The sequence below is a fragment of the Phragmites australis genome, chromosome 22 (assembly GCF_958298935.1).
Source record: "Phragmites australis chromosome 22, lpPhrAust1.1, whole genome shotgun sequence".
Taxonomy (NCBI): Eukaryota; Viridiplantae; Streptophyta; class Magnoliopsida; order Poales; family Poaceae; genus Phragmites; species Phragmites australis.
In genome coordinates this window covers 23,150,897-23,220,976 of record NC_084942.1, presented here as the reverse complement: position 1 = coordinate 23,220,976, position 70,080 = coordinate 23,150,897, and the positions used below count along the sequence as shown (strand labels likewise).

Sequence of the window (70,080 nt, the reverse complement as noted above, 5' to 3'; positions counted from 1 at the left end):
AACCACCAACCACCATACCCAAACCAAAATTACATGCCCACCCATCAACCTCATTCCATCATCCACAAACCACAACGAGAACTCTACGACCGATGCAGATGAAACAATAGCATGCTCATGACCGAGAGCGCGGTATTTCGAAATATTTATGCACCCTGCAGGGGGATACTCCTGGACCCACACGACACGAGGATCATTCGGCTTGTGCCACCGGCCAAAGTGCACACAAGGGGGTACTCGTGATAACCTTTCCCAACTAGCCTCAACCGTGTGGGGCATGCAACGCTCGGCGCGGCGGTACTAGAACTACTCCCTGAGTAAACTAGTACCGCTTACAAGCCCGTCCGCTCACACCGTCGTTGTTCACGCCCACAAAGCCACAGTTGCGAAGGTATTCGGCTCGCCTTACCATTAGATCGACATATGGTAAGTAAGGTAAGTGCTAAAGCCAACAACCCCGACGATCGGTGCTTAACCGGTGCAAACGGTCTACGGTGCCCGGTTTTCCTCTACCGTCCTACCCAGGGGAACTCCACATCCGGGCAGGCTAAACACCCTCCTAGCACCGCTCACACCTCGCCTCATACTCACCACTCACCAACCATACCATCACCATCAACATGTAATTGTAAACAGTACTAGATCCTATCCTCGCGAACAACAGAGAACACCGTCGTTCGACTTCTACCAAAATACCTAAGCATTGCTAAGCATAGAGAATACCTTTAGACATCGACATCATCTCTAGGCTTCAAGGAACATACATGAACTCGTGACCAAGGTAGAAGAATGCAACGGCATAGATTCTACCCAAAGGTGCCCGACACATGCATACATACATAAGCATAGATAACACTTTAGACTTTCAAGTTAACACGGTGTAATATGATAGATGCTTGCCTTGATGCACTGGTTCACAAAGGTGCGGCGCGTCGGGATCGACCTCGGCCTCCGGGGTCGACGGATCGACGTTCTCTAAAAAGATCAACGCGTGCAATGCAATGAGTATGAATGAAGTGCAAATACATGCCACAATATTCATATAATGGATGAAAATATTTTTCCTAGATAGAACAAGTCATAAGGAAACTAGTAAAATTGGATTCATCAATTTTGGACTTATGATGAATTAACGGTGAATTAATGAAGCTTTAACCTAATTAATTAACTCAGAAATTTAATTCATTATTTCATGGCTGGAGATATTTTTAATAGGTATAGTAGGTTATTATGAAACCAACAAAATTTGTTTCATTATTTTTGGAGCTACAGAGAATTTATTATGAATTTTACAAGTTTCAGCAAGCAGTAAATGTGCTGTCTGGGTGTACAGCGGTCAGACCGAGGGCCACTGGCGGTCAGACCGCCAAGATTCATGGTCAGACCGCCGGAAACGCGGTCAGACCACCCTAGTACAGAGAGTTTTGGCCCCTGGCGGTCTGACCGGCTGGGGTGGCGGTCAAACCGCTGGGAGTCGCCGGGGGCACTTGGGGAGCTCACCGGCGACGATTCCGGCGATATTTGGAGTGGAGACTTGGACCTAGAGCATCACATTGACTTCCTCTACCACATAGGACAACATGCATACGTCGAAATCGACCAAAACTCGGCTATTGCTTCTAATTCATCAAGAACTCATGAACTTCAAACCCGTAGCTCAAAATTCGAAATCCAACCATCCAAAAGGTGGATTCTTGCCATGGGAGTTTAGGGGACTCACCCAAAGTCCTTTACCAAGGTTGTGGACTGTCGATTGAAGGAGGAAACGAAGGGAAAAGCTCGGGAGACGAAGAAATCCGGTATTCTTCACATTTCAACCCTAACACCAAAAGACACCAAATCCGGCTCAAATCCTTCGGGAATGAGCAAACAAATTGGAGGAATGGAATGCTTGTGAGCTTGTGATCGCAATGGTACCACATGCATACCTTGATTCGGCTCCTAGAACGCGGATTTGAGGGAGAAAGGAGAGAGGAAGTGAGAGGGAGAGTGAGCTCTTGCTCCCTTGCTTTGGCTGGTTGGGAGAGGAGAGAGGCACGTGAGTGGGAGTGAGGGAGCAGGTGGGGCTGCTGCCCAAGTGGAGGGAGGGATGGTGGGGCCGGGTGGGTCCCACATGTTAGAGAGAAAGAGGTATATTTTAACTACGAATTTAATTCTTTTCTCTCTCGAATTTTTTTCTCTCATCCAAATGATCTCAAACGAATTGCATTAGTAATCCGAATTAGAATTACGCAAATTTAAATATAATGCTTAAAAGCATGATTATGCTTAATTGCGTGATTAAGAATTTGGGACGTGACAGGCAATGAGGCGCGCGGATGTGGAACAGCTGAAGATGAGGCTACGAGAACTAAATGAAGAGTGGTGGGATAAGTACATCACTACATGTGGTAACATGCAGGTTCCTCCATAATACGTGTGGGGTCTACTGGCTATACCGGGGCCTGTGGTGCGTGAACTGGCACAAGGGTACGTGTGCAGCAAACCCCACCCCATGGATGCAACTTTCAAGAGATCCGTTGGGAATATCTAGATGAGAAGTTTCCATCTTTTCCACTAACCCAATAGATATTTTCTTGCACCCGGCAATCTATCTTTCCATAAGCCATGTTTCATTTAACGATGGAGTACTATGTGCTATTGTAACTTGGCGTAGATTGTGTACTACATGTGATGTACTTTACTTCCATCAATGAAATGGCAGAGATTTATCATTCTACCAATACGCTTTTTCTAAGCCCAATATGTGCATAGGATTCTCTGCCTTCTATGTTGAGGCAACAATAACTCATTGCCAAACTTTTCCATAATGAAATGATCGCATCGAGCAATAACTTTCATAAGGAATCTCTTACAAGCATCAATGCCATAACTTTTCCAGCTTTCACAGGGAATTTCAGGTCATTTGTTCTTGTACACAATACTCCCATGCTCCAGCCCTTGCCATACCCATGCACTCAGTCAATGCACCTACTCTCAGCCACCATAAATAACCTCACCCTCAACCATGGATAGACAACTCATTCCTCAACTCTCTCAACTGCAATGTCTTCCTCAGCTCCACCAAGCCCACCCAAGAAATATTATGGGATTTTCATCCCTAGGAGGTCAAACCACTGATGTGCTTCTGTAACGACCCTTGTAGGTTTCGCGAGTCCTAGGACATCTCCTACACCTATGACAGACGCTTCTTTATGTGTGCCAACTATTAGGACGATCCACCTCGATATAGACCGTATGAGTACCCATCGGTATAGCAATATAGATCACTCATGTGGCATTTTTCATACGATTTCATGCACTGTCTTACTAATTTTTCCTCTTGTTTCATTTCTTCAGTCTCCTCCACCTATCTGTGACTTCATAGGATGACTGGACATGGAGCAAACTGAGGACTAAAAGCGGTGGATTGACATGAGCATATGGTGAAGGAGGCAAGCTTACTAACGCCGGGAGTACGAGCAACAGTAGGAGGAACTACAGCTCAAGCATCAGGAGGAGTAGCGCATGAGAAAGACAGTGAAGGAGCGTGTCGCGGTTGAAGCATGCGAAGCAGAGAGGGAAAGAAAGCAGGAGAAGACCCGTCGTGCTAAGCGGAGGGCCCCGATGCCCTGCGAAAGGGCAAATATCCTAGGTGCACTCAGTACAGCGCATCTATTGTAATTCGGCCTATTTTCATTCCCTAAGACATGTTATGTTTAGCAGCGATACACTATTAAGCTAGTCGTTAGACGTACCGTACATGCCAACGTTTGTTGTCCTCATCCTTACCGTATGTAACATCCATACCGGGTTCTATGATAATTATGTTTTACTACTACTATTGTTTATGATGCCATTTAGATAACTATTTGCACAACAAATATTTTCGGCTATTCAACATCCGCACACCTTATTAGCTCAGCCTCCTTGTAACTGTAGTTAATATTTTCGATAGAGTTTGACTTCTTTTATACGATGTACACTAAGCTTTGGCGGTGTCTCAATAAAAATTACATGGTATTTCTCAATTTATTAAAAAAATTCAAGTAAAACGGAGCTTGTCGGCATACGGCGTGCTGACAAGCCTGTCAGTTGTCAGCTACCGTGACACCCTTATCGGTGTCTACCCACGGACCTGTTGGTATGCGGGATGCCGACATGCCTTTTGTCCGCATTCCGCATGTCGATAGGTTCCCGGGCCTAGTGCCACATCGGCTGTCCGCAATCAGAGTACCGGCAGGTTAAATACTCCACGTATCGATAGGTATCTATTCTTACTAATTTGTAAATTTGACTATTAATTTTATAATTTTCCAATAAAATAATATTATTAAAAAAATTCAATGGGATCCAAGGAAATCTTCGGGGGCTCCCTGACAGACTGAACTCTGAAGTTTGGTGTTAAGACTGTTAGCTGCAGTTCAGTTTTCCCGTCATATAAATAGTCTTGTTCACTGCATTCTCAGAAAAGCAATTGAGCAAACCCTTGTGATGACCTTTGTACCACAGAGGTCATAAGCAAACAGATTGAGATTACCCGCGGCTAGTTCCACCGGACGGAGACCCGTGCAGTCCCTCCGGCAACTTAAGGATTGCATGTGAACCCAGCCGCCCGTTCCAACGACGAATGATCTAGATTGATTGTTACAGTATGTATACTACATGTATATTATAGTGATTTTGCTACGTAAAACATGTACCTTTTATCGCTACAGTGTTGCGGTCACACTGGTGACTGCACAGGAACCGGATCTAGCTCCACATCTCCTCACCATCTGACAGCAGCAACAGCGATGGAGTCCCCGGTGATGCGGTGACTTGTCCAGCTTCCAATTTGTTTTGGTAGAAGCTTGCTTGGACCTGCCAAAGGCGGATCAACGGTGTACTGCCCGATCAACTGCAGGCAATCCAGCAGTACGTTCTGAAGAGCCAGGAGTGCTGCCTGGTCTCAGATGGTCCTTTGCCGGAAGAAGATGCTCAGGTGGCCTTTCCTTTTGAGCAATGCAATGCTTAAGTTAGATTGATCGATGTAACAAATGAGAATGTCTGAGAAAAAAATTGCTTACCTAATTTTAAGTTGGAACATAAGAGAGCTAATCTCAGGGGCTAAGATCGAGAGCAACTCAAGGTGAATCGGTCGATTGCCGACTTACTGAACTGTAAAGGCCACACACGTACTGTGCATTTTTAACTGTGTTGCAGTTTGTAGCAATCCCTGAGCTCATTGTTTCTCCCAGGATTATATATTGAGATATTCAAGCATTGCAGGTGGTGCTTTCCTATTTCAATGAAATAATATTACGTGCAATGTGCTCCTCCTGCTTTTCTGAATGGAAGTTCGAAAGCAGTATAAGTTGCCGATGATGTTTGTGGCCGCTCGGAAAAAGGAAAAAAAAAAAGTGCTACAGGTGAGTTTGCAGCTGAACCTGCCTGCAACTTGGCAGGTGTCACGGAGGCACGGAGCTAGCCAGCCAAACAAGTCTCTGGCCGGTTCCTGCGTTGTTGATCTTCAGACTTGGCATGTGTCGCGGCCTGGAGCGCGACAGCGGCGGCGGCGGCGAACCGGGAGGCCGCGCCGGTAGCATGAGGCGTCCCTTATGTGATCTTCAGACTCGAATTAATTCAATCCACTCCATCTCCATGGTTGCCTGCAACGCATCAGTGATGGTTCAGACTCCTGAAACTCAAAATGCAGAGACCGTTTCTTCAACTGGAAGGAGGTGCATGATTGGTGATCATGAGGCCTGAAGATTGCTGAAGATGCAGTTTGCCCGTGAAGTTTATTATTTGGTGATCTAGGTGGTCTGCTCTGGCCTCTGGGTCGTAGTGCTCTGAGGTTCGGGCACTCCACTTTCATTTGCCGTCGGACTTATCGTTTGCAGCTTGTTTCAGACATTATTTCCGTGTTGATGGAAAAGGGAATGCCCAGTTCGAAGAAAATATATGTCAGGATGCAATTGGCCGATGGCTTGCTGAACTGTATTATATAAGAGATGCAATCGGCCAATTGACCCAACGCGCAAAGTTTTTCAGATTTTATAGAAGAGATGCAAATAAGCATAAGTGTTTAAGTACGACCACTGGGCATTTTCTAGCTGTGTTGCAGTTTGTAACATGGAGTATAGCTCAGGCTCTCATAGAAGATCACTAAGCTGATCTTTTTCCCATGATTATATATATTAAAATTTTCAAATTGCAGGCTTTCAGGTGGTGTTCTCTTCATTGTAACAAAAATGAAACAGTGAAACTGGGATTGATTTCAAGCTTGGTCCTTTATGTGTATCATTGCTGGTGACATGAGATTGAGCATTTCTGAACTGATATTGCATGCTATGTGCTGAACTGATATTACATGAGATTGAGCATTTTTTATGTTTGACAGCAGTAAGTTGCTGGTGATGTTTGTGATCACTCGACAAGCAGAATCCTTCAGACGAACCTGCAACTTGGCAAACCAGTCTACAGCAATTCCTGCGTTGTTGGCGCACCCAGATAAGCAAGCTAGCGTGCGAGAAATATCGGCGGCATGATCCTAGCCCGTCGGCCCCGGCGACGTGTCTGCCCGCCTTCTGCCGCCGGCCGCGAGGTGCGCGACGAGACCAGCGTCGCCGCGGACCGCGAGGCTATGCACTGCATGTTCCAAAACCGTTTTTTGACGTTTGTTTCACCCCGAAACGGTTGCAGGTTATGGGTATGGCGCGGTCCTCCGTGCTGGTGCCGGACAGGGAGGTGGCGGAGGCCATGGCACCCACCATCTGACGACGCCGACCGAGAGGACCCCCTCGACGGGGGACACCTTACCGGTGCACACGCAGAAATTTCCCGCGACGGTGGGGGTACCGGTGACACCGAGCGCGGCGGCGGCGGCGGCGAACCGGGAGAGCGCGCTGGCGAGAAGCCACGGAACCAACAGTCCAGTCGAGGTGGTCGTTACTTCATTTACCGTCAAGGGTCGAGGTCCCCTGGACCGTTCGATCAAAAGACTGCGGCTGAGATTCGATCTCTAAGACTTCAAGCAAAAGCGTCTTCTGGGCTACGCGGTCGTTGAGGGTAGAGTGGGACTTTGAGCCGTGTCATTTTTGGGCCGTTCACAATTCGAGCAGTTCGGTATGGTATGAAATATTTTGGATCGGATCGATACAGCATGAATATGAGGGCTATGCCATTCCTAGGACTATGGCACGGTGAGCATGTCGGCACTGTATGATAGCTTGGGCCGTGTACGTGATGGTACGGTACGAAAATGGTACGACATAATATGCATGACTATTTTTCCGTACTTATCCTCTAATACAAAACGTGAGACACTAATACAGATGTGTGAGTATGAGAGACACAAGTGTGAAATGGTAAGAGATAAATATGTAAGCATTGTCAGGTGATATGGAGCATGTGTGAGCATGAGAAACACAAGTGTAAAATTGTAAGAGATAAATATGTAAGCATTATCAGGTGATATGAAGCGGGGTTGTGCCTGGGTCGGCACATCACGACGACAGCACGGTGTGCCAATGGTTGTGTTTGGGCCTTCCTAGAGTTGAATCGTGCTGGTACGACACGACACGATGGGCCGATTATGCCTAGTGAGCATGGCACAACGTGCCACGAGGCACGACGGCACGGCTCAAGTCCTAGCACTAGTCAAGGGTGAAGATGGGTGGGGGCGTGTTAGCAAATCTCTAGCGTGGGAAGAATAGGACAAGCATAGTTGGGGTAGGAGAGAAGAATCAGCAAGCAAAAGTAGCAGGTGGGAAGAAGAACAGTGGAGGCGGGAGGAAGGAGGCAGGTAGATTATGTCTGAGTGATCATCTGTTCAGGCATACCCCTCTTCGCTCCACTCTCTTTCCTATTTATCTTGTTCTATTACATGGCCTTGGGCCCATTAATTCACTGAGTCCACTCATCGCCAACAACTTTTGGATTGAGCTTCTTCTGGCACTCCGTCCTTCGCAACCCGGTTGCTGTGTTGCCCATTGCCGGATGTGCTGCAACATCCTCTCCACCTTTGGAACCTGCTTAACCCCAAGCAAGAGCTCACGGAAACTCCTGTCGTAGTGCCTCGGCATCCTCCCAAGTGGCAAGCTCCTCTAGCGGGGACGGCCATTTCACCAGTACTTGAGTGATCGACGACGAGCCGTGTGTGACCAGGCGTCTTTGCAAGATGCGCTCTAGTATCTGCAGGGTCAGATCAGCTGAAGGTAAAGGAGGCAAAGTTTGAGGCTTACTTCCAATGGCTAGCTTCAGTTGCGAAACGTGAAATACAGGATGAATTGCACTTGTAGGAGGAAGTTCCAGCTTGTATGCAACCGGATTGATCTTATCCACGATGCGAAATGGACCGAAGAACTTAAAGGACAACTTATGGTTGGCACGGGTAGCAACCGACGATTGAACGTATGGTTGTAGCTTCAAGAAGACCCAATCACCCACTGCAAATTGCCGTTCTAATCATTTCTTATCAGCTCGCGCCTTCATTCTTTGTTGAGCATGGAGCAAATGTTGATGCACCAGGCGATCCACTAACTGACGCTCATTTAGCCAAGTTGCCAAATCAGTGACCGAACAATTGTGACCATCTTCGATGCCCAAATGGCGTGGAGCAGTACCATAAAGAATCTCGAATGGTGACATGTTGAGGGTGGAATGGTAACTAGTATTGTACCAATACTTGGTCTGGGAGATCCATTGACTCCATTTTGTCAGACAAGAACTGATAAAACAACGCAAATACGTCTCAACATGTTGATTCAACCCCTCGGTTTGCCCGTCCGTCTGAGGATGGTACGCTGAGCTCATGCAAAGAGTAGTGCCCGCTAGCTTAAAAAGCTCTTGTCAAAAGTGACCAAAAGTGACTTGTGAAAATGCGATCACGATCCGAGATAATTGATAGCGGCAAACAATGAAGTTTATACACAGTATCAATGAAGATGCGAGCAATTTGTTGCGCTAAAAAGGGGTGAGTCAGTGGAATGAAGTGTGTATACCGCGAAAATTTGTCAATCACCACCAGGAGCGCATTAAAACGACCAGGTTGTGGTAATCCTTCGACAAAGTCCATCGAAATGACCTGCCAAGACTGAGTAGGTACTGATAGGGGCTACAATAATCCAGGATACTTGGAACGGTCTGGTTTCGCCTGTTGGCAGATGAGACAGCCCTGCACAAGTTGACGCACTTGTGATTTCATTCCCTTCCAAGAAAAGAGCTGCTTAATGCGTCGATATGTGACTGGAAACCCTGAATGATCGCCGAGAGCACTGCTATGGAGTGTTGTGATAATCTGTTGTCGTATTGCCGGATCATTCCCCACCCAGATTCTTTGTTTGTACCAAATGACACCTTGATGAAGAGTATAAGGGCCTTTTGAAGATGGTTTTGTTGTTAATGCCACTAATAGTTTCTGAGCTTCGGGATCATTCATGTAGCTGGCAATTACCTCAAGTAACCAACTTGGTTGATAAGAAGATATTGCACTGAGTTCGGAGTCCTCCTGGGGCCGGCGGGAAAGAGCATCCGCCACCCTATTTTCAGTGCCTTTTCTGTAGATGATCCGATACAACAATCTTAAGAGTTTCGTGAATACTTTCTATTGTCATGTTGTATGCAAACGTTGTTCATTCAAGTGGGAGAGACTGCAGTGATCAGTATAGCTCACAAATTCACCATGATGCAAATAAGAGTGCCACTGTTCAATAGCTAACAGTATTGCAAGCTATTCTTTTTCGTAGGTCGACAAACCTCGATTGCGAACTCCCAATGATTTACTGACAAAAGCGATGGGGTGACCGTTTTGCATTAAAACAGCACCCACTCCAGCTTCACTTGCGTCTGTCTCCACTTGAAAAGGTTTCTGAAAATCGGGAAGGGCCAGCACCGAGGCTACAATTAGAGCTTGATGTAGCGATCAGAAAGCAGTGTCAGCTGTTGAAGTTCAGATGAAAGTAGCATTCTTGCGCAAAAGTTCAGTCAAGGGCCGGCTAATTGAACCAAAATGGCGCACGAATTTCCTATAATAGCCGGCAAGACCCAGAAAACTGCTTAATTCCTTGACATTGAGAGGTGTTGGCCAATCTTTAATTGCAGCTATTTTTGAATCATCAATCTGAACACCAGCTGCAATAACAATATGACCGAGATATGCGATGCTTTGTTGAGCAAAGGCACACTTGGAGAGCTTAACCCTCCACTGATCAGTCCTTAACAGCTGTAGGACTTGTTGAAGATGATCCACGTGCTCAGCTAGTGATTTGCTATATACAAGAATGTCATCGAAGAATACTAACATACTTTTGCGCAACAGTGGAGAAAGAGTGTTGTTCATGGTGCCTTGAAATGTGGCTGGAGTCCCTGATAGGCCAAAAGGCATAACTAAAAACTCATAGTGCCCAATATGAGTTTGAAATGTAGTTTTGAACTCTTCTCCCCTAGCCATTCGGATTTGATGGTATCCAACACGTAGATCCAATTTAGAGAACCAACAAGATCCAGCTAACTCATCTAAAAGTTCATCGAATTGGCACAAAAATTGGATAAGGGTAAAGACGCAGTCGGGTGCCAACGGCTTATTCAAGTGCCCCGGATTAGAACATGATATTTACTCTTGACAGTCAAAGCATTCAATTGACGATAATCAACACAAAAGTGCCAACTCCCATCCTTTTTCCTTACTAAAAGAATAGGAGAGGAGAATGCACTAGAGCTAGGTTGTATGATACCTTGTTGCAGCATGTCCTGAACCTACTGTTCCATTTCATCTTTCAGTGCTGGTGAGTAGAGATAGGGATTGATATTGACCAGATGTGCACCAGTGAGAAGAGGAATGTTATGGTCACATGATCTGGAAGGAGGAAGGCCTTGAGGTGCTGCAAACACATATTCAAATTGTTGCAAAAGTTTCTAAATGACTGGTGGTACAGGTGGCTAATTGTTGTTGTCGGTGTCAGAAATTACAGCCATGAGATTCACTGCTGGAACTGACTGAGGTACAGGTAAGATACCTTGTAATGTGATCCAAGAGCCAGCATAAGGGATGGTCATACTCTTAGAGCCACAATGGACCTTCATCGGGCTAAAGGTTTCTAACCAGTCCATGCCAATGATTGCATCATAAGATTGCAAAGGAAGAACCTTCAGAGATTGACTAAATAAAACACCCTGAATAGACCACTCCACATTCTGAAATTTCTAGTGACATTGAAGTATGCCACCTGTACTCTCAAAGGCATAGCCAATTGTGTTGCACCGTGAAGTTGAGTGGCAATGACAGAACTTATGAAGGAGTGGAAACTACTTAAATAAAAAAACATCACCATATCAACTCCTTGAATATGCCCTTGATGTTTTAGTTTTTGGAGATTCCTTGCCGGTGAATGCAGCACAAGACAACGCCAACAGAACCCCTTCTGAAGATTGGTCCTGCTGGTCAGATACAAAATCTTCTGCAGAAAACAATTCCCAAAGTTCTTGTACTGCATGAAGCTGTACTATTGGGCTGCATTTGTGTTCTCTTGTCCACTTTTCAGCACATTGATAGCACAGGCCTCTAGCTTTTCTGTATGCACATAGTGCTACCATTTTGTCTTCAGATTGGTGCTGATGAGCACCTTCCATGCCTCTTCTATCGTCAGCTGGTGCAGACATAAATGATTTTGCTAAAGAAGGAGCCTGTTGGATGCCCATTGTCTTCAGTGTTGAGCGATGACTGGGCAGCCATTCAGACTTGCGATAGTCACGCCGCTTGGATGAATCTTCAACCTCCTCCTGCAAGCCAGAAAGGGTACAAGCAGTATCCAAATCGACTGGACGCTGAACCATAACTATTGTTTTAATATCATCTTTAAAGCCATCAACAAACATGTTGTATAATATAACGAATCAGGAATTGAGTCATAAGCCGCAAGTTGATCAACCAATTGGACAAACTTATCACAGTAATCTTTAACAGTACCCGTTTGTCTGATTTGGAACAAATGGCGCAGTAACAACTCATGTTGATCGCGTCTAAAACGCATATGAACCATATCACAGAATTCATGCCAACTCACGATGCGCACACGCCGTTCGACAGATTGCAACCAACGTGCCACCACCCCAGTCAAATGCATGGACATGACTTCAATCCACATGGATGGTCTACACCAAACATATCAAAGTAATTTTCACATCTACTTTGCTAGAGTTTTGGATTTTCGCTATCAAATTCAGGGAAATTCATTTTAGGTAATCAGTGTCCGGTGTAGCATGAACTGGATGATGGGTGGCCCAATGAATCGAAAGTGCGAGATCCAGAAGAACATTGCTGGCTGGGGAATGGAGTGGTACCTCTGACCGGGGTGTGAGAGGGTGGTGACCGACCCAAACACATTCTCCCGGTGATCGGATTGTTCGTGGTGCCCATTAGGACCGATGGCGGTGTCTCCAATAGATGGGCACTGGCCAACCATCTCTGGTGCCATCAAGAGTCCCACAGATGCCACTGAGCTGTCGACGACAACCTGATCGATGTGCTTACGAAGCACACCCATCTCAAGTTGTAGAGGCTCCACCGCCGACGTGATCTGCAGCTTCCAAGTGTCGAGGATGATCAACGCATCTTCGATCGACTTGAACTTGTAGCCCAAGGTGTGCTCGACCCCATCGATGCGCTTTTCGACCGCATCAAAGCGATCACCGAGACCCTTGAATTCGTTGAGGAGGAGCTTCCATTGAGGATCCATGGCACCTGCTCGTTTCTGGAAGCGCGTGAAGTGGTGATGGGAATCCAGTGCGATAGCAGGATTGTAGGTCTCTGATACCAGGTTGTTAGCATATCTCTAGCTTGGGAAGAATAGGACAAGCATAGTTGGGGTAGGAGAGAAGAATCTGCAAGCAAAAGTAGCAGGTGGGAAGAAGAACAGTGGAGGCGGGAGGAAGTAAGCAGGTAGATTACCTCTCAGAGTGTTTATCTGTTTAGGCATACCCCTCTTCGCTCCACTCTCTTTCCTATTTAGCTTGTTCTATTACATGGCCTCGGGCCCATTCATTCACTGAGTCCACTCATCGCCAACAACTCTCGGATTGAACTTCTTCTGGTGTTCCGTCCTTCGCGCCCGGTTGCTGTGCTGGCCATTGCCGAATATACTGTAACAGGCGGCGGCATGGCGGAGGGGATGGCGGGGAGCGGAATTGGAAGAGGAGAGAGAGAGAGAGGAAGAAGGAGCGCCACTTGGTCCAGCTCGAGCAGGATGAGTCTCGTCCGAACCTGATGCCATTTGTGATGTGATGTTTCTGCTGAATTTGTGAGGTAGCTCGCGGCTGGAGATGGATGGTTCATCTTTTTGCATTTGCTCTTCCATTTCATATACTCCAATGCTTGTACTTTACAGTTTACACCCTGAAGTTCCCCGAGAATTAATAATCAGGACTGCGCGGGCTCGGATAGCGGCGTCGCGACGGGGCTGGGCACCGGCGACGATCGGCAGACGGGGCACGTCGGTTGGATCCGCAGCCACCGGTCGACGCAGTGCTGGTGGAAGGCGTGCGCGCACTCGGGCAGCACACGGAGCACGTCCCCGCCGGCGTACTCGCCCAGGCACACCGCGCAGCACGCCGCGGCCGTCTTGCCCGCCTCCACCTCCTCCTCGCCGTACACCACCTTGGGCAGCGCCTTGAGCGCGGCCTCGTCGAGCCCGGCCTCGACGTCCACGTCCCCCTCAGCTGCCCAGGCGCGCTCCTCCCGCGGGCGCACCGGCGGCGCTGTGGCCTCAGCAGACGCGGCGTTGCGGGCGCACTTGCGAAGCAGGTAGGCCATTGTAGCGACGGCCAGGAGGCTGACGACGGCGAAGACGACCTCCACATCCACCATATATACCGGCCGGGAAGAAAGAAGCTGGCCGGTGTCGTACGTGAGGGTGAGGCTCGCACGGGGCAAGCTTGCGATGAGCTAGCTAAGCTACCTGGCGATGCTGGGCTGGTGTAATCTCATTGCGTGCGTCAAACTACCCTACTTGAAGCAAAGATATACATGAAGCTTTCTAATCTGAGTAGACATCAGCAGCAGTATAATGTAGTGTGTGAGTTGATGAATGTTTTGCTTCCTGAATCCTGCCTGTGTGGCTGGGGTTGCACGGGACATCAAGCCAAGGTGTAACCGGGTGATGTGAACTGACAGGGACCGATAAAATCCTGACTTTTCCATGCTAGTTGAATGGACAATGTGCTCACGACAGTTTAATCCAGAAATGATAGGGGGACGTATTATATTGTTCATATATTATGTTACAATGCTAAAAATTAGTGCTGGTTGCACCTGACCTGATTGTGACAAACTTCAACAGGGGTCTCAATTCACTTGTCCTTTGGCTCTTCAACAGGGACACGAGACCTTGTCCATGGCCAGAATGTCTCCCTTTCTAGCATACCAAGACGAGGTGGAAGTTTCGTTTAATCTAGGGCGGAAGAAATACATGTCCATCGCAGCTGAAGTTTTTCAATTCATCGGACGTACATGTGTACATGCTAGTTCAAAACAATTGCATATTTGCGACCAGTCTGACCCCACCCAATAGCATATTTGCCATTAAAAAAGTGTAAATTTGCCACTCAAACGTCAATATACCAATTCCTTTTGCCATTATATTGACTCAGCAGGAGAATAAAATATCATCGGATTTGAGGTTAATATATGAGTTCTGGATATGTCATAGACACCGATAGCATTTTCTAACTTAGGTGATATTTGCGATGATATTTTCCAAATTCACTCAAAGATTATCCAACAAATTAAGTAATTATTTACCCTACATCTGATAAACAAACAGTGCTTGTGAAGTAGTCATGTATATGGGATCTAGCATTGTTGCGTATTGTTTCAGACATTTGTATTGATGCGCGCGTTTAGAATTTGTAATGGACTGAACATATTTTGAGCACCAGTACTAACTTTCTGCTCAATATTGCTTTTAAATTTCATTGATACAGATACAGATTACATGCCCTTTTCATTGTCAAGCCTCGAGACATCATCACACAACATGATGATACAGAACCTGAGTATGCACATGCAGGTTCATAACTTCAGGCATGCTGCCACCAAACATGCTAACACAAACATAGATGTCATTAGCATCATTCATGGTGTGGTGCATCTAAAATACCAATTAACAATCTGTCTAGTCTGACATATGACATTTTTTTGCTAACATTTTTAATTACCCACCCCATAAAATTGGTACAACAACTTATTTGTATTTATTTCTGATACACGGAGTAGAGTTTTGCCCCTTTAAGTTGGTAGGGAACAAGAGAAGTATGGCAGCCTCACACACGTATTCCTCATATCCAAAATATAGGTCGTTTACTTGGGCACAAGAATTAAGAAAGTATTTGGAATGAGCATGCTACCCTTCAACCATTGACCCTTTAACAGTTAATTAGAGTAGCTGTAAGTCATAGGTAACGAAGATGGAAGTTAAAGAGATAACTTACTAGTGCAATAAGAGAAAAATGAGAAAAAAGATGAAAAGTATCTCAAAGTGTAGAATGGCTTATATTTGGTAACATGTGGGGAAGACTAAAAAAACTTATATTTTGGATTGGAGGGTGTACTTGAGAACACCAGGTACATGGATTTTGTAGAAATAAAAATTCCAATCTATTATCTTGGGCAATGACGGAGCTTCCTTACGGCCAGCAGGGGCCTTGGCTCCCTTGCATTTGTGCAAGTTCCTCTTCCATTCACTGTTAGCCATTTACTAACACAGTTTATTCCATATTCCATTCACTGTTGGCCCTCTGACTTTGGCGGCAAGCTCCGCCAATGGTCTTGGGATCAAAATTGAACATGCAATCTTTAGGGCTCTTCATCCCCATTGTCATCCTCAACCTCTCCAAGTTGGTGTCATCAAAGCTTCATCACCAAGCATTAAGGAAACAAATTCAGAATAGATATACATGTGCTCCATTTTAGTCACTTTGCTGAAATGGATTTTATTTATTTATGATCTTAGCAATGTATATAGTTACCATACTTTGAAGAAGGCGAAGGGCCTGTACACATCAACGAGATGCATGACAAACTTGTATGAGCAGTTGAGTTTGTTGTAGAACCGGGTGAACTATCCACAGAGCAACAAATCTAGCAGGTGCAACATCTGCGTAGATGTATGGGCAGTCATAACCATCCATTTAAACTTTGTACTCCCTATGGTCATTAATACTATACGTGTAGATTTATCTTGAAAAATACTTTCATAATATTATATTTTTATTAGATATTATAACTATATTCTAATAAAAAATTATAGTCAAAGTTGAACATCAAAGACTGTAAAAAGTCAAAAGCGACAAGTATTTATGACCGGAGGGAGTAACTATTAATTTGAAAGAATTAGTAGATTGTCCTGTGCAACTAGATCCAACACAGTGTTGTAGCGCCAAACATGAGTTACTTAATATTCGATTCAAATATCAGGTGGAAACCGCCAATTCAGTTAAGTCATTGAAACCACTCATAAAACATGTTACATGTGTAGAAGTTTAAACAATCTCAAAATACTACAAGTAGAGGAGGTTGTTTTATAAAATGATTTAAAAAATTAAAATCAAACTTGATTTTGTTCTGTAAGATATGAAATCAGCGAACGACAATGAAAAAGATAAAAGTCAAGATAGTAATGTTTTTGTATGACGGACCTCGAGCGGTATATTGTAGGCAACGATCATGTAGAGGTGGAAACCCATGAGAGTTTTGAAGAAGAGCATCTTCTTGGTGGGGATGACCTTGCCATTGTCACCGATACGTGGGGTTCTTGTGATATGGCACAAATTGGACTAATAGAGCATGTCGTAGGTGGTTGGGTTGCGTAGCGACAAGGTGGCATGATACACCACCTGCGCAGTGACAAGGTGGCATGATAAACCCAACTCAATTTGAACTCAATTTTGTTGGAGATAAGGGCCGTGATTCTTGCTTATCCGTAGTTGGCGAGCTTATAGAAGTCGTCCTCCTTCGTATGCACGTCAAACTTGATCCTTGGCATGTGGCTGGCTTGGATTTCCCGTGATGGCGCAGCTCGGCAGCGCATGAGAGAGATGGAGAGGGAGCTGAGGTAGGAGACGATCGGGCGGGTCGAGGGGTCGAGCTGGGCTAGGCTAAAACAGAGAGAAGAGAGGGAAAGGAGATGGACTTCGACCTATTGACTCAAAAAGCTTTTCTTTTTCTTTTCTATTTTCTCTCATGTATATACATATATATATTTATATACATACAACGTATATACCACACATATATATATATATATACTTATATTAGCTTACGAAATCAACCAACCAATCAAACAAACAAATAAACACATATACACACTTAGGATTATTTAGTTTTGCAAAACTCTTTTATTTCCTTTGGAAAAAGTTCTTAATTTTCTTGCTTATGAGAATTTGGGATGCTACAGGTGGTGAGGTCGGGCCCGCTCAGATCTGGCAGCTGTGAGGCCAGGGCCACCCGGATCCGGTGGCAAGAGCCCGACTAGGGTCTCGATCGAGTTCCTCCACTTGATTCTCCACTCCCGCGTGCAATCCCCGTTGCGATGATGAGCCCTCGGTTCGGATCCCCCGATCTCAAGCCCCCTAGCTCCCCACCCGCGACGGCGCCTGCGATGACTGTGGATGACCCTCCCTCGTGGCCGTCAACGATGATCCCATATCCGGGCTCCAAACAGGTCGTACACAACAACATGCCACACACAGAGACACGACGTGAGATGAGCAGCGGTGGTGGCAGCGATAGTCCAGCTCGGGCGGGGGAGGCAGCGGCGCATGAAGACACCCTCGGACTTCCTAAAGTCCATCAGGGGCGTCCCGTCGTTGTCAAGCTCAACTCCGGCGTCGACTACCGAGGTGAATGAAAATTCTGTTTAGCTAACCATAGATAAGTAAGGCGCCTCAAACTTACCTGGGCTTGCCTTTCTTTTTTGTAATTGCTGTCATACTACCTCATTTTGTCTTATTTTTCTTGTTTTCACTTTTCAACATATTGCATATGTAATCCAAGCCTGTTTTTATTAACTGATATTTCTGAATTATGTACAGATAAATCAGCATATGTGTTCTGAGCAGGCGTGCACAATGGATCTACTAAATTACAGGTGCAGTCACATGCTATTTTACTGGTAGCTAACACATTCAACTTATGTAGCCAACTTAACAGAAGTTTTGTTGCCTATACTTTCTATCATGCAAGGTTCGCTTACATCTTTCTCAGGTCTTTCCTGGAAGAAGCTGTACTTCTGATGCATCTGGTTTGCATTTGAATGATGATGGCGCAGTGTTATTATGTCTTTAGGGTGTCTAACGATTGTGTTCTTTTCTTCAACTTTACTTCTTGCTTTGCAGGTTGCATTTCATTTTTGGGTTCACCTTGATGTGGGCTCTAAGTGTGATTTTAATGGATTGACCACTGAGGTATGGCTCCTTGGTGTTATTGGTGCGGTGAGAGATATGTGTGTCTGCTTTGATGCCGCGAAGACATGGATGGCAGTGAGAGCAAAGCCCCACCCGCCGCTGCACTGGTCATGCCTTGTTCAGCCTCTGTCTTTCTTTTGTGCATGAAGCAGCAGACTAGCAGAGCAGAGTTGTAGGTGTGTTTTCATAGCTAAAACGATCAACTTAAGATGACTTGCCCCGTGAGGCCATGAGAGCAATTCTTGATGCTGAGACGAAAATGGATGCATGGATGTATGTATAACTTGCCGGCTACTGTATGACTCATATTTGCATTGCTCTTTTATATATTTTTTATTTTTTAATTATTTATTAGTGACGGGTTAAATTTATTAGTGTTAACAATCATTAGTGACGGAACCCATTACTGATGTGTGTCATTAGTGACGTGTTTGGAGTGATAGGATTTTACTCATCACTAATGAGGGTTATTATTCCTCACTAATATGGATTTCTGATGTAGTAGGAGGCTGTCAGGATCATTGCCGATTTCCGACATGCGGTCCGATAGGTGACCATTCCAACCCGTCTATTTGCGGGGAGCACTTTATGTGCATTGCCAAAATGATTATGTTATGAGGTATCCATTCACTCCTTAAACATAATTGTTTTATTTGGACTTTGATTTCTCCCTAAACAAAATTTACTCCCAAATCTCTCAAATTCTTTTATGTAAAAAACCACATCATTTTTTGCCATGAAAGGGTCTAGGTCGGCTACGTCGACCCGTCTGGTACCATCGAAAAAAACTACTGCTTGTATGATTAACTAACATGATTTTCAATTATCTAATCTTTGCAGAATAACATTGTCGAATGACAGATACCAAATGATTGAATCTCCAGCAGGGAGCAAAATTGTTGACAATGGTGTTCTTTACTTGGGAAAATCGGATAAAGGGATGTACTCTGCGTTACTCCTACTTTGGGATGATAGGTGGCCTCAATTTCGAGTTTGGTTGCATGATAAATCATGCGGTGAGATGGAGTGGGTGTTGAAGAGTAACATCAGCCTTCAAGCGGTGATGGAAGATTTCCCTTTTGACATTGATAACAAATACAGCTTACCGTGGACCCTTAACTACCAGAAGGATTACCAGAGGGATGTGAACGAAGCACCGGCAGAAGAGGAATTCGAATGGGACTTTGACAATGGTATCATCCTTAAAACCAAAGATAATAATGGTGTCGAACAATCTCTGAGGTGTAGGTGACCCGTGTATGTATACGTGGGACGTACCATCGCAGGTACTTCTCGAAGCTCGGCCCGGCGAAAGGACGAGGCTCCTCGATGACATCCTCAAAGGCATGGGACCACGCCGAGAGGTATGGCGCCAAGCAATCTGCCCAGAGGTTGTCACTCGGTTGTCTCTTTCGTGTATACCTGCAAGTCAACTACGTTAAATAGACTGTCAATGAGACGAATGCTATGGATTATTTATTTAATTTTAGTTACCTGTAGATGTGGTCTGGAATCATGCGAACGTTGACGAGGGGAAAGGCCTGGAAGCGTCCGAACTACCTCATGACGTGGTGAGGTGAGTACTTCTCGACGTAGATGTCGAAGATGAGCGGCTTCTTCGTAAGCCAGTACTTCTCGTCGCGGCTACACAACGGAGACAGATTAAAAGACGCACGGGCCAGTGTTTTAATTACTAATAAAAATATAAGTATAAAAAAATTATCAAAAAGCGAGATCCAAAATCCGTAGATCAAAAACAGTAAAGTTTCACCGTACTGTCTCCCTTTCTTCTCCTCTCCTCTTCTCTTCTCTTCCTTCTCTTCTCTCCTCTTCTCTCCTCTTCCTTTCTTTTTGTTTTCAAGTTAAAATGAGCATTTTTCCTGAATTTTAACCTTTATATAGGGGTGAAGAGGAGAGAAGGGTGAGCAGGGGCGGCCTCTAACCACTCCCTGAGAGGGCGGTAAGGGTGGAGAGTGCGGGGGAGGTCTCTACTCGCCCTCTGAGAGGGCGATTAGGGTGATTGGCATCAGGGTGGACCCCACCCGCCCTCTGAGAGGACGGTAAAGGGGGTGACAGTGCCACCATGGTATCCTTATCGCCCTCTGCAGCCTTTTTAAAGAGCGGTAGACGTTTATTTCTGCAAATCTTATCATCAGAAGTCTATTTATTTGAATATTTAATAGAAAAATATAAAAATAAAAAAACTTGCCGTGCAGCACTACTGACACTATATGGTGGTCGTGTAGCACATTATTGAGTTTGTAAAAATCAGCATAATACACACATGCACAAACAATGATACTACTGAATACTGACACTATCATAATACTACTTATCAACCTACTGACTAATAACTATTAAACAAAATCTACTGATACCATTAAATAACTACTAATACTCTGATAACTACTGACGACTATTGAAACAAACTACTAAACAAAAACTACTATACTATTGAACAACTACTAATACTACTGATAACTACTAACCCAATTACTATACATCTGATGACTTAAAACTATTGAAAAACTATTGATACTTACTTAAACAAAACTACTAAATAAAAACTACTGATACTACTAAATAAATTTTATTGTCTTTGACAATAATGATTAAATCCTTTTAGTTTTTTTCCTTGTATATCTTTGGATAAATTTCATGATGTCCTCGTTATATGTTGAAACAGTCCAAGCAAGGCCCATATGGGTGTGCTTGAGGAGGTGGCCAAAACTGTTAAAAAGCAGCCCAGCAACATCCAAGACCGATCTTTCCATCTCGTGTGGGCTGGAGTGGGTGTGAGGTACGGTGGGACGAATTTTTTTATTTTTACATTTTCTAACATTAATATTTAAATAAACAGACCCATATTATAAAGAATTGCAGGAATAGTATTTTTAGAGGGTGATAGGAGGACTACAACCCTTTTAAATGACGGTAAGTAATCCACGGTGGCATCCGCATCCCTTACCGCCCTCTGAGAGAGAGGTTAGACCCCACTCCTGCCTTACTGCCCCGTACCCCCTTACCGTCCTCTCAGAGGATGGTTAAGACTTACCGCCCCCTGAGAGGGCAGGTAGGCCCCACTCCCGAGCATATAGCATCGTACCGTCCCTTACTACCCTCTGAGAGAGCAGTTAGGCCCTTTGCCACCCTCTCAGTCAGCGGTTAGTCCTAGCGTGCCCCCACCCTCCACGCTATAAAAGGTTGAAATTCAACCAAAATAGTCATTTTAATCCAAAAAAAAGAAAAAGAGGGGGAGGAGAGAGAGGCGGCGCGGCGAAGTCCTGCTGTTTTTGTCTCTGGATTTTAGATCTCAAGTTCCAATAATTTTTTTAGACTTATGTTTTTATTAGTAATTAAAATACTACTAGATCTTGGGTTTAACGATATAACAGTAGTTACATTATATGAGACCTAGGTTTAGCAAGGTAATCAGAAAATAAGGTTTTTCTATCTTTTGTAGTATATTGTAAAGATCTAGTTCAACATGGTAGGTTAGCCATCAGATGTATAGTTGTATTTAGAGCACGATAGTTTCAATTATCTAGATTTTACAAAATAGTGATGTAGGTAATAATTATAGTTAATTTAAAATTTTATTAAGTAGACGGGTGTTTAATTAGTTTAAATTGGTTAGTTTGCTTAAAAGCAATATTGATCGTAGTGAATTAAATGTATTGTTAGGTGACCATTAGTTCTGGTAATTTTGTCAGAGTTTCGATAATCAGAAGTATAGTTTTTCGGTATTAATGTTGGACATATTTTCGAATGTTTCTAAGTATGTCTGATAAGCTATATTTTCAGATATATTATGGTGAAGATTAGATTGGTTATGATTCTAGCGGTGTAGATTTTTCTAGATTTCAGCAAGTCATCAAGGGACCTAGTAGAGCTAGTGAGAGAACCATAGTGGGTGTGTACAAGTGACTGATGCGCTAGTTTCAACTAGATCCCCAACAACATGAGCTTAAGCTAAGAGCTGTGCTAAGTTGTGCTACTCCCGATTAACGTGACATCTACTTAGAGGTAGTATGTAGATATAGCATGTGAACGTGGTCTCCATCTTGTTCTGCTAGTTAAGGCGTACCAGAAGGATCCAATAGAGATAAATGTTGGGGAAGTAGTAGCAGGAACAAGTCGGGCAGTGGTGGATGAAGCAGACCCGAGAATTGTGGGGGACGAGCAGGACGTTGGGGATGTGCAGGAGATGCAACCGAGGGGTGTAGCTGATGAGGGAGAGCACATCTCTAGCATAATTGAAGAGATGGAGACAGAGGATCAGGAGCTCGAGGAAGCCATTGCCCATGAGGATTCATCCGACGAAGAGGAAAGTGCTTCTATTCCTGCAGAGTGGAGGAATCAAGAATTTTAAAAGTTAGTGGTCAGTGATGGGTATCAGACACCATGGGAATATTATGGTAATGAGGTGTCCCAGTGTGCTATGTATCCTACTAAGGAGGTTGTTATTGATACAGTTAAATATTGGTCGTTGTCTCTTCGGAGGCAGTTCAAGGTTATAAAGTCAAGTAAAAGGGAGTACGATATCAAGTGTTTGATGCCTGATTATCCGTGGTGGGTCCATGCATTCTGTGGAAAGTGGTTGGCCATTTGAAGTGCTCAATAGTTAGGAGCATAACTGTCACATTGAAAAAATAGAGTTCTCCCACTAGAACATGTTATATGTTTTTGTTACCAATATTATGTACGAAGAGATTGTGGATAAACTTAACTATGATCCATGATCAATAATCCGTATTATTGAGGAAAGATTTTAGTACACAATAAACTATACGAAGATATGGAGGGCAAAACAGAAGGCTATTGAGATGAGATTTGGGTCATACGAAGCATCATATGACAACTTACCATGTCAACTAGCCACAATATGTGCGAGAAACCCTGGAAGTTACTTTGACATCAACCATTACTCCTCGAGTGAAAAGCCTGAAAAGCGAGTATTGCAGTATGCTTTCTTTGCATTTGCAGCAATCATAAAAGCATTTAGGCATTGTCAACCAATCATTTGCTTGGACGGGACGTTCCTCACTGGGAAGTATAAAGGATAGATATTACCAGTAATTGGAGTAGACGGGAACAACCAAGTGATGCCACTCGAGTTTGCCTTTGTGGAGAGAGAGAATGGGGATAGCTGTTATTGGTTCTTTGAGCGGATGAAGCATGCTATTGGTTTGGACTGGTCTGATGTATGTTTCATTCATGATAGACATGCAAGACTGTTATAGGCTTTGCTGGATATGCAATCTGGCAGTGTTCGATATTGTGTAATAGCAAAGTGGCCTGACTTGAACAGCAGGTGGTGCATGAGGCATATGGGTGCAAACTTTTACAGACAATTCAAAAACAAGCACTTGATAAATCTTTTCAAGAAATTATGCAGCCAAAACCAGCAGAGAAAGTTCAACGCACTATGGGAAAGGCTAGACGAACTAACCATGAAACAGTCAGCCAAGGTAGCAGACACCGGAGAGGAACCGAATGCTCTTGGACCCATCCTAACAGACACTCCCTAGATAGTAAGGAGGTCAGGGTCATATGTTAGGAACTTCTCGAGTGGATACAAAATGATGCAACAGAAAAATGGGCTTTGATGTACGACACTAGAGGGGAAAGGTATTGGATAATGACAACTAATCTTGATAAGGTCTATAACTGGGTTATACGGGATATGAGGTCCCTCTCTCTCGTTGCAATTGTTAACGGTATTCCGCATGGAACTTGCAGATATTTCATTGATCGTTACGCAGCTGCCTTAAAGGCAATGGCAGATAACCATATGCTCTATGGATCGATGCTCTGTGAGTACATGGAGAAGGCCACATAGAAGGCACATATGCACCGCACAAATTATGAGGGAACTGTGGAGCACAGGTTCACTATATTGTGCCAGGATAAGGGTCGTAGGGGTGGCAAACATGAGCATCATGTGCAAGGGTACGTGCTTAGAAATGGAAGATGCATATATTTGTGCTAGAAGCCACAATTGCTACACAGGCCGTGCACACATGTCATAGCTATATGTGGGGAGTCCAATATGCTACCCCGACAATATGTTTCCCGCTACTTTATAAAGGATCAAATACTGAATACATGGAACCATTAGCTTTATGGCTACGACACTGTTGATACGTTTACAAGTGATCCAAGCCTACTCGGGCCATTGGGACGAGTACGTTGCATTAGCGATATGTTTAATTAACTTATCATTTTTTAACATATAACCTCATATGAACTGCTATAAACTAAAAAAATCCTATTTCATGTTTGTTTCAATAGGCTGATATCTTATATGATATTCATAGGGATGCGGCTAGAGCCATGGGACGCCTCAGACAAGGGATCCAACTTAGTGCGGCAGATATAGCAAGATTTGTCAAATGGGTTTTCGACAAGACCGCGTGGGCCCTGAAGCTTACCTCATGCAGATCCACAGCTGATGTCGTTGGTGCCCCTTCCAGGTCTAGTGGGGTCCATGCAGAGTCATCCAAGAGGTCTGATGTGAAACGATCTGTACTGGGGCTGGCATCCACACCGCCACCTCGACCACGCCCTCTAGGGTTGGTAACAACAAGTACGCCTTATTCACACACACATCGATTAGAGATATTCTTTTATTACCGATGCATTTATTTAAAAAATATGTTAGATGCATCTACACACTTAACGTCGCAGAGACCTAGACCATGGCCAGTGCCGACACCTTCACCGTTCGCATGCCTCTCAAGTAATATGCGCCAATATACTACCTCATTCAATATATTCAATACTATATCTAATATAATCATCTGTATGTAGGTTATTACGGTGATGGAGTCGGAACGCCTGCATCTGCACCTCCATCATTTGCACCCTACTTCGGCAGTCAGGCATGGCCGTCTACAGCTGCCCCTGCGTACCATATATGTACAATATTGAATTTTACTAATACATTCATTTTCACATTTACCTTGTCTAATAAATTCAACCATTAGTAGGCCCCATGAGTGATTATGCATGGACGACGACGGTAACATCGCAGTCACCATACCCGAGTTAGGAGGATGAGCTTGGGTTGAACCTCGCGTTCGACATCGTGAGGGACTTCTTTGGGGGCACATCAGACAACAACGTCGTCACACGGACCTAGTTGGCCAGTGCTCCACTACCGATGCAGCAGACCTAGCAGGTGGCCTCAACACCCGTTATCGTTACGAGGCCTACCAGGCAGGTTGTTCCACTAGACAACCTGACCTACTCTAGGGGCCATGTGAGGGCGAATCAGCGGCAGCGGCAACAACGATAGGACCATAAAGGTGGGAACAACCGATGCCAGTGGGGGAGGCAGTTGTAGGATTTCATCTTTGCTTTCGTAACTTAGATGTTTGTTTCATGATGCATCTTCGATTCACAAACTAGTCTTAATTCGAATGTATCACCTTTCTATGTACTACATGTTCAGACGTTACTACTTACCATGTCATTAATGCATTTCTTAATCCCATGTGACCGCACTCTAGTGGCTTTTCAGATTGACGAAACCACCTTTTATGAGCGATGTGACCGCATGCTGCCACCTTTTATGAGCGATGTGATCACACACTACCAACTACTCAGCGTCCACTGACCCCTTGCTGCAGGAAGGCATCTAATGCATTCACTATACGCTTCAGTGCATACAGATCGAGTACTTCATCTCCACCACAATCTCATTGTAGGTCAATTATCAAACTACAGGGACCCATCATTGCATCGCACTGCAGCATTGAATCATGCACATGTTTTTTCCCAACCGCTATAGTGACGCGCGATGATGAGTTTTCGAGAGTATCTGATGCCCTTTGTCAATATAAGACACCTCCATCTCAACCATCCAAACACAAATAACAATAAGCATGGCGGAAAGAGGTCGATGGAGAAGGGCCATGCAAGTATTTGAAGGTCTTCCACCAAATGATCCAAGTAGGGACGCGTTCGCCAACTGCTTACTGCCAAAAGGTATGCCGAGGCCCGAATGCCATTGTGGACGGACATGCAGTGTTCGGTGTTCCCATGACTTGGATACCTTCAGTAGGAGGTACTTCTGTTGTTTGAACTTAGATGCGCTTCCCAAAGAGAGCAAAAGAATCATCAAGTGACGAGGATTGACTCTGGTGCAACTCCACTGTAGGACAGCTATTTACTTGCCATAAGGCGTGTCAACATATTATGCTTACGTTTTGTATCGATCATGATACCTAATGTCACAAAAATTATAACTTTCCAATGTGTGTGCCGTATGGTAGTTGTAACTATGTTATGTAACCGTACTCGAATAAATTATCACCAGTCGTTATTCTACAAACCTTTTTTACCTCACATATTCCTTCCCCCCCCCCACCCCTGATGATGTGCCTTCATTAGCTACATGACGAAGGGCATATACGACATGTCTAGTCTTCCATATTCGTACATGCCTACTTTCTATGTATTATATGTTCAGACGTTACCACTTACCATGTCATTAATGCATTTCTTAATCCCATGTGACATCATGCTACCAGCTTATCAGAGTGAAGTCACCTCTCGCTGTCACATTTTCAGGGAGATGCAACCCTTCGCTGTCAGTGTTTCAGATTGACGTAACCGCTCACTGCCACTTTTTCAGAGTGATGTGACCGCACGCTCTCAACTACTCAGAGTCTAGTGACCGCTCGCTGCTAGAAGGCATCCGATTCATGCACTATCTCCAAATTGCATACCTACACTTGGTCCATACACCATCGGTCCCTGCTTATAAAATGCGAGGCCGAGGCAACGAGAAGGTCATTACATCATAGTTTTTCAAAACAACACTAGCATCAGATAACTAATACCAAACCATGGTTTCCTACTCAAGTAGACATTTCTTGTGGACATCCAAATTCTCAATGATAGCCCTACAGACTACGAGAGAGACCCAAGCAAAAGGTGACAATGTGTTAAGAAGGAGAACCTGAACAAAGTGTTGTCGAAATGGCAAACCATGACCCATTGTCCATGTTTCACCACGGAGGAATGGCGGCGAACGGTAAGCTATGTGACCCCCATGGACCTTAAGACACACTTGTTAGATGCCGTTAGAAATATATCAGGATGTGCGAATTAGCCAACATAGCAAAGTGTTTTAGCAAGCAAGCACACACACCATATTTATGCACTCTCAGCAGTACGATGAGCACATTAAGGTACGCTCATCGTTATTACATGTCCCAATTATCTGTTAGGTTACACTTATAAGACACGTTTATATTTTTATATGCTCTTTTTTATACTAGGTATTCCCTCGTGATGAAGAGTTCCTGAACAAACCCATCGATAACATTTTAGGGCTACATCTGCTCTTCGGTGATGGCTGTCTATCCGAACATAACTGGAGACGTAGAGGTGGTCATTCGAGACCTTCACACCATTGCAAAAGAGGCGGTGGTTCAAGCCATCGTGAAAGAGATGGTCGTTCGACAACCACCACAAGAGGACGTGCTTCTATCACTTCCACCACAACCGAATGGGTTGGTTCCGACGATGATGACTCCGTACTTACTCCTCAGAGAACTCCATGTCATTGTGAATTCTCTGACGACGTGACAGATGACTGGGATCCTAACTTTGATTATTTTTCATATACATCAGCACCACATAGACCAAAATCCTCAGAATACGATTACCATTGGATGGCCCGGGAGATAAGGTATAGACAACTTTAAGGGCCATTTTTTGTTTGTAATGTTTATGCTACTAATTATTGTACTTGTTGAATTTAAGGTGATTCTATTATTTTTAATCTATTAACTAAGTTATGTATGTATCTTAGATGTTGCTTACATGCTATTAGTAATATTAATCATCAAAAATCACTTAGGGGACTTAGATGCACTTTCAGCTAACCGTCCTTATAGGGTGGCAGAGGTGCAAACCGCTCTCTAAAAGGGAGATAAGGGGGGTACAGGGTGGTATGGCAAGGGTGGGGTCTAACCGCCCTCTCAGAGAGCGATAAGGAATACATGTGCCACCGTGGCATGCTTACCACCTTCTAAAAAGGTTCCAGCTCTTTCAGAGGACGGTAGGTGTCTATTTCTGCAATTTTTTTCATCAAAAGTCTATTTATTTAAATATTAATGTTAGAAAATTTAAAAATAAAAAGGTTTTGGTGGGACGGAGTGTGTGCTATCTGGTTTGGCGTCGCACACGCGGAGTCCAACAGACCCCATAAAAATACTCTAGTCTAAAAAAAATTAAAACTGGAGCTCTCCAAACATACCTTTTTTTACATCTTCTCTTTTCTTTGCAAATTAAGAGTCTGTTTGGCGGAACTCTAACTCTAAGAATTTTTTGGAGCTGGTCATTCCTAGCTGCAGAAATTCTTGGAGCTGGAGCTATAGACAGATTGAGAGTCTTTGGTTAAGATATCTTATTTTTATTTTGAACTGAAAATAAATATTTAAATAACTTCATTTTAGTCTAAAAAATCAATATTTTAAATAGATCTCGGAACTAGAATTCTACTGAACATGGTCTAAACATGGTGCACACTACGATATACTAGTATCATTTATGTGTAACCAGGACCCAGTGGTTGATTAACCTCACTATATGAAAAATAGTCATTAGTGATGGGTGATAACCGGTATTAGTGACGGGTCATGTACCTGTTACTTTTATCGTGTTACTAATAATAGGTCATTAGTGACGGGTGATGACTCATGATTAATGAGGTCATTAGTGATGGGTCCAGGTCGAAGAGAACTATGTTCAATCATAGTGACGGGTCATAATCATGATCCGTCACTATTGACTAAACATTAGTGACGAATTGATGAACATTTCTCATTTTTTAAAAAAAGTTAAAAGAATAATTTTTTTCACTCGAGCCATCCCAACGAAAGCTCATCCCATATGCCTCACAAGTCACCTTTTTTTCACATTGTTTTCAAGTTTACGTGCTATGGGAATCGAACCCGCGACCTCCTCCTCGCGTGTGTAGCCACCTTACCACATCTGCTATCACGTAGTTATGATACAAACTGGATATTTTATCCTTTTAACATTCTTTATCAAAGGTTATTAGTAATGTGTCATAACCATAACTCATCACTAATGACTAATTTTTCCAAATTTCGTATTCTAGTGCTGTTGAGGTGAGAAAAAATAAGAGAAAAATAAAATAAAAATAAAAAATATTTGTGAATACCGTCATTAGTGACTCAAATTGATCATTAATTTTGGATTACAAGTTGACCTGTCACTAATAACTAGGATAGGACGACCCATCACTAATGATTGGTCTACGACGACCTGTCACTAATGACTAGCCTAAGACGACCTGTCACTGATGACCTTATCATTAGTGACAGGTTACAACTTGATCCGTCACTAATGACTAACCTAGGATGATCTGTCACTGATGGCTGATGACGGGTCGTAACTTGACCCATCACTATTATCATCAGTGACAGGTCATGTTACGACCTGTCACTAATAATCATTCATCAGTGACGGGTTTATATCTAGTTTCGATCAGAAGGCACATTAGTGACGCGTCTTTATTAGACCCGTCGCTAATAGAATATTAGTGACGTGTATTGAGCAGTCATCATTAATGTGGTGTGTTCTTTGTTGTTTTCTTATATAGTGACTTTGAATTTGCATGGAAAAAGATAAAAATATTATAATATAGACATGTCTATTGGTTTACAAATGTAAACGTATTAATCTAAACTAGACCATAGGGGCATGGCCTTCATGCCTGTTAATAATAAAAAATTTAGTTTTATATTACTCATCTATGTAAAAAAATCTCTCCCACGTATGAGTTACGAAATTGCATACACAATCATTTACCATTTGGCACCTATTGTTGTCGCCTTGTTAAAAAATTTCTACCCCTGTCCCTACTTAACACCTGGGACATCTTTGTCTGACAGATGTACTCAATCATCGGAAATTCTGAACGGCACAAAAGAACGACGACCGTTTCTTTTCTTTTCTTTTTCTTTTTACTTTTGCGAAAGTAAAAGAACAACCAGGTCGACGAGAACCACGATCTAGTCTGCATGCACAAGTTTTTTTTCTTTAATTTGCAAAAATCTAGTCTGCACAAGCTACGTACAAGAGACGACGACATGCATGCTGCAGAGCAAGCTAGCATGCTCCCTTGATCTATCTCACGGCAAAAACCAAAAAAAAACGACAAGTTTTCAGCTATTCTCTACACTCCGTGCTGCCGTTGCATTGTGCATGCTACGAGACACAAATTGGTCGTAACAAACTCTCTTGGCTGCACGATGTGTGTCACACACGTAGCCTCAAGAGCTGCTAGCGGTCGTGCTGCCGGTTGCTAGCTCCTCCTCGGCGGCGGCGGCGGCGCCCGGCAGACCGGGCAGGTGGGGCGCTGCCGCAGCCACTGGTCGACGCACCGCTGGTGGAACGAGTGCCGGCAGTCCGGCATCAGTCGGAGCTCGTCGCCGTCGGCGTAGTCCACCAGGCACACAGCGCATCGCGCCGTGTCGCCAGCGCCCGAGTCCTCCTCGTCCTCCTCGTGCGGAGGCGACGAGTACACCAGCGTGGGGTACCCGGCCAAGACGGCCTCGTCGAGCCCCGCGGCGCCCCGGCCACCGAGCTCCACGTCGTGGCCAGCCGCGTCGCTCCGCTGCCGCCGGCAGGACCAGAAGAAGGTGGCGGCCGAGAGTGCGACGAGCGCGGCCACGGAGGAGACGATCAGCACGTAGTCGTCTTTGGACATGGCCGCATAGCCAGCATCGACCCGGCGCTCTCAACACAGTCGCTGCACAGCTCCTGTCAGTTCATTTTATATAGCGGAATTTGCATCCATACCACCATTTTAGATACATTTTTTATTTATAATATCAACTGTGTCAATAACAAGTGAGATCTGATTCTACATGATAATAACACAAGCGGTAGTATAGATGAGAAATACATCAAAAATAGTGGTATAGATGAAATTATTTCTTTTATATATACAAGCCCATGAGTCAAGATTGGTGCGGGCCACCCTGCTGGTCAGATCAAATCCCTACCGTCTACCGCGCTTTGATTCGGGCAACACGTACACGACGTGCTGATCAGTCAGTGGCGCAATTACATTAGCGTCAAAACGCGCTAATGACTGACTTTACGTGCCTAATTAACTACCAATCCTTTATTATTATTATTACAGCTGTTTTGTTCGTTGCTTGTAGCGTGAGCTATTCTTGTAATTCACTCCTGAAACCTACTACTGCATCGTCACCAAAATTCTCTGATTTTTTAATCCCATATCTTTTCAGCTTGTTAATTCGCCGAGGTCGTGGTTTTTTTCTCCCTTTTTCTTCTTAATTAATCGAATATGTTAGTCCGTCAGATTTTTTTCTTATTTAATATAACAGATGGCTCTATTCATGTCAGGTTGCGAATGGAACTGCGACAGCAGAAAAAGACGCCTCTTTTCCTAGATATATAATGATGGCAGAATGGAGTGCTTAAGCAGGATATTAAGATGGTAAAGCATGCACTTAACTTATGCAAGGAATGAGATCTCTGTAGCTTAATCTGACAGGAATGCATATTTACCTTTCTTTCCAATCAGGATCACAGAGCAATTAACTTAACAAATTGGTTTGAGAACCAAACCTTAGCTTTGAGGTTAATAGATGTGGTTGTACCCTTATTTATTAGGGATCAAATCTTAGTTTTTGCTTTTTTCTTCTTGTGTGTCTCATTAATACATAATTTTCTTATCATCTCCAGTATTTAAGTAGACGTTACATGTATAAATACATATATATGATGGTATGAATGTATACATATGTCTACGAGGTATACCATTATTTCTAAAGAGACTTAACAAATTGGTTTGCTTGACCACCAAAAAAGTTACATAGTCCAACCGGTTAGGCACCTATATGGTACCTGGTAAGAAACCAGGGGTCAAATTCCATCCCTGCGGAAACATTAGCATTTGCCTCGAAATTTCATAGGAAACAGTTAAATTTCTGTAGAATTTAAAAACAACTGTGTGTTTCAAACGGGGCCTAAAGCGTTGGGGGGAAACTTGGCCATACCGTGATTTTGGAGCTGTGCTTTGTGGAGTATTTTAAGCGCAAATGGACATGAATTATGATGTCTCAACATAGGAGAACCCGTCTAAATACGACAACGTTGTGATGGACCCGGTACGAATACTTGAAGTTGAAGTGACCAGAAGTTATTGGACTTCTGATTTGATTGGTCCTTAAACGCACGAGTAAATCTCAAATTTTGATTTTTTTTTATAATCAAATTTCACTTCACTTTTCCAAGTTTTCTTCTTTCTTGTTAGGAAACTGACCGTTTCCTTTTGCTTTTCCACGAGCGTGTATTGATCAGGCTCCAATTGTTTTATACCTTCGAAAACGAATGTTCAATAGTTTGTGTAAGGATATGTTTATTTTAGTTTATAGATTATAGGTTGAGTTTATAATCTGTAAGCTGAAATAAACAAATTATATTGTAAAAGTTGGATCGTACAATTTAACTTTCAAATTATAATAATCTATTAATCTATCTTTCACCAGCTTTTGCAATCATACAATTTAGCTTTTCACCAACTTTTACAGATTGTACAATCTAATTTTTACAATCCATCTTTCACAATACTGCTTTTTATAATTCATAATCTATAAACTGTTTTTTACGATCCACAACTAATATAAATAAACCTTAAGTTTGTTTGGCAGATGCAGATACAACTAATATAGTATTTCTGATGTCAACTATTTGGACTTTGGAGCTCAATCATCTCAGGTGCAGAAAAAAATTGTTTTTTAATCAGCAAACATTTAGGCGTATTTATGCAACTCGAGATTATTTGCTCATTGTTGTTCAGATTTTTTAGAGTACGAGGATTCTGAAAAGCAGTTTGTAGATTGTAGATTGTAAAAGGCTGAATTGTAAAAAACTAAATTTTAAAAAGCTTTTAGATTATAGATTTTTTTTAAAATTATGAACAATTTAGTAAAATAGACTTTCACAATAAAAAAATTAAGAGAAATCAGCTTATCAGATTTCCACAATCTAACAAGTGAATTATAAAAACCTATAACAAAAGACTATATATTTATTTTAATTTCAGATTGTAAAAACTAAAATACATAATACAAAACTGAAACAAACACACACTTACTCGTTATCAGAAGCAACTTGCTGTCTATCAATCATAAGAAAGTGCCAGCGGTCATCATCAGGGAGACACCTCCGTTTCTGTTCAGAAAGAATAGAATTCCTGCCAACCGGCAATATTTTGGTTCCTGATTCGTGCAAGAAATCAAGAGAAATATTTCTATTTTTTTAATTAATAGAAGAATCACTCGAAGTGATATTTCTTATTAAAATCGTCTTCCCCTCTCACCTACCATCTTCAGTAATCTGAATCTATCGAACTAGCTAAATAATCGTACAAATTAATTCTAATTTATCGTAGAAACATTTTTAGAAAGACATCGAATCCAGAACGTTTTTAAAAAAACCGGAACCGTGCCAAATAGAGCCATTAATATCTGTCATACTAGACAAAATAGTAGAAATCCGAGTCTATTGAACTAGACAAATAATTGCACAAATTAATTCTGATTCATCGTACAAATATTTACAGAAAGAAACTGAATCCAAATATTTTTAGGAGAATATGAAATCGTGCCAAACAGTACCATTAATATATGCCATATTAGACATAACATTACACAACCACTTATCATAAGCATTTCTCACAACAATAATATGCGATCTCTAGTGACATCTCAAGAGAGCATATGGCCTCGTTTGGTATAACTATGGTTCATTTGTAATTAAGATAAAATCCAAGCAGTTTATATACCTGCGGACGATTTGATCGACCCGGAACTTGAATCGAGGTAGGCAAAAGAATCCGTAATCGGAACGAGCTCGTTTAAATTTCTATTTTTAGATTAAAATAAAATTAAAATGACTTACTCAAATACTCTTAGTGTACCCATAACTCTAACTTCACAAATTTCTAAAATTAAAAATATTCTACTTCAAAAACTTTGAATCTGAAACTCTGTCAAACAAGTCTATAGTTGAGAAATACTTACCAAATGAAAACATACATAAGAAGAATTTGATTCATAACATGCTATTACTACAAGCCAAAATTAAATAGCCACACTACACTCTATACACCATACTGATCAACAATCAACATGGACATTCTTCACTGCGATTTGCCCTCTGACGACATGCGCATTGTGCACTTGTCTCTTCCAATACTACTTCATCTCTGTCGTGAGAAGTTTCAAACATAATAGTTCCTCAAATATTAACAGCCGTTCGCCAACACATCCTTCGTCACCTCAAGCTCTCTGATGGCATTTCTGATATTCATTCTTGCTTTGGAGGATTTCTGGGAGCACTGCAAACTGACCCGGAAGATCGAGAACTACTGGCAACTACTGGCTCAACATCGGTGGTAAGGGGTGGCGATATCACCGTGGCATCTTTATCGTCCTCTAAAAGTGACTGCAACCATTTTAGGAGGCGGTAGACGCTTATTTCTACAAATCTTGTCATCATGAGTCTATTTATTTAAATATTTGATATAAAAATATAAAAATAAAAAAGTCTGCAACGGGGTTTTATTTTTATATTTTAAAAATCAAACAATTGTAAAAGTAAGTGTCAATTCGAAGGAAAAAATATGGTAAGTGTCGCACTTCTAATAGGTGATTGTTTTAAAAAATAAACATATCGTCATTTTAACGGACAACAGGTTAAATATAAAAAATATTCTATCACTATCAAAATTTAAAACACTATCAAAATAGTCATAGAAAATATATTTTGTAGAGAATACTATAATCTAGCTCTAAAAAAATTTCAGATAAAAATATGATTTGTACAATAAGAAACAAATAGATAGTTTTTATTGTACACGGTCTGTCATACCGTGTATAATAAATTTATCATTTTTGTTTCTCATTGTAAATGTAATTGTTCGAGTTGAATTTTTTTTTAGAGATAGATTATAACATCCTCTACAATATATTTGTTCTAAGAATTTTGCATAACTATTTCGATAGTGTTTTAAATTTTGAGAGTAATAGAATATTGTTTTAACATTTCGCTCATTTGAAAGATGATGTCTTTATTTTTTAAAACCTATTGCCCATTGAAATAGAGACACCTTGCTAAACTATTTTTATAATTTTTAAAAACTGATGACTAGTTTTTCAAAAAATCAAAATATAAAAAAATAGCTCGTGCAATATTCGGTTTCGCCCTGCACACGGGAGTCCAACAGGCCCCCGCCTGCAGGACGTAGAGTTTATAGGAAAATTTTCACTGTGTAACTGTTACACAAATCAATTTGTGTAACTAATCAACCAAAACTTATATTATAAGTTGTAATTTTTTTTGATAAAATATAATAGTATAGAGAATGTTATTGTCTCATGAAATTGAGCTTAAACAACAACTTATATTTAGTGATTCATACAAAGATACTATTCACGTATGAATTTTTTTCTCTTTATACAAGTTGTTGCTTGAGCTCAAAATTTATGAGATGGTAGAGGATAGCATTCTCTATACTATCATATTTTTATCCGAATTTTATGATTTTAATATTGGGTTTTTGTTGATGGGTTACACAAACTGATTTATGTAATGGTTATACAGTAGAATCTCTCAGTTTATAGGCTACAATAAAAGGGTTTAAATGTCTGTTTTTAGTCTAAAGCATGAGACTAAGATGGCTCACTAAAATATCCTAATATAAAATTTTCTTAAAATTAGAGATCTCCAAACAGGCCCTTTTACATTTTTTTTTTGGCAAAACATCGTGCACACTCCAATATACTAATATCATTTATGTGTAAACTGGGACCCTTGGGTTGATTACCTTCACCATGTAGCGCTTTGAATTTGCATGAAAAAAGGATAAAAAAAATTATAATATAGGGATGTCTAATGTGCTATACATGTACACATTCACTACTATATAATCTATTAAAAATGTACCACAGACGGTTTCAAACTAGAACTATTTGAGAAAATAACAACAGATAGTTTTAACAAAGTGGGACGTTATAGTACATACAGTTACAAACTGCAACCATCTGCATTAATAGTATATACGGTTTCTGGAACTGTTTGTATTGTTCTTTTTTATATACGGTTCTAATTTAGAACCGTCTGTACTATAGGTAGTAATAGTACATACGGTTTCAAGTTTGGAACCGTTTGTACTAATAGTGTCTCACTTGTTTAGAGCATATATGTTATATAGCTTATTTTTTAGTTAGATGTTGCGGGTTCGACTCCTAAAAAATGCACGTGTAGTGTTTCACGTGAAAAATCGCGTGATTTACGACCATACCTACATAATAATACCTACATAATAATAATTTAGACTTTTTAGCTTAGAAAATTTAGTATAGACTGTTACAATTTGAAATTATCTGTACTAAACATTTGTAAGTACAAATCTGATTTATACACACTTTTTAGTGTCTCACACGGGGTTTTTAACTATCTGTATAAATCATTTCTCCAGTAACGATTTAACCTAAATTAGGCTCGTGGTAATAAGTTTAGTTGTATGTTGCTCATCCATATAAAATGGACCTCTCCTCCCTCTCGCTGCTATATAAAGAGAGGATGGATTCCTAAGATATACACCCAATTGTTAATAAAATAGATTGTTGGACTATCTTGTGTCTTACTTGTTGTTCCTTTAAATTCTTGATCAGTGTGTTGCCTCTGATTTTTTTTAAAAATATTTGGCACATATCGTTGTCGCCCTTGTTGAAAAAAACTCTACCTCCGTCCCTACTAACACCTCGGACGCCTTTGTCTCACAGATGTAGTCAATCATCGGAGCAGCACAAAAGAACGACCATTTCTTTTCTTTTGCGAAAGGAGAAGAACAACCATATATGCCGAAGGACCATGATCTAGTCTGACAAGCTTTTTTTTCTTTTGCGAAAAATCTAGTCTGACAAGCTTTTCTTTCTTTTGCGAAAAATCTAGTCTGCACAAGCCATGCATGTACAAGAGACGACATGCAGAGCAAGCATGGTCGTCCCTCGATCTATCTCACGGCAAAAACCAAAAAAAAAACGACAAGTTTCTCCGCTCTTCTCTACACTCCGTGCTGCTGTTGCATTGTGCATGCTACGACACAAATTGGTCGTAACAAACTCTCTTGGCTGCACGCTGTGTGTCCTCAAGAGCCGCTAGCGGTCGTGCTGCCGCTCGCCGGCGGCGACGCCCGGCAGACCGGGCAGGTGGTCCGCCGCCGCAGCCACTGGTCGACGCACCGCTGGTGGAACGCGTGCCGGCAGTCCGGCAGCAGCCGGAGCTCGTCGCCGTCGGCGTAGTCCGCCAGGCACACCGCGCACCGCGCCGTGTCGCCGGCGCCTGCGCCCGCGGCCTCCTCGTCCTTCTCCTCCCCCCCGCGCGGGGGCGACGTGTACACCAGCGTGGGGTACCCGGCCAGGACGGCCTCGCCGAGCCCCGCGGCGCCCCGGCCGGCACTGAGCTCCACGTCGTGGCCAGCCGCGTCGCTCCTCTGCGACGCCGACACCACTCGCCGCTGCCGCCGGCGGGACCAGAAGAAGGTGGTGACCGAGAGCGCGACGAGCGCGGCCACGGAAGCGACGACCAGCACGTAGCCTTTGGACATGGCCGCGCGTGCACGGCTCGATCTCTGCCTCAGCACGTCGCCGCCCCCTCCCCCTGCCCCCCTGCCACTTCGTTTTATACGAGCCCGTGCGCCAAGATTCGTGCGGGCCACCCTCCTGGCCAGATCAAATCCCTACCGTCCACCGCGCTTTGCGATACGGGCAACACGGACGCGGCGTGCTAATCGGTCAGCGCAATTGCATTAGCGTCGAAAGGCACTAATACCAAGCTTACGTGCCTAATCAACTACTAATCCTTTTTTTTTATTATTACCGCCGTTTTGTTCGTTGCTTGTAGCGTGAGCTATTCTTGTTCGCTCCTGAAACCAACTGCTGCATCGTCACCAAAATTCTCTGAATTTTTTACTCGCCACGTCTTTTCAGCTTGTTTTTTTGACAATGGAAAAAACTTCTAGTCTTTCGTATCTTGTGATTCATGTAACCCTTGTTTATTATTATAAAAATCTTAGCTCATAGATAGTTGTTGAAAGGAAATAAAAACGTGAAAGATCACGATGATGATGGAAGAATGGGGTGCTTTAGCAGGCGATTAGAATGGTAAAGCATGCACTTAATTTATGCAGGGAATGAGATCTCTGTAGCTTGATCTGACAGGAATGCATATTTACCTTTCTTTTCAATCAGGATCACAGAGCAAATTAACAAATTGGTTTGCTTAACCACCAAAAAGTTATAGTCCAACCCGTTAGCCACCTAGATAGTACCTGGTAAGAGACCAGGGGTCAAATTCCATCCCCAGCGACACATTAGCATTTGCCTCGAAATTTCATAGGAAACAATTAAGTTTTTATAGATTTTTTTTAAAAAAAAACTGTGTTCTTCAAAAGGGGCCTAAAGCGTTGGGGAAAAAACTTGGCCGTACCGTGATTTTGGAGCTGTGTTTTGTGGAGTATTTTAAGCACGTACGTACAGATGCTCCGTATTTTAAGCGCAAATGGGCATGATGTCTCAACATAGGAGAAACCGTCTAAAATACAACTACGTATTGACGTGTGTGTAACATGTGATTGGAATTGTGATTTGAATTTGATTGATCCTTAACGCACGAGCAAATCTCAATATATATATATTTTTTTATCAAACTTCGCTTCACTTTTCCGGGTTTTCTTCTTTCTTGTTGGGAAACTGACGGTTTCCTTTTTGCTTTCCACGAGCGCGCATTGACCAGGCTCCTACTGTTTTATACCTTCGAAAACGAATGTTCAATTGTTTGTGCAAGATACCCTCCCTATTTCAAAATAAGTGTCAAAATAAGTGTCATTTTAGATTGTGTGTAGTCAACTTTAAATTTTAGTTACAAATTATTTTTATGTATTAATTTTTAATATTTGAAAATGATACGGATAGATTTATCTCGAAAAGTGTTTTTTAATAGTATACATTCACTATATTTTATTAATATTTTATAACAAAAAATAGTAGTTAAAGTTGTATTTTAATGACCATGTCGATGTTTAAAACAACATTTATTTCGGATTGAAGAGAGTAGTATTATAGTATAAGCAACGCTAAGTTTGATTGACAGGTGCAGCTAATATATTTATGATGTCAACTATTTGGACTTTGGAGCTGAATCATCTCAGGTGCAGCAATTTTTTTTTTGTTTTTTGAATCAGCAAACACTTAAGCTTATTTATGTAACTCGAGAACTATTTGCTCATTGTTGTTCAGGCTTTTGTTTTAGTCTTTATCAGAAGCAACTTGGTGTCTATCAATCATAAGAAAGAACTAGCTGTCACCATCCCCTGACTGGATTCACTAGATGGGGGAGATCTAATATCTGCCATGCTAGACAGAACAGTACATAACCACTCATCATAAGCATTCCACACAACAATTAGATCTCTGGTGACATCTCAAGAGAGCATAGGATAGTCAGGAAGCACCTAGTTGTCTAGTATACTTTACCTACCAAATGAACACATACATAGGAAGAATTTGATTCATAGCATGCTTTTACTGCAAACCAAAATTAAATAGCCACACTACACTCTATACCCCATACTCAACAATCAACATGGACATTCTTCGCTGCGATTTGCCCTCTGACGACATCCGCATTGAGCACTTGTCTCTTCCAATACTACATTCATCTCTGTCGTGAGAAATTTCAAACATAGTTCCACAAATATTAACAGTCGTTCACCAACGCATCATTTATCACCTCAAGCTCTCTGATGGCATTGCTGATATGCATTCTTGCTCTAGAGGATTCTTGGGAGCACTGCAAACCGACTCGGAAGATCGATGCCATGCACTCTTGCAGCTTTTTAGCGTCAATTCCATCGCAAGAACTGTCCAGTATACTCAAATATCCGTTGTTCAGAGGTAGTACAGTTGGGTCAACTATTTCCATTATCCTGTCAGGATGGCATGCTGAAACATAGCTTTGAAGAGTTTTTCCTCCCTGGAATAAGCTGTCGGTCGGTCTCTTTCCAGTGAACATCTCAAGCAAAAGAACCCCGTAGCTGTATACATCGCCTTGGATGGAAGCTTTGCCGTCCATTCCATATTCTGCAGGTTATAAGCAAATCATTAGACAAAGTAAGAACCTTTAATTTGGTTAGGAACATCACAAGAAAGCCACCAATTAAGCACTGAATTGTAAAGCACCTGGAGGGATGTATCCAATGGAGGCCTTAATTCCCACCGAAGTACTACTTTCTTCTGTCAAATTGCTCACGGTCTTACGAATGAAGCGTGCCAGCCCGAAGTCCCCTACATGTGCAACCATGTCGTCGTCGAGAAGAACATTGCTCGGTTTCAGATCACAGTGGACAATGGGCACCTGACCATGGTGGTGCAGGTAGTCAAGAGCCTCAGCAACATCGAGCGCAATCTTCACCCTCCGAGACATGGTAAGCCTCCTCCTGGGTGCCTCATCTTGTGTTACAAAGCTGTGGTGTAGCCACTTGTCAAGGTCCCCATTAGGCATGAACTCATAGACCAGTGCTTTGAAATCATTTCCCTGGTGGTCAACACTAGAGCAAGCAGTGATGACCTTAACAAGATTCCGATGGCGAATGCTTCTCAGGGCACGGCACTTAGCCAAGAAACTATGTTCAGCTCCATGCTGCAGAAGGTCAATGACCTTGATTGCAACATGCTGTGAACCTGGGCTCAGAGTTCCTCTATACACCGACCCAAAACTTCCCATGCCTATGAGATTACTTGAGGAAAACTGATTCGTTGCTTTCTGTATCTCCTCAAATGTGACTTGCCAATATTGATCGTCCAAGAAAGGGAGATTAGGGACCCTTTGCTGCCGCCTCATTATGAATAAGAAAATACCACATATGAGAAGAATGAGAAGCAGAGACATGGAACCAGCAACGATACCTATAAGCACTACTCTCGTCGTTCTCTTCTTCTCCACACGAGACTCTTTAAGTGGGCACTGAGGCAACTGTAAACTTGGAATACCCCCACAGACCTTATTACCAGCTACGAAGAATGCACTTGCATTACTGAAGATACCTTTTACTGGAACAGGACCTTCAAAATGGTTATAGGACAGATTCAGGTACTCCAGATTTGGCCAATCTCCAAAGAACTCCGGAATAGAGCCAGATAAGTTGTTTCTTGCAATGTTTAGCTCTTGTATTCCTTGCAAGCCACTGAGAGACTGTGGAATGACACCTTGAAGAAGGTTCTCATTCAGTCCAAGCTTAACTAGCTCCACGCATTTGCCTAACATCGGGGGAATATCTCTAGATAGTTTATTTACTGATAGGTCCAGCAATACCAGATTCGTCAACTTCCCTACCTCTGATGGGATATGACCAGTGAGAAAGTTGTAAGAAAGGCCAAGGTAACTGGTTAAAGAGGAGAGACTAACGAGTTGTTTGGGTATTGTGCCACTAAGCTGGTTAAATGACAAGACTAAACTAGCAATGTTTTGCAACTTCCCTAAGCTTGTGGGTATGGATCCCTGTAAGTTGTTCTTGAAAAGGTAAAGCAAGGATAGGCTTGTCAGGTTCCCTAGAGTAGGAGGAATTTCCCCAGAAATGTTGTTCTCGGACAAGTCTAAAGCTCCTAAGTTATAAAGCTCCCCAATTGATGGCGGTATGCTACCCGTTAAGAAGTTACCTCTGAGACTAAGTATATTAAGATTCGAAAGCTTCCGAATATCTGAAGAGATTGCTCCATGGATTTTGTTGTGTGCTAGATGAATTTTCTGCATCGTGGTGGAGAGATTGGCAAGAGAAGGTGGGAACACGCCTTGGAAGCTGTTAGAATCAAGAGACAGATAAAAAAGGCTGGTGCAGTTGGACAACGAGGTGATCAGCTCCCAATCACGTCCCCACTTTTCCTCCAGTTGGTTGCTTCCCAGTGTTAACACCTCAAGATCCTTCAGACTGCCTACTTCCAATGGCACGATTCCTACAAGCTCATTGTCACCAAGTGTCACACCCGGTTTTAAAGGAAACAACCAGATGTATTCCACATGTATGCCAGGATCAAGTTTTACATACATGCAGCGACATCATTAGTGATAACATAAACTGTGTCTTAAATAACGTAAACATTCCTTACAAAAGGACCCGAAGGTCTGAAAGAAAATACTAATAAATCTTCAAATGGCAGCCCATCCACAGGCGTTGTCCGGGGGAAACACCAGCCTAGGACATGGTCTTCAATCAACGCCTTCTTCCTTCTAGAATTCAGCGTCCTCGCCCGGGACTTCCTCGAAGACTTCACCTTCTGAGCAGCATCCGAGGTTAGGGAAAAGGCAAGCGTGAGTACACAAAGTACTCAGCAAGTGGAGGAAAAATATGACATGCAGGCTATTGACAAGGAAAAGTCAACTTGAGGATTACTGCGACTATGCTCAGCTAAACCAGACTCAAACAACCTAGCAACCTATTTACTAGATTTTTATTCCAACAATTTAAGAACATAACTCATCGGATTCCATCCGACTACCAGACTCACCAGATACCCCATATCCGGCTACCGACTCATCGAGAGTACCACCACCCGACTACCCAAAACCAACCCTTAAAGTTCCCATCTAATCCTGAAGAAGTCCAAGCCGCTCTTGACCGTGAGCACGGCTGATCGATCAGTTTATTTACTCTGCAGAGTTTGCACACTTTACCCACGAGTCGTGATTCCCTTTTTGCCTTACACTTCCGGGGTGTATGGCCGGGGTCTCACTACAAGGCTGTTACAAAGTATCTCCACATCTATAAGCACCCACTGAGGTTTCACCGCTAACAGGGATTCCATCCACTGCAGAGGCCCCCTCTTGTGCCACTGAACCAACCATTGGTGCGTACAGAATGTGAAGAACACTAATTACTTAGCCAGGCCGTACCCATATAGGCCTCATGGTTGTGCTGTTTTGCCAGGTTACAGGCTCCAAGAACCGGTCCTTAAGATCCCACACAAGAACGTACACAAACCCTGCTGTGTAGCTCTACCACATACTAGCCATCCAGTTGGGATCCCTAAATTCAAGTTACTACAAGATTATCAATTCTCCCAAGTACTTGTTTCATAGTTATTAATCAAAGTTCATAATAATTCTAATCCCTGACTGCACTAGCATGACTACCCTTTTACATGACCCAAAAACCCCAAAAGAGGCTACAAGGAATGGCCACACAAATTCTAGTAAACCCTATTCATGGGATTTCAAAATTAGACAAGCATGCAACTAAGGAAAAGTAAACTATAATGATATATGGTGAAATCAAGGTGATCAAGGACACTTGCCTTCGTAAGTTGGCTGCTCGGAATCTTCAAAAACTTGGTCCTGAATGCTGGCACTCTGCTCTCCTCCTAAAGCCGAAGCACACACCGGAAAGAAATAACAAAACAGCTAAATACATCATACTAAACAGGAGAAACTAACTCTAAAAAGGCTATGAAGGGAAAGTACACGCTGCTACGATCTCGGGAGCGCGAAAATCATCTAAATCGGAGTTCGTATGGAAAAGTTACACTAATTCTACTCTACAGGGGCTTTTCTGAAAGATTGCATGGACTAAATTGTAAAAACAGATAGTTCTAGGGGCTTAATTGCAATTATCCTAAAGTCCAGGGGCCTAATTGCAATTATCCTAAAGTCCAGGGGCCTAATTGCAATTATCTAGAACTATCTAAGGGCCTTTATGCAAAAACAGTGAAGCCTAGGGGTTTCCCTGCAAATTTCCCTAATTTCAGAGAATAGGTGGAATTATTTTTATACTGAAAATCCTAATTAATGCGCAAGGCTGACGTCACTGGCTGACTGGGCAGCTGACTGGGCATCCAGGGCTGACTTGGCTCTGCCACGCAGGACAGGAACATCCACGTGGCGCGCTGACGTGGCTCGGCTGCTGACTGGATTAAAAGGGGCCACGTGGCGCAATCTGGACGGCTAGTGAAGGGGGTATTTTGCGATCTAATCGGGAGCGTTCAACAAAGATCCGATGGCTGAGGTTGATTGGGGGGGGGGGGGGGGGGAAACAGGCCGGCGGCGGTCGGAAAACGGCAGCGCCGCCTCGGATTTCGCCGGAAGTTCGCCGGAGACACGCTAAACCACGCTACGGACCACTAGAACCTACGGCGAGCGGTGGAAAATGAAGAGGGGTGCAAGGGGGTTCTCACTGAGGGCTTATCAACGACCGGGGAGCTTCTGGCGACGGTCGGCGACGGCAATGGCGGGCGGCGGCGGTCGGAACTCGGCGAAAATGCTGCTGCGGTGACGGGACGGCTCAATCGGCGGTCGGGACGGCTTCCTGGGAGGCACACGAAGACAGAGGAGGCATCAATCGACCGCGAGGATGAACGGTGACGGCTGACCACGGTGAAGGGGCGGCGGCGCTTACCGGCGTTCGGTGCGAGCTCAGTCCGACGGCGGAGAAGCTTCGGCGAGTGGCAAAATGGGCTCCTCACGCTCCGGCGATGCTAGCGGTGAGCTCGGACGCGGCGGGGAGGTTCGGGCGCGGTGGATTGGCTCGGTGAGCACGGTGGCGGCGGCTATGGCGCTGCTCGGGTTTTCTCGGCAATTGGGGCAGATGAGGCGGCGGTCGCTGTGGGGTCGCTTTATAGGCGAGGCAGGCGTGTCGGTTGCGCAGGAGCAGCGCGAAAGGCGGGCGGCGCGGCGGATTCGGACTCGGCGCGCGGCAGCTGCGGGATTGGTTTGGATACGGGCGCGGGCGCGGCGCAGCGGGGAAGATAGCGCTGACAGGCGGGGCCCTCTGGTCAGCGACGTGCGCGCGGGGACGAGCTGGGCCGAAACTCGGGCGGAAGTTTGGGCTGGGCTGGAGCTTTTAAACGGGCGTCACACCAAGCTGTATATACTTGAGCCGCGACGCGTTCGCTATGGAGCTGGGAATTCGCCCACTCAACTGGCAGTCATTGAGGATCAGATTTTGGAGATTTGGGAGAGTGAAACCGATATCAAACGGGAGAACACCTGAAAGAGCAATATTGCTGGACAGTTCAAATGTAGTGACCGTTGACATGTTAAATAGGTTTGCTGGGATTGTGCCCGAAAGCTGGTTGTAAGCTAAATCAAGAGATTTGAGCTTTGTCAGCCGTCCCAAGGAGTCTGGTATTTGGCCACTGAATCTATTAGTGTCGGCAAACAAGTCCACAAGCGATGCAAGATTACCGAGAGATGGCGGAATGCCTCCTGCTAGATTGTTCAGGTACAACCCCAGGTACGTGAGCTTCGAGAGCGAACCGAACGATGGTGGGACTGCACCGGAGAGCTGGTTTGCGCCGACGTCCAGGACCTCCAGCTCCGGCAGAGAGCTCAGGTTGGCTGGGATCTCCCCCATAAGGCTGTTGTACTCCAGCTGCAAGATCCGGAGCTTGGAGGCACGAGCAAGCGAGAGGGGGATCATGCCTTGCACGGAGTTGTGCCGGAGGTCCAGGTACCAGAGGCGAGGCAGGAAGCCGAGCTCCCATGGGATGTTGCCGGAGAAGGAGTTGTGCGAGAGGTTGAGCGTGCGGAGGAACGTCAGGTTGGCAAGGAAGGGAGAGACGGCGCCGGTCAGGTTGGAGGACGGCAGCTCCAGCGAGGTGACACGGCCAGGGTGCAGGCGGGAGTGGCACCCCACGCCTCTCCAGCTGCACATGCCGGTCACATTGGCGCTGGTCCCATTGCCGGAGGTCCATGAGGAGAGCACCCCGTGTGGGTCGCCGGTGACAAGAGCCCTGAAGGAGTGCAGAGCCTGCTCGTCCGCGGCGATCGGCGCCAAAGACAGGGAAGAGGTTGGAACAGCATGTGTGGTGCTCAGAAGACTACCAGCAAGGAGTAGGAGCAGTACGCACATGGATTTGCTGGCTGGAGAGAAGCGACATGTGATGCAGCAAGTTCTTGCTCCCTCCATTCTTGCATGCTGATCCCTCCAGAGTTCAAGCTTCCAACCATCTTGTGCTATGCTATATACACAGAGCTACATGCCGTGTGAATTCGATCGATCGATGTCTCGATGTTGGAGGAGTTCAACGCTGAACAGCAAGATGTAGCTGGGCCAGCGGCGTCATTGATGACCTGGTCCTGCACATACGTGAAAGAAGAGTAACCCACACTTGAATACAGACACTGCTGCTTTGCTGATGGAGGTCGGTTTCCTGTCAATCGGCCGACGGTGCATGTCAAAATCAGAACCACAATTAGGTCCATCTCCACGAAGTGAATCAGAACCCTTGTGTTGTTCCCGTCAGTGAATCAGTTCAGTACTAGCCAGTTACTATTTCACTGCTACTTTGCTAGAGTTTCTCTACTAAAAAAGAAGAAGAAAAATTGCTACCGTGGATAAGGAAGATGAGCGTAGGTTGAGGAACGATGAAATTGAATCACGGAGTGATAATATCCAACAGTAAACCGTCGGTGCCTGAGAAGAAGTCCTGAATCAAACTAGTGGAGTACCGGAACAAGGGTAACCTGCTCTGCCACCGCCAGCCGCGAAGGTGCTGTTGCGGCGAGCAAGGGCATGGATGACGGGCTGGTGGCGCACCTATCGCGCCGTCGCCTGTTTGCTGGCCGAGGTCTCCAAGCGCCGCTGCCGGGTAGCTCCGGAAGGCCGGCACCTCCGCGGGGTGGCAGCTTGGGCTTGGGGATGCCGTCGATGAGAAGAGGGGGATCTGCCGCCGCCGCCACCAGACTCCGGAGCAAGAAGGACGCTTTCAGCTTCATCACTTCATCACGTCACTTACCAGCCGCACGCCAGGTCGCCGCCTACCAAAACGACCTTTTCCCGTCCCCTTCACACTCCTGACAAATGCGTTCGCAAATGTCCAGCTTCTGAAAAAACGCCATTGAAAATGTGCTTCTCCTTGTCAAGAAGGCAGAAGCCACTAGCCTTCTAGCTCGACTTTGTTAGATTGTAAGTCGCACTTTTACAGAAGGTCACTCATCAAACTAGCAACATAGTTCTTCGCACTGTGCTTATGCAAATTAAGAATTGTTGGTTCCCATTCCTTTCTGGTGTTCTGTTCTGTTCAGGCTGCTTTTCATCATCAGACATGCCTCCTGATGCATAGCAACCAAACAGTATATATAGTTTCAGCAGTAACATGCTAAGACCAAATTTGTAGACACAGAGCCTGAACAAAACAGTGTACATGCAACTAGCTATAAGTTATTCATTATAAACATCCCTCGCAGTAGAAAGCTCTCTGATGACATCGCTGGTGAGCATCCTTGCCCTCGGTGATTCCTCAGTGCATCGCAGGGCGACTCGGAAAACCGAGAACAAGCACTCCTCCAGTCTCCCTTCATCCATGTTTCTGTCTTCGTGCTGCAACAGTGATGGATCAGCGACTGACATGGCTCTCTCAGGGTAATCTGTTGCGACATACCTGTGGATGCTCTGACCCCCCTGAAACGAGGCGTCTGTTGGCCTCTTCGCAGTGAACATCTCGAGCAGGAGAACTCCGTAGCTGTAGATATCACCTTCTACTGAGATTTCACCACCCATTCCATACTCTGAAATGTTGAGGGGAAATAAGTCATCAAATGCAATGTTATCCAATGTGTGTTAGGTTATGTGTGACGCAAAAATGCAGCAGTGGTAGCTGAGGTCCTAATTTTTACCTGGTGGAATGTATCCAATGGTGCCTTTGATTCCAGCAGTATTACTCATGTGTTCGGGCGAGTTACTGTTTGCTCCATGGACAAACTGTGACAGCCCAAAGTCCCCTACATGGGCAACCATGTCGTTATCAAGAAGGACATTGCTCGGCTTCAGATCACAGTGAACAATGGGTACTTGACCATGGTGGTGAAGATAATCAAGAGCCTCAGCAACATTGAGTGCAATGCTCACCCTTTCAGCCATGGTTAGCATACGAGAGGAAGTCCCATCTTCCCCAATAGTTGGATGTAGCCATTTGTCCAAGTCTCTGTTAGGCATGAACTCGTACACCAAAGCTTTGAAATCATATCCACTGCGATCAATGGTCGAAGAGGCTGTGATGACCTTTACAAGATTGCGGTGTCGAACGCTTCTCAGCACCTCGCATTCAGCTAGGAAACTCCGCTCAGCACCATGCTGCAGAAGGTTCAGCACTTTTATTGCGACTTCCTGCTCTTCATTGAGTGCTCCTTTATACACTGAGCCAAAGCTTCCAACACCAAAGAGATTAGATGCACAGAACCCATCAGTAGCCCTGTGCAGTTCAACATAGGACAATTTCCAGTGCTGCTCGATCAACATCGGCATAGGGGATGTCTAACTACTCTGCACAAGCTGCTGTTTTACATGCTTCCGAAAATACATCACAAAGGTGCATGTGACGAGGAGTCGAGGACTAGAGCCAAGAAAGCTCCGATGGTAATAGCCAAAATCAGTACAGTTCTTGATTTGTTTAACCTTGTACCAGAGTGATCAGTACCAGAACATCTCGGAAGCTGCAGCTCTGAAACACCACCACAAACTCTGTTCCCAGCAACAGAGAAGGTTCTTAAATCATTGAACACTCCTGTTGTCGGCACCGGCCCATCAAATTGGTTATAGGACAAGTTCAGGTAACGCAAGTACTGAAATGTTGCCAAGAAATCTGGGATTGGACCGGACAATTTATTCTGTGACATGTCCAAGTACCGAAGACCTTTCAGAGAGTTGAGTGATGGGGAAATCCTCCCATCAAGCCGGTTTCCCTGCAGAAACAAGTACTCCAAAGCTTGACACTGGGAGACCGTCTGGGGTATCCCTCCTGACAGCATATTGTTTGACAAGTCCAGCACACCAAGGCTGCTCAATCTGCCTACTTTTGAAGGGATCGGACCTGAGAAGATGTTGTGGGACAGGTTGAGGAACAGAGTTAGAGAGGAGAGATTGACAACCTGTTTTGGTATCAAACCGCTGAACTGATTGTAAGACAAGTCCAGGATTCCAATGCTTATGGTTCCAAAGCTCTCAGGTATGCTTCCTTGCAGGTCGTTCTGTGACAGATCCAGGAAAGCAAGCTGAGTAAGGTTTGCAACCAGCATAAGTGGGATCTCACCGGATATGTTGTTACCAGAGACAGCTAGCCCAGTCATGCTGCGAAGACCGCCAATGGTATCTGGAATGGTGCCAGTCAAGGCATTGTCAGCAAGCGCAAGAACACGAAGATTGCTGAACTTGCCAATCTCTGGGGGGATCGTACCACTTATCATGTTTGCATTCATAAAGATCTGTTGTATCCCAACGGTGAGATTTACAAGAAAAGTAGGGAGCACGCCCTGAAACCTGTTACTAGAAAGGCTTAGTGCAACCAGCCTACTGCAATTCCCTAGTGCCACCATCAGAGCCCAGTCCTTGTCCCACTTGGCCTCAAGCTGGTTGAACTACAGGTTTAGCACCTCAAGATCTGTTAGCCAGCCAATGTCCGGCGGAATGGTCCCCTGCAGACCGTTGCTCTGGAGTTGAATCACATGGAGTCCCGTCGCGTTGCCTATCGACGATGGGATGCGCCCTTCGAGCCGACAGTTGTACAGCGAAAGGAATTGGATTCTTGGCAGAGTGGAGCCAATGTCGGGCGGCAGCACACCAGATAGATCATTGTTTCCCAAGTCAAGTTTCCTAAGGGATGATATGTTAAACAGCGACGTTGGGATTTTGCCTCCAAGGCCGGCAGAAGCTAGCCTCAGATAATTCAGCTTGGTGAGTCTTACTAGCACGTCTGGTGTGTTACCACCTAGATTATAGTTCTCACTGGCATCAAATGCCACAAGTGAAGAGAGGTTACCCAAGGATGGGGGGATGCCACCGATGAGGTTGCTCCGATGAAGGCCCAAGAACCCAAGCTTCAACAGTGACCCAAACGATGGCGGAATGCCACCGGACAGGCCGTTCACACTGACGTTGAACACCCGGAGCTCTCGGCAGTAGCTGAAGTTCGCCGGGATCTCTCCATGCAATCCATTCCGTTGTAACTCCACATGGGTGAGGCGAGCATAGTTGGTGAGAGACGTGGGTATCTCACCAGTGAGAAAATTCCCACCGAGGCTGATGACCTGGAGGCGACGCAGCAGGCCAAGCTCCAAGGGGATGTTACCGGAGAAGCGGTTGCCAGAGAGGTTGAGTGTGCGGAGGAAGGAGAGGTTGGCCAGGCTGGGGCTGATCACACCCATCAGGTTGGACGACATGATCTCCAGCGCCGTGACACGGCCTGGGTGCTGTTGGGAGCGGCATGACATGCCGCTCCACTGGCAGACGCTGTCTGTTGCATTCACACTGCCACTGGTGGGCGTCCATGCAGCAAGCACCCTGCTCGGATCGTCGGAGATGGAGGCCTTGAATGCAAGCAGCGCTTGCTCGTCAGTAGACTGAGCTACAAACATAGGAAGGACATGAACAGCATGGATGAGACAACTGGTGATGAGCAGGAATCTGCAATTTTTAATGTCAAAGAGGCCATGCCTCTTGCTACTACCCCCCATGCTTGCTTGCTATCCAACTTTGCGTTTGAGAGTTTTTTGTGACAACCATGCGAAGGATTAACTGTGGAATTCAACTAGTGCAAGCCTGCAAGGTTACTTGGTCCATGTTTACTTGCTCCTGCAAGATTTGACTAACCCTACTAACCACCCGATTCTAACAAATTGGCACTGAGTGGGCTATAAACATATCAGGCAGGTGAGAAAAAACTTGTGTTCTTTTAGAAAACTAAGGCAGCGAACAAGGATCCCATGGGTACACACCTTTGAAAATTCAGATGTGATTTTGAAAGTCTTATAGAAAGTTGTGGCGTGAGAAAAACAGGCTTTTGTTGAGCATATAATCTTGCCACAGTCCATGTTTCAGAAATTATATTCCGATAGTCAAAAAGGGTGATTCATAAGGATACATTGATGCCATCCGGAGAAATTGATGATCAATATTCTTTGATTTCCTTCCACACAAAAAATCCTTTTGACTTCTGTACGTGCAAAAAGACAAGAACAAAAAGGGTACTTGGATGACCAATTAGACCATAGGATTAGTCAACAATGTACTTGGATACGTCGTGCAAACAACAAAAACGTCCTGTGACAAGTGTGATCTAATGGTCATGCGACCCATGTCCAGTTCCCACTTGAAGAAGTGAAACATGGATTAGTTGGAACCACGTAGCCATCTTATTCACTGTTTTCTTCTGTGGCCCTTACTGGTTGACATAGCTATGCATTTGCATCTAAGTTATGCAGAGGTCAAAAATGAACTCTTATGCGGTTGTATTTTCTTGATGTAATGATGAGAGTCAATAAAGTTTCTATTATCGACAAAATAGCTAAGGATGCTCCCATGATACTCTAATCAAAGTGAACACAAGTAAAGAGCCATGTTCATTGTTTGCTTCCTACCCAGACAGAACAGCCAAGAATATATGTGAACCCATGAACAACCAACCCCAAGTGTCATTTTCTAAGCAACTCGATTCACTTGTGTCCAACACCAATTCGCCTCCAATTTCTGCTGCCTCCATGCCCAGTTGACACGATATGAATATCATGTAAACAATCAAACTGCTTGCGCAAGCAACTCATCCGGGAAGCAAACTGCAAATGGTGTTATCACCGGAGAGGGGAGAGGAGAGGGCATGAGGAGGCTGGGCGCTCACCGGGGCGGGAGGTGGGTATGAAGGTCGCCGGGCACGGGCATGGGAAGAGGCGCGTGCGGGAAAGGTCGGTAGAGGCTGGTGACGCGGTCGCGGAGACAAGCCGCGTGGTTTAAGGACCACCCAAGCTGGTCCTCGTCGTCGCCGCCATCTCCGGCCATGGCGGGAGCCCGAAGTGGCCGCGGCGGCTCTTCCCCGCTATAAAAGAAAGAGACTGGTCTATGACAATAGAGCAGTAGCCGAGCACACGGGTTGGGTGGCTAATGCTTGTCCTCTAGCGGCGGCGACAGAGGTTGCCGGAGGCGCGCAGGCGCCGCCGCGGGCCGGGGTTTTGCTCGCGAACGGAGAGCTTTCGGAGAGAAAAATAAACTTCTCAGGGAGTTCAATGAAAATATGCTTGGGCTGTCACCAGCCGTACGATCTACCACACACGGCTCAGATCAAGAGATGAGAAAAACGGCGCAGGCAAAGTTTGCTAAAACACCCTTTGTAAGCGTAAATCTTCAAAACGGACCCATTTTGGATCGTAATCCAATTATGGGGTTTGGGGAAATCTTCGGTGGAAACTAGAAAATTAGTGCAAACATGTAAAAATGAATATCTTCTATTTGATCTTTTTTTGAAAACTATGATTAACCTTATCATTCTATCTGTATCTGTTGAGGGATTGTTTTCGCAGAAACCTAAATATGGTCATAAAATATCGTACGATAATCCTTTATTGATGGAATAGCAGGATCAATCACAGCCTTTGAATTCAGATCGAATAGACAGTATTAGTTGTTTACACATTTGAACACATATGCTTGATTGGACCAAAGATTTCCCCGTGGTGCAATTTTGTAGAAACAGCCCTTAAGGGCAGAGAATTCTACAAATTTTTCTCTGAATAACTATCAAGGACCTTTACAGAAAGATGCTCTGCCAACTGCAACAGCTTTTGTTTTGTACCCAAAAGAAATTCCTCCAGGGTACAGTCCAAAAAGGAAAAGTTTGAGCTCAATCAATCCAAAGCGGAGGAGAAAGGGAGAGCGGGTGGTCGGTGGTGATCTCGACCCCTCTCTGCGGTCTACACATTCTGCTCAGGTAGAGAGGTCACTCTTCCGGTTCATAGGAACTGGATTTGTTTCGGCGTGAACTGAGGGATTTTCGGGAGCAAATCGAGTCTCCGAGCTGCTTCTTGTCGTTCTTGGGCGGCAATTGGTGCCGCTCTGATCCGCGTTTTGCTCAAACTTGCCTCGCTCTACCCGATTGATGGACCTCTTCATGTACTTGGCTCGCATTTTGCTCAAGATTTTGCCTGTCTTTCGGTTGGCTGGGTTAGAAATCGCTCTATTCAGTGGTTCTTGAATTCATGATGTTTCCATGTTTCCTTCGAGATTTTTATGAGGATGGTTCAAAGCTGAAGTTTTTGAGTGGTTATGGAGCTTGTTGATGGTTCTGTCCATCAATTACCCGAGGATCTTTGCTTCTTTTGGTTCTGCCTGTTGAATAGAGTAATTTGATGCTAGTTTGAGTACATGTTCACTTATTTCACTTGCTTAGATAGTGACATACGGCTATGTTGTTGCAGCTACTGTTTATTTTTAGCTCTTGGTTTTGGTAAAGGGTGGAATTTTGGAGCAGATTGATGTGTATGTTTATCAATGTCACTTCCATTGTGCAAGAATTTTTTAAGGAATGATATTTTGGAATGGAGAATCTGTATGGAGTGGCACAGATGCTTTTCTTACTGGTTCGCTTTTGGTTCCATTAAGTGGAAATTTGTGCAGATGTGGTAAAAATGGGTCATGCCCATTGAGATTACTTCAATGCCTAGTTAAGGTTGGAGGTGGCATGGTTTGGTTTGGGTTTAGATGGCCTTAGTTAAAGAAAAGTGGCATACTCCTGCAAAATTTAACACCAGTCCTGTGTTTCTCTGCTCAAATTTCATTATATAGGGGATGTGTTTTCGCTACATTGTTGATCTACTGCTCAATTAGGCAGAAGTTTACAATTCATTTGATATTCATATTCTGATGTACAGGTGTTAGCTGTTGAACTAGAAGAATAAAAGGCTATCATGGGCATTTCAGCCAAATGGATTAAATCACTTGTTGGGATAAGAAAACATGAAAAAGGGCAAAACGCTGAATGCAGCCACGGGGTAAGTCAAAGGGTATTCACTCAGGTGGTGTACGGTGCAGTGGTTTATGTCCAGAAATTTGGTCTGCGTTCCCATGTAATACTTTGTTTATGCCATTTCATCTTTGTCCTTTAATGGCATAGAAATTTATATGTATCATATATGGATATGTCTTGCATTGTCCAAAGATTTGAAATCTTGAATAATGATGGCAACAGTAATGGTTAATTGAAACTCATTTGAAGTCAGAACTACTGTTATTGTTGACATGTCTTCGTCTTCTGACATGGCATCCATTAAGGGTTATTGCTCCATTATTCTGTTTCATTGTCAGCAGTGTCACATTTAGGTCAAGTATATTCCAGCATTCCTTCGAACCCATGCATCATGTATCTTATTTTAGGTACTGTATCATGTAGTCATTGTCAGCATATGATGTTGCAAAAGTCTCTTCATTTTTTATAGTATTTTTTCTATTGTCAAAACTCAAAAGTCTCATCCAACACATGACAGAAAGTTGTGGACTAAGTGACCAACTGCTCAACAGCTTGCTTCAATATAAAATGTTCTAATTTATGTCTCTTTGTTGTCAGTATGCTAATACGATTGAACTCAATTTACTGCCATTGAAATAGTTAGCTGGTCGGTGGATATCTTAAGAACGATTCTGGATTTTTTTATTTCGAGTACTTACTTGCTTCCATTACATGAATAGAAAACACAGAAAATATCAAATGTAGCTCTGTTCAAACCGTTCTATGCTGAGGCTGGTAGTGGACAGTTATGCAACTGGTTGTAGAGGTGCTGTGAATATCTCACATAAATATTTGACTAACAGAATTGCACTGTTGTATTTGACAGCCACCACCCATCCTCTATGACACTATTGCTGCACATATCTCTGTTAAACATTCTTTTTAGTTATGGCTAATTGGCTATGTTGCTTCAAGATCGTACTTTCTGGAAATTGCAGAGGAGCTCTGCTACCCAGTTGCTACACAAACAGAAGCATTCTGTAGATACAGAAGGTGTCCTTGCAGTCGAAGAACTCAGAGTACAAGCTGAACCATTAGCTGGTGACACAAACACAGAGACAGTATCAAATTACGCTTCCTCGCCCAGCACATCTCTTCAAGTTTCTCATACTGAACTTGATACAAAGGAGCATCAGGCTGCAATAGTTATTCAGTCTGCTTATCGAGCATTCCTGGTATTATATTCTAGCTTTAGTTATCATCTTCTTAAGAAAACTAAGAAAATCATAGAATATATTGCATTCTGTTATGCGGAGAAGTCTAGCTTTCCAACTCAGGTTCTGGTTGAGCCAACAACTTATCTAACAAGGTAACTGCCAGACTTTGTAATGGCCATTGGCCAATGCAGGGGGGGGGGGGGGGGATGATTGTAACTTTATCTTTCTTTTCTATAATATATAAATGTTTATACAGAGTAAGAGATTCTCCTAATGCTTTTTTCCACAAAAAATGGAGAAAATATTTCTTATGAACTCTGTCCTCTTTGTTTGGTAAAAAAAAGTCTATGGTTGATCCCTCACTTGTGAAGATGGTCGAAACAACTGCTAGCCAATCATGCGACATCAAAGATACACCTACAAAAAGTTTTTAAAGTCGTGTTTTTGTAGTCATTTGTTTCTTAGTAGTATGTGGTCCGAAAAGTAGTTTGATAATTTTGGCATGGTTGTGTTTACCAGGCAAGGCGGGCTTTACGGGCGTTAAAAGGACTAGTTAGACTCCAGGCACTTGTTAGGGGTCATGCTGTAAGAAAGCAGGCAGCAGAAACACTTCAGTGCATGCAAGCACTGGTAAGAGCTCAAGCTCGTGTCAGAGCAAGACGAGTTCGTGTTGCTTTGGAAAGCCAAGTGGCCGAGAAGGAAACTCCTGAACTAAATGTTATCGAGGATCATGTTCGAGAAATTGAGGTGAGAAACAGCATTCCTCCAGAAGTGTGGTGTGATGTAATTCATTCATTCATTCAATTTTTCCCTCAAAAAGAATGTAATTCATTTATATCATTTCTTGTTTAGGAAATATATCATGCAAATGCAAGTCAAACATCCTTATTAACTATCAATATAAAACCCTAGTTACATAACTGGACCTGAGTGGTAGTTCATCCAAGGAAAGGCGAGACTCATAGTCTGCTTCGGTCGGACTTCACTATAAGATTGTTCAAGAATTTGTGAAACTCTAAGGAAACTGGACATGCAACCAGAGGCAAGCCAGGGCTGATATTTTTTTGGGGGAATTCTGCTTTAAAAATAGTTGAGGCTAGAGTAAGGGGATTCAAACCCAATACCGGGGAGTATAGAACTTAGAACTGATGCTGCTAACTACCTGGAACATTCAGTACTTGTGTTCACAATCCACATTATGTGCTACATAATGCTTATTAAACTACCGGTTGGACCAGTGAAGTGGGAGCACAGCCAGGATAGCGACCTGTCCAGGTAGTTAGCAGCATCAGTTCTAAGTTCTATACTCCCCGGTATTGGGTTTGAATCCCCTTACTCATTCAGTACTTGTGTTCACAATCCACATTATGTGCTACATAATGCTTATTAAACTACCGGTTGGACCAGTGAAGTGGGAGCACAGCCAGGATAGCGACCTGTCCAGGTTCTGAAACCACGTGTAAAACACTGAAAATTTGGGAGAGAGTGCTATGAGTTATTTTTCTTCATACACTTCTGTCATATTTGATGTTGTCCATGTCCATATCAGAATGGATGAAAGTAAATGTAGACCAATACTAGAAAATGTACCTAATTCGGGTTACAGATGTGTCAGTTTATTGTCTCGATACTTTGTATATTGTTGGCATAATTCGGACATTTTCATGTTATTGTTGATCTATTTAAGAAAGCATCTTCTGTCAATAGTAGTTTAGGGAAATAAGCATGCACAAAAAGTTACATTGTCTACCCTATGTGAAGATAGGGGAAAAGAGTGTCAAACACAAAAGAGGTAATATTCAAGTTTTTGTGTGTTTAATCAATAATAATCTGATCAACTATGGTGATTAATAACCTTTTCCCAATGGCCCCTGAAGAATGAGCAATCTGCCGAACTTGGATGGTCTAGGTGTACGTTTATTTAGAAGTAAACTTGGATGAGCAATCTGCTGAACTTGGATGGCCCCTGAATAACTTGGATGAGCAATCAACCCACACCCTCAACCAACTGAGCAGTTCCTTATCTGAGATATGTTTATTTAGAAGTAAATGTACATTGTTGAAAACTTGTTACCTATTGATGACATGCAGGAAGACTGGTGTGGCAGTATAGGCTCGGTAGAAGAAATGCAAGCTAAAGCATTAAAAAGGCAAGAAGCTGCAGCTAAGCGGGAAAGAGCCCGGGCGTATGCTTTAACCCATCAGGTAACTTTGGACAATAACGTTCTACCAGGAAAATGTGGAAACATTTATGTTGATGCTTAAAAGAATAAACTATGTCTAGGATAAAGCTCTCTAGAGTTTGTGATAGTTTACTTAGCTTTCTTTTTTGTACGCAAAGTTTATTGCTACAAACATGTAATCAAGAAGGATATTTTTTACTTCTGTCCTTGTCAATGTGTGTGGATCACTTCATGTGGCTTATCTGAAAAGGCATTCTGTTGTGTGTTGTCGCATACAATGTTGCAGATTTGATTTCCACCAGAGTGAGACGGTCTGGCTAGGATTACGTACTTAGAGGGGGGGGGGGGGGATAGCCTCTTTGTCTTTCTCTAAATTCGGGCAAATGGCTGTGGGTAGCAGCAGACTGCCTAGCTGTTCTTCTGGTGGCCTTGGTATAAGTTGATACAAATTGTTCACCAGGCTAAAGGGATTCTGATTGCTGGGCAATGGGCACTTGGGCTAGTGCACCACAGTTCAACAAATGTGAAAGGATCAACTTTTTTTTCTTTGTGGTTTGCCTAAAATATATCGTTTTTAAAAACAGGGCATACTTTTTTTGGGTATGAACCCAATCTTCTTTTAATTGTCGCAGAATGCCAAAGATGGTAATTCTAAGTGCAATATGTATCTGATTTGTGTTTTCCTTTGGCAGTGGCAAGCAGGTTCCAGGAAACAGAAAGCAGTGAGTCTCCAAGACCAAGGGCTTGCGGTAGACGAGAATCAGTGGGGGAGGAACTGGTTAGAGAGGTGGATGGCTGTACGCCCATGGGAGAACAGGTTACTCGACAGTAATGTCAAAGAGAGTGTCCCAATTGGTGATGGCAAACAGGTCGAGGAAGACAAGACCAAGGCTCTGAACAAACCAAAAAGAAGAGTCCCCGTTTCAACAATACAATCAAATGGATCGCGCCAGAAGGAAGGCACAAGCCACAAGAAGTCACATTCTGATGTAAGTGGCTCTTCGTCTGCGCAGTCTGCAAGTGTGCAACCTTCTACTTCTTTGGAGTCATCCAAGATAAAAGTGAAGCCATCAGGTGAAATCTCTGATGAGGTCAGCTCTCAACCTTCAAATTTTGCTTCCCGATCCACGAGCAATCCAAAAGAAAGGCCAGGACAAATCAAAGCACCAGCGAAGAAGCGACTATCCCTCCCTAACAATAGTAAGTCGTCTATCGCTGTATTTTATTGCCATCACATCTCCTGAGCACTCATTCATAAAATTATTGCTAGTCATTCCAAAATATTCCAGAACTCACAAAGTGTTATCCTTCAATAGTTTATTTGTTGCTAGCTAAACATTTCAGTTGCAGTTGACATGCATTTGAGCAAGATATCAGCAGTTCAATCTTCCGAAGCATTTGATGCTCGCCACTTGTGTGCAGCAACAGCCAGTGGGGCAGTAGGAAAGGGTGCTACCAACAGTAGTCGGACAACCCAGGCCATGAGATCCAAGAATATTGTGAAAGGAGCGTCCAAGTCTGAATCAAGAGAGGAGCTGAAGCCTGCTAACACAACTGTGGAGCCAGTTGAGACACAAGGCTGAGAACGACCCCTTGCCTTTTATCTAGACACTAGACACTTGGTGATGTCCCTTTGTCATGTATGTTCTTGCATTTGTGTATATAAACCGAAAAACAAATATCGCCTCTGAACTGATGCCATGTTGTATTCTACAATTGTGTGAGCTTGTTGGCGTGATGTACTTTCTGTTGTATATCATTGTGCAAGTGCTCTTCCGGCCACCCAGAGTGAAGCAGTATTTGCACATATACGTTCAAACTGTGGCTGTATCATCTCCTTTTAAATTGTTTGGCATACGAAAATTTGAAATCCATGTTTCTAAGTGTCATGATTTCGTCTTTAGAATCAGTGATGGTTGGTATTATGTATATTAGTATACATATTCCCATTGCCTGTTCCTTTCTTCAGGCTTCCTTCAACCAAAGGTCATCCAGATTCTTCTTGATGGGGCACACAAGATTTTGTACATGGCCAATGTGTTCCATACTTGTGTGTTTCGTGTGATAAAGTGGTGTCATGTGTTAGTGCTTTGGCAAAGCAGGTTGATATGATGGATCTTCAAGTGCAATCATGCAGATCAAAGCAGCCTTCTTTGCAGGTTTCTTTAGGGACTCAACAGAAAGGTGAGGCCTCCATGTACACCTGCTACGAACTTGCTCATCTTTGACCATGCATATGGCATATGCTTGTGCTGTGTTGTGCTGACCTTATATGTTGCATGCACTTGTCCATGCTGTGTGAAAAGCATATATGCTAGGACAATGAAGATCTGATAATCATTTTTTTTAGTGAAATTATTATGCATAACTATTTCAAAACTTGTTTTCCAATTTTTTACTTTGCTGGTCGATAGAAAGTAGTGGATGATAAGCCAAATGGGGAATATTAGCCAATTGATAAGCCAAATTAATTTGGATAGGTCCAAATGTAATATTCCCAGCAGCGTCCAAGATTTGTGGGTGATGACGTATTGTCGTTGTTCAGCAGATAGGTGGGCCCGGAACACATAAAAGTCACATCCACTAATCAAATTCGTCCTTTTACTCTCTTTTTCTAAGATTTTCGACTGTAGCTTGCATGAGAGGTAAATGTCCCTAATATCTAAATTCTAATGCTCTGATATTGAAAGCACACCACACATGACGTGAAGTATAGATGGATAGTTGTAACTACATTGAACTTTCAAAATATTGATCAAATTTACTAATCGTTCCTTTTTATCACAAGGATGACGTAGACATGCACACATCAACACATACGCACACCATACTCACACACCATGAGTATGATTCCTATTACACGTCTACAAGTAAATCGATAAAAATCATTCATGTCTATATAAATTGTAAGTAACAGGATTTGAACCATATGGATGGAGTTGTACCATTACACATCCACCACCACACTAAGAGGTGGTTGACATTGAAGAAGGAAGGAATTGGTGCAAATCACCACACAACCAGAGAGGTCGGGATGGCATTTCATATAGGCATTCAAGGCCCTAGAATAGGAATGTGTACATGATCCTCAATTAGAGGGCTAAACTAGGAAGGACAATAAACTATAATAAAAGTTGTACAATATTCTCTAATATCATCCTGTAGTTGCAGCGGGAGTATTTCGGACGCATAGACTAGACCAAAAATCCTGGAAAAGCTGTGCCGGGAGACCTTTAGTCATTATGTTTCGCAAACTGGTGAGAGGAGGACACGTGAAGCACTCCGGCCTCTCCAAGAGACACCTTGTCGCGAACAAAATGGATGTCGATCTCAATGTGTTTCATGTAGCAATGTTGAATGCAATAGACAATGGTCGCCAAAACTACAGGAACATGAAGTTCCTGCAAAAGTTGCCACAACCAGTAGCACTCGGCTACGGTGTGAGCAATAGCATGATACTCAGCCTCTAGATGAAGTTCTTGCAGAAGTTGCCACAACCAGTAGCACTCGGCTACGGTGTGAGCAATAGCATGATACTCAGCCTCTATGCTCGAGCGTGATACCGTGATCTGTCTCTTGGACGACCATAATGTCACGTCCTGAAACCGTGATCACGTAATTAAGTCTAATTATGTGTCATTAGGGTCATGATTAATTTTAAGATAATTTATTTTGGCATATCAGAGCACTTCGATTTAAGTCAATCGGATGAGAGAAAGAAATTCGAGAGAGAAAAAAAATTGCAATTAAAACGGACTAGGTTCTCTAGTGTGGGGTCCACATGGGAGGCCAACCACTCCCTCACTCCCTTGAGCAGCCCCCACCTGCTCTCTCTCTCTCTCTCTCTCTCTCTCTCTCTCTCTCTCTCTCTCTCTCTCTCCTCACTTTCCCATGCTCTCCTACATGAGCAGCACAACAGTCGTGTTGCCCTCTCTCCCTCTCAAGCTCCCTCAATCTTTCTCCCTCGAATCTGCACTCTAGAAGCCGAATCGATGTACGTATGTGGTACTCACGCGATCACTAGCTCATGAACTTCCCATCCATCTAATTTATTTTTTATTTTCTCGGAAGATTCGAGTCGGTTGTGACTCGTTTTGGTGTTCTTGGTTGAGAACGAGGTGCACTGGTGTTCTTTCTCTTCCCGAGCTTGTCCACCTTTCTCCGACGGTCCCTAAGCTCGAAAAATCATCTTGGGTGAGTCTCCTAGGCTCCCATGGCATATATGCATGTTTTGGTTGGATGAATCCCGAATTTAGAGCTAAGGGTTGTGAAGTTGGCATGTTCTTGAGCTTTGGAGTGAATTAGAGGGATTTTGGTGAGATTTGAGTTAGAAATAGAGTTACTAGGTTAGTAAGTGAGTTCTAAACTTTATAAACTATCTCAAACATATTGCCCTTTGGTTTAGAGAGGCTCACAAATCAAATTGATCAAGTTTTCCCCTCTGAGCTGCTCTCTGCAAAAATCTGGATACTCTGAATAAAAGTCCGGACAGTCCAGACTTCCCAAGGAAAAACCCCTGTGTTTTGTACTCAAAAATCGTTAGGGTTTAGGGTGCAATTTGAGTCTAGAACCCTTTGTATAGTGTATATACATGTCTATGTAGCATAGATTCAACATGCAAGTTGAATCTATCAATGAAACTCACAAATACATTCTCCGTAGAAATCCGAAGAGTTCAGAGACTCAACGCGTTCTCTGCAGAACCCCGAAGAGTCTGGAGAATTATCCGGAGACTCCACAGTTCGGAGAGTCCGGATAATTATCCGGAGACTCCACAACCCAGAGAGTTCAAAGAATTGCCTGGAGTCTTTAGCCTCCTATACTTTTTCGATGTTGTTAGATCATGAAGTTTGTTATTCTTTCGCATGTCTTACAATTTTAGCATGTTGTTATGTATATTGTAACATATATTATTGTGCTTGATTCATGTTCATCATTACATGCGTTCTTCTTTAGTAAGCGAAGAACCAGGCATGACGCGAGCGCAGTTGAAGATGACACCAATCTCCCTAAATTCTGCGAGTGTTGCGCGGGTAGCATTAGACGATCACCTAAGCAGTAAGGCAAGTATTTAAGCATACTTCTCTCATTAATTTGGATCATATGTGTTATATGTGATAAATTACGTTTTATGTATGTTATGCGTGAGTTCGAGTCGATGTCGGGTTTATGATGGGTAGAACCTATGTTGATGCACTAATTCTTCTGTCATGAATAATTGTTGATCCGTATCCTTGTAGCCTAGGTTTAATATGATGTTGTCTAACTTAAAATGTTATTCGTAATACTTAGCAAGTGCTTAAGTCCTTGATAGAAGTCGAGCAGTGAAATGTTTCATCGTTCGTAAGCATAAGCTTTAATTACTTACACAATGATCACAATGATAGGTTGATGGTGTTAGTTGGACGAGGGGTGAGGATGAGACAAGATGTGGACGGTGTTAGAGGTTTTTGTCCTGGTCGGATGTAGAGTTCCCCTAGGTAGGTCGGGAGAGGGACTCGGATATTGTATATTGCTTACATCGTTTAAGCATTGATCGTTATTGCAGTTGGCTTTAGCACTTCTCGTGCTTACTACATGTCGCATATGGGAACGATAAGCCGACTACTTTTGTAGCTGTGGCTTTTTAGCGTGCAGGTTGATGGTGTCAGGCATGAGGGCCGGTTGGGGTATCCATTTTGCTCCATGAGTAGTTCTGGATGACCCCCGCATCTATCGGCGTATGATCAAATGGTCAGGACTTATTAAAAAAGGTTGATATGAGTACCCCTTGTATAGACTTATGTGATCATATAAGCCGTATGTTCCTTAAGTCATGTAGATAAAGGAGTACCTCTTGCAGGGTGTAAAAATATTTCAAAATATCGTGCTCTCGGTTATGAGCATACTTTTATCCATTTGCATTAGTCGTAGAGTTGCAAGTGTGGATTGATGTGGTTAATGGTTTGAGATGGTACTTTACAGATATTAGTCATATGGTTCCTTTTACATTATGTTCAGTTGATGTTTATGGGTTAGTATGTTACTTTGGTCAAGTTTCGATGCTCCCATTTGTGTATATCAAATTTGCTTTGCCATATGAAATTTACTTAACCATATGGCTGCATCCTTGCTAACATCCAAATACATAATCATTAGAATCGAACTATCTATTAGTGCCAATTATGGATTAAGTCTTACGAATACCTTCCTTCTCACGCTGCTATTTTAGTGCTACCAGTGAGGAAGAGTTGGTCTTTGGCTACTTCACGCCTGTTGAGGGTGGTGGCGAGCAGGAGTAGGCAATACTCAGAGGTCGTACTTTTGTAATGGAGTCTAAGGGCATATGGCTCCATCCTTATTTTATTGTATAGTCTTTAGCCTTTCGCTGCGTAGTTTCTTTTGTTGGTTCGGAGTTGAGTCAATTTTTATCTCCTCCTAACTCTCTTTTGTTGTAAATTGTAATGACTTGATAAATATTTAAGAACTTATAATCTAATGTTAATTACTCGTTCTTTATTAAGCTGTGTTGTGATGCTAAACGTTGGAAAGACATATGTTCCGATCTTGTGCACAAAACACGTGTCGGGACTACCAGGATGGTATTCTGATTAGTTATGAGAGTCGTAATTAAGGAAATGATTGATTTAATAACTACTTGAAATATTGTTTGGACGATTCCTCAGACATGAGACGAGGTTGTCACCGAGGTAGACGCAGTAACCAGAGGTGTAGCGCCAGGAGTCAGGGCAGCCTGCCCAGTCGGTGTCGAAGTAGGCGGTGAGGGATGTCACCAAGGAGACACCTAGGTGAAGGCCAAAATCGATGGTGCCCTTGATGCATCTTAGTATGCATTTGATCAATGCGAGATGTGGCTCACACGGATCATGCATAAAAAGACACACCTGCTGAACAGGATACGTCAGGTCGGGGTGAGTGAGCGTCAAGTATTGGAGAGCACCTGCAAGGCTGTGGTACTCTAAGGGATCAACCACCGGAGCTCCCTCATGGCAAAAGAGTTTGGCATGAGTGTCCATCGGTGTGATGGTGGGGTGACACTTAGCTATGCCAGCACGGCGCAGGAGGTCAGTGGCGTACTGGCTCTGGGAGAGGAAGAGCTCATCGGAGGAACGCGTGATGGAGATGCCGAGGGAGTGGTGGAGACCCCCAAGATCTGTCAGCGTGAACTCCAAGTGAAGCATGTATATGAGCCGCTAGAGCAAGTGGCTCAAGGATGCGGTGAGCACGATGTTGTCGACATAGAGCAACGAGTAAGCCATGTGGTCACCGTCTCGGAGAACGAAAAGAGACGTGTCGGAAGTAGAGGCGACGAAGTCGATGTAACGAATGTACGTGGAGAACCGCTGGTACCATGCTCAGGGAGCCCGCTTCAGACCATAGAGTGACTTTTTTAGGAGGCACACATGGTCAGTGTGCAGGGTCAACAAAGCCGAAGGGCTGCTCGCAGTAAACGGTCGTATCAAGAGTGCCATGCAAGAATGCATTCTTGACATTAAGCTAATGTATGTGCTAGGAGCAAGATGACGCAATGGAGAGAACGGTCTGGATGGTAGCTTGTTTGACCATCAAGCTGAACGTCTCATCATAGTCGACATCATGTTGCTATGAGTACCTGCAAACGACTCAGCGAGCTTTGTAGCGCGTAAGATTGTTGTCAGAGTGGTACTTGTGCTTGAACATCCACTTGACGATGTTGACGCCTAGTGGATGTTGTATGAGTAGCCAAGTGTCATTGTCAAGCAGGGCCTTATACTCCTCAGCCATCATGGCACGCCAATTTGGGTCACTAAGGATGCTGTGATAGTTCGTCGGAATGGTGGAAACCAAGGAGTGGATGGCCGAAATTGTCAGGCAGTTGACAGGGCGCACAATAACGGCGCGAGCTCATGTGATCATCGGATGAGGACCAGTAGAGGGCCTCAGCACAGGCCCACCAGGCAACTGCACTTGTGCTGCTGGTGGATCGACTGGCAGCTGTGCAGTCGACGGTGCCGACTGGACCAGCTGGGATGCAGCCGAAGGTGCACCGGTTGGTGCCGCAGATGGTGCTTTCACGTGCTGTCGCTTGGAGTAGACAAGGGGCTCGAGCGGCTAGCGTGGGACCGGGATAGTCGTGTTGCCTGGTAGCATAGACTGGGCCAGCCCAGACCAGTCGGACGAAACTGCAACAGCCGATTGATGAAGAGTGCCGGCTGGAGGTGAAAGCACCTCTGCTACAGCCGACGAACGTGATGAAGCACACGTCACGGACATAACGTGACCATGGGCAGAACCATGACATCATCAGGGGGCTCCTGAAGGCGTGCACCTGGTGTGTGCGTAGAAGAATGATGAACTGTGAGTGCGCGATGTACTGTTGGCGGAAATGAGCGAGCAGTGGGAAAAGTATCAAGGAAATCCATGGTTGTGCTAGGGGAGGTGTCTCAGGAAGCAAAAGGAAAAACAGTCTCATAAAAAATGGTGTGATGTGAGATTATAACACGGTTTGTGGATAGATTAAGGCACCTATAGCCTTTGTGGGAGGTAGGATATCCAAGAAATACGCAAGCTACAGAGCGAGGCGCGAGCTTATGTGGGGAGGTGGCGGACATGTTAGGATAACATAAGCATTTGAAGATGCGAAGATGAGAGTAAGATGGTGGCTGACCATAAAGGCGGTGGTGGGGTGTAGAGTTAGGAATGACAGACAAGGGTTGGCGATTTAGCAGGTAGGTGGCAACAGCAAGAGCCTCGACCCATGTGTGCATGGATAAGCAAGGTGCGAACACTATTATTGATAGTGTGAAGAGCACGCCAGCTTTGCCATTTTGTTGCAATGTGTAGGGACAAGAAAGGCACAACAAGATGCCATGACAACGCAGGAAACCAGAGGTAGCATTATTAACAAACTCCCTGCCATTATCAACTCGTATGGATTTAATTGGGAGATGAAATTCTGTATGGAAATAGGCATGAAAGTGAACAAGGGTTGGATGAACATCAGATTTTCGTTTAAGTGGAAAGGTCCAGCAAAAATGTGAAAAGTCATCAAGTATGACTAGATAGTATTGAAAACCCAAGACACTTAAGATGGGTGACGTCCAAACATCATAATGAACAAGCTCAAAAGGCGACGACGAAGAAGTATCAGAACTATTGAAGGACAGACGTACATGTTTGCCCAACTAACAGGCTTGATATAGGTTGCTATCTGATTTATTGCAAGCAATGAGCGACGACTGTTGAAGTGTGGTAAGGGTGATAGTGTCGGGGTGGCTGAGGCGTTGATGCCAGATGGAGGAGGGGCGGTGATGGAGAGGAACGTTTGTGCCGAGGAGGTTGATGGTGGGGGTACAAACATGTAAAGGTCTCCATCACTATTGCACCGAATGATCTCGTGCTGCATCCGGAGGTCCTTAACAGAAAAACCACAAGAGTCAAATTCAATGGTACATGAATTATCTCGAGTAAATTGTCGGACTGAAATTAGATTTTTCAGGAGAGATGGGACGAGTAGAATGTTGTTAAGAACAAAGTTGGAAGGAGTGTGAAGAACAGAGGTGCCACTAGTGGAGATAGGTACAGTGGCACTGTTACTGACGGTGACATGAGAAGGGGAGGAAGGGGGATGGGTATAATGCAGTATACCTTCATTTGCGATCATGTGCGCTGTGGCACCCGAATTGACCATCCAATGGCCTTGGTTCTAGGTCGAGAGGGTGTTCATAGCAGCAATGAGACCCTCCTGGTCCCAAGATTGCTGCACTGGTGCCGACATAGAGGGAGGCGCGAACGTGGTGAGAACCTGCTGGGGAGCCCACGGTCACGGGCCAAGCAGATCAGGAGAGTTGTTGAAGGGGCACCATTGGGTGCTGGTGCAAGGATTGAAGTAGATCCAGGGATCTTAGGGACTCGGAGCCTGTTGAGTAACCGCCCGAGACTGCTGCTGCTTGCCGTGTCCATGGTTCATGCCGATGCACTGCTTGCTGGAGGAAGAAGCATTGGCGCAGGTGGTGCCTTGGCACCCGCTCGCGCCGGAAGCTTGGGGCGGGGAGGACGCAACGAGGGTAGTCCTGGCAGCGACGCTAGCTGCATGGGGAGGCACACATCTTGGCAAGGAGCAGAGCGGTACGTGCTGAGGCGAAGGACAGGAAGGGGTCCTTTCTGGTGATGAGGTCGGCTTGATGGCTAAGATGCGGAGCCAGACCACGCAATAGGTTGAGGACGAGTTGAGAGTCAGAGACAGGGTGGCTGAGGTCGCACAGAGCGTCAACGAGTTGCTTCATGCGTTGGCTGTAGGCAGTCATCGTCATGTCGCCTTGAACGAGAGAGTGAAATTGAGCGGAGAGGTAGATTGCCCGGGGCTCTCTGTTATTGTGGAAGTTTCCCTCAAGCGCAAGCTAGATAACACGAGCACGCTGGCCAGGCTCCATGGTGATGTCAAGGACATCATCTGAGACGGAGCCGAAGAGCCAGGAGATGACGACATAGTCAGCTCGAACCTAATCTGTATCGTTGGGGCGCAGAGCGACCGTGTCGTCGATGTGGTGAAGGACACCTAATTTGCCACACATCGTCCTGAAGAATTGACTCCACTTGGTGTAGTTGGAGACGACAGAGTCGAGCACAATCAGAACGTGCTTCTTGACATTGACGACGTTGACGGAAGAGGAGGAGGCGACAACCGTCGTGGAGATGGCAGTGGAGGTGTTGTGTGCAGGGGTTCAGTGGAACCCATTGCGAGCGCACGGGGTGAAACAGTGGAAGATGGCGACAATGGCAGGGAGCAGGCCGTCGAAGCCATGGCGACGGTAGCGTGAGGCCAGTCATCGGTGAGGTGGTGGGTGGGGTGGAGGTCATCGTAGTAAAGGAAACCTATACTGTGAGGAAGGAAGAAATTGGTGCAAATCACCACATAGTTAGAGAGGCCGGAAAACATTTCATATAGGCAGTTAACACCATAGAATAGGAATGTGTGCATGATCCTCAATTAGAGGGCTAAATTAGGAAGATTACAAATATGAATGGAAAGACAATAAACTATAGTAAAAGTTGTACAATATTCTCTAATAGATATGTTGAGTGCGAAAGAAAAAATTTGTTTTCGATTTAGTTATGTTGTGGATAGAACTAGCTTTACCTGTATCCAAATATTGTAAAAAGAAAATGTCATATAATCAGAACTATCTGAAGTAACTGGAGATGCTATGCCTTTTTTCTCCCCCTAAGGATCGTGCACCCTTTAATTGTTAGACGAAAGATACAGATAATTGTCTCTGGTCTTGTAGACAACACCGGCAAACAAAACAGAATCTATTGTGTTTCGCATGCGTGTTGACCAAAGATGAATGAATGAGTGAATCAATGGAGAATAATAGTTTCTTCCCTCCAATTTCTGATCTGATCTGAGCCAGGAGATCGGATCTATTCATCTATGGCCTCCTTTTGGATACTGTGCTGAGCTTGCTCCTGGCCTGACAGCTCCTACCTGTACTGTGCATTCCTTCCCCATGTGGTGTGCATTGTACACTGGTGTAACTGAAGGCAGACACTGACGAGTGACTGAACTGAATAAAGGAAAGATTCACAATGCAAAAAAAAGGCTCTTGTCCTCCTGTCATGGGAAGCTGACACACAAGGTGCAGATGCACCCAGCTGAGCTCTATCCCAAAACTGATGCTACATAAAAAAAAAAACTGATGCTTCTGGACTGTGGATGACTACTCGGAGCTGGATTGATCATGGTGAAAGAATAAAAAAGGACAAAAGTGCATGATGCATGTCTACACCTGCACAAACCTGATCGATCCAGCTTCTCTTGCACAAAGTGCCAAAGAATCAATCATCGATCAAGCGATGAACAGAAAAAGGAAATGGTCGTTTATTTCCAGAATTCCAGAAAGCCAGTGAGAAACTAACTTTTTATAGCAACCTCATCGTATAAAAATCATAAGGTATACGTATAATTTACGATTTCTATACTAGTAGTACACGAGGCAAGCAGGATTCCATTTCCATCACAGGTGTGTACTCCATGTTTTCCCGGCAATAAATTTTTGGATCAGAAAAATGTGCAGCCACATGTTCCGACCTGCCGACAGGTGCAGCCCGGCCCCACGAGTCAGTGAGCCCGCCGGATCCAACTGGGACGTGACTGACTGACTGACCGCTCCCTCTCGTCGCCCCCCACCGCTAATGAAAAAGCCCTCACCGCTCAAATAATTAAGGGGGTGTTAATCTCCAACCTAAACTAATCGTAGAAACAAAAGCTTACGTTTTGCTGACGATCTAGCCTCTGAACAGCAACACGGCATGTGTCACACAAAATGTTCCATGTTTGTAATATGAATGATTTTCTTTTGCTTTAGATCATTTAATTTTGAGTGGTCTTTGACCTGAATTGATATATCTATTTTTTAATAAAAAGCCGCATAATTACTT

General features: G+C 43.9%; 8 protein-coding genes across 11 annotated transcripts; 1 reads left to right on the top strand and 7 right to left on the bottom strand.

The window, feature by feature from the left end:
* Positions 1-12,197: 12,197 nt before the first annotated feature.
* On the bottom strand, positions 12,198-13,028 carry LOC133904336 (uncharacterized). Its single transcript, XM_062345803.1, has 2 exons — positions 12,911-13,028; positions 12,198-12,769 (listed from the first exon to the last, which is right to left on the bottom strand). Exons 1-2 carry the CDS (start codon positions 12,936-12,938, stop codon positions 12,198-12,200), a joined length of 600 nt encoding a protein of 199 aa, XP_062201787.1. The 5' UTR covers positions 12,939-13,028.
* A 350-nt stretch (positions 13,029-13,378) lies between these two features.
* Positions 13,379-14,025, bottom strand: LOC133904337 (RING-H2 finger protein ATL70-like). The gene has a single exon (XM_062345805.1). The coding sequence runs from the start codon at positions 13,823-13,825 to the stop codon at positions 13,379-13,381; it is 447 nt and encodes a 148-aa protein (XP_062201789.1). The 5' UTR covers positions 13,826-14,025.
* A 16,733-nt stretch (positions 14,026-30,758) lies between these two features.
* LOC133904417 (RING-H2 finger protein ATL64-like) lies at positions 30,759-31,192 on the bottom strand. Its single transcript, XM_062345919.1, has one exon. It carries the CDS (start codon positions 31,172-31,174, stop codon positions 30,770-30,772), a length of 405 nt encoding a protein of 134 aa, XP_062201903.1. The 5' UTR covers positions 31,175-31,192; the 3' UTR covers positions 30,759-30,769.
* Positions 31,193-37,427: 6,235 nt separating this feature from the next.
* LOC133905474 (E3 ubiquitin-protein ligase Os03g0188200-like) lies at positions 37,428-38,142 on the bottom strand. The gene has a single exon (XM_062347278.1). The coding sequence runs from the start codon at positions 38,111-38,113 to the stop codon at positions 37,655-37,657; it is 459 nt and encodes a 152-aa protein (XP_062203262.1). The 5' UTR covers positions 38,114-38,142; the 3' UTR covers positions 37,428-37,654.
* Positions 38,143-39,937: 1,795 nt separating this feature from the next.
* Positions 39,938-47,316, bottom strand: LOC133905076 (probable LRR receptor-like serine/threonine-protein kinase At3g47570). The gene is made up of 3 exons (XM_062346783.1): positions 47,093-47,316; positions 45,739-46,969; positions 39,938-40,646 (listed from the first exon to the last, which is right to left on the bottom strand). Exons 2-3 carry the CDS (start codon positions 46,460-46,462, stop codon positions 40,264-40,266), a joined length of 1,107 nt encoding a protein of 368 aa, XP_062202767.1. The 5' UTR covers positions 46,463-46,969; positions 47,093-47,316; the 3' UTR covers positions 39,938-40,263.
* A 292-nt stretch (positions 47,317-47,608) lies between these two features.
* Positions 47,609-48,799, bottom strand: LOC133904628 (probable LRR receptor-like serine/threonine-protein kinase At3g47570). The gene is made up of 2 exons (XM_062346097.1): positions 48,172-48,799; positions 47,609-48,063 (listed from the first exon to the last, which is right to left on the bottom strand). The coding sequence occupies exons 1-2, from the start codon at positions 48,797-48,799 to the stop codon at positions 47,717-47,719; spliced, it is 975 nt and encodes a 324-aa protein (XP_062202081.1). The 3' UTR covers positions 47,609-47,716.
* A 56-nt stretch (positions 48,800-48,855) lies between these two features.
* LOC133904626 (putative receptor-like protein kinase At3g47110) lies at positions 48,856-52,321 on the bottom strand. Its single transcript, XM_062346096.1, has 3 exons — positions 52,164-52,321; positions 49,996-50,953; positions 48,856-49,908 (listed from the first exon to the last, which is right to left on the bottom strand). Exons 1-3 carry the CDS (start codon positions 52,319-52,321, stop codon positions 48,856-48,858), a joined length of 2,169 nt encoding a protein of 722 aa, XP_062202080.1.
* A 784-nt stretch (positions 52,322-53,105) lies between these two features.
* On the top strand, positions 53,106-59,437 carry LOC133905147 (protein IQ-DOMAIN 5-like). Of its 4 annotated transcripts, none has more exons than XM_062346868.1 (7): positions 53,106-53,246; positions 54,187-54,306; positions 55,259-55,495; positions 55,997-56,224; positions 57,569-57,682; positions 58,353-58,860; positions 59,083-59,437. In XM_062346868.1, the coding sequence occupies exons 2-7, from the start codon at positions 54,223-54,225 to the stop codon at positions 59,241-59,243; spliced, it is 1,332 nt and encodes a 443-aa protein (XP_062202852.1). In that variant the 5' UTR covers positions 53,106-53,246; positions 54,187-54,222; the 3' UTR covers positions 59,244-59,437. The 4 variants fall into 4 exon arrangements, with proteins under 4 accessions (XP_062202852.1, XP_062202850.1, XP_062202848.1 ...); XM_062346866.1 differs by having other exon boundaries at positions 59,011-59,437; XM_062346864.1 differs by having other exon boundaries at positions 59,005-59,437.
* The last annotated feature ends 10,643 nt before the right edge of the window (positions 59,438-70,080 follow it).

What these genes read in the sequence shown, in the direction of transcription:
- LOC133904626 (XM_062346096.1), bottom strand. Translation starts at nt 52,321, where the DNA reads ATGGCCGGAGATGGCGGCGACGACGAGGACCAGCTTGGGTGGTCCTTA. An exon ending in CATACCCACCTCCCGCCCCG is followed by an intron (nt 50,954 to 52,163) that starts GTGAGCGCCCAG and finishes TAAAAATTGCAG; the next exon opens with ATTCCTGCTCATCACCAGTT. An exon ending in GCAACGCGACGGGACTCCAT is followed by an intron (nt 49,909 to 49,995) that starts GTGATTCAACTC and finishes CTAAACCTGTAG; the next exon opens with TTCAACCAGCTTGAGGCCAA.
- LOC133904336 (XM_062345803.1), bottom strand. Translation starts at nt 12,938, where the DNA reads ATGCCTAAACAGATAAACACTCTGAGAG. An exon ending in ACAGATAAACACTCTGAGAG is followed by an intron (nt 12,770 to 12,910) that starts GTAATCTACCTG and finishes ACCTGGTATCAG; the next exon opens with AGACCTACAATCCTGCTATC.
- LOC133904628 (XM_062346097.1), bottom strand. Translation starts at nt 48,799, where the DNA reads ATGCCGATGTTGATCGAGCAGCACTGGAAATTGTCCTATGTTGAACTG. An exon ending in CATTGGATACATTCCACCAG is followed by an intron (nt 48,064 to 48,171) that starts GTAAAAATTAGG and finishes TCAACATTTCAG; the next exon opens with AGTATGGAATGGGTGGTGAA.
- LOC133904417 (XM_062345919.1), bottom strand. Translation starts at nt 31,174, where the DNA reads ATGTCCAAAGACGACTACGTGCTGATCGTCTCCTCCGTGGCCGCGCTC.
- LOC133904337 (XM_062345805.1), bottom strand. Translation starts at nt 13,825, where the DNA reads ATGGTGGATGTGGAGGTCGTCTTCGCCGTCGTCAGCCTCCTGGCCGTC.
- LOC133905076 (XM_062346783.1), bottom strand. Translation starts at nt 46,462, where the DNA reads ATGGAGGGAGCAAGAACTTGCTGCATCACATGTCGCTTCTCTCCAGCC. An exon ending in AGGCATTCCGCCATCTCTCG is followed by an intron (nt 40,647 to 45,738) that starts GTAATCTTGCAT and finishes TATAACCTGCAG; the next exon opens with AATATGGAATGGACGGCAAA.
- LOC133905474 (XM_062347278.1), bottom strand. Translation starts at nt 38,113, where the DNA reads ATGTCCAAAGGCTACGTGCTGGTCGTCGCTTCCGTGGCCGCGCTCGTC.
- LOC133905147 (XM_062346864.1), top strand. Translation starts at nt 54,223, where the DNA reads ATGGGCATTTCAGCCAAATGGATTAAATCACTTGTTGGGATAAGAAAA. An exon ending in ACGCTGAATGCAGCCACGGG is followed by an intron (nt 54,307 to 55,258) that starts GTAAGTCAAAGG and finishes TGGAAATTGCAG; the next exon opens with AGGAGCTCTGCTACCCAGTT. An exon ending in ATCATGTTCGAGAAATTGAG is followed by an intron (nt 56,225 to 57,568) that starts GTGAGAAACAGC and finishes GATGACATGCAG; the next exon opens with GAAGACTGGTGTGGCAGTAT.